Source organism: Cibotium barometz, chromosome 28 (assembly GCF_041138505.1).
Source record: "Cibotium barometz isolate CiBa-2024 chromosome 28, ASM4113850v1, whole genome shotgun sequence".
In the NCBI taxonomy this organism is placed as follows: Eukaryota; Viridiplantae; Streptophyta; class Polypodiopsida; order Cyatheales; family Cibotiaceae; genus Cibotium; species Cibotium barometz.
The window spans coordinates 53,554,629-53,626,717 of NC_141073.1; the positions used below are offsets into that span (position 1 = coordinate 53,554,629).

Consider the following 72,089-nt stretch of genomic DNA (forward strand, 5'->3'; position numbering starts at 1 on the left):
ACACATACAAAAACATATATCCAAAAGTGGATCTCCGAGTGTCCCAACAACTCGCATAGTAAGCATTTGTGTATCCCACAAAGGATACAAAAACATATATCCAAAAGTGGATCTCCGAGTGTCCCAACAACTCGCATAGTAAGCATTTGTGTATCCCACAAAGGATGCATGGCTATTTCCAAAGTGTAACACCTGCTAGCCGTACCCTTGAGGTACTTAAGGATATGCGTCACGGCTTCCCAATGTTTCTTGCCAAGGTTTTTTTGTATCGGCTCATCACTGCCACTGCAAATGCAATGTCTAGTCTTGTAGCTACTATACCGTACATGAGATTACCCACAGTTAAAGAATATGGCACCTTAGCCATTTGTGCTTTCTCAACATCCAATTTGGGAGAATGATCTTTGCTAAGTTTTAGATATGCTTACATTGGGGTACTCAATGTCTTGCCCTCCTGCATACTAGAACGCTGCAAGAAATTTTTTTGGCAAAGAGATCCTTTCATTAGTTATTAGAAGAGTATTTGCCCATAGGGCTACAAAGCTCTCCTCTCTGGAGGAGTCTCAAAAGACTAGGTGCAAGAAAGGGAGACTCTCCCTTGTTGAGTGGATACACAGTCACGAGTGCAGGCCAGTCACGAGTGCAGGCTCAATTAGCTAATAGGTGGAGGGAAAAGCCACACAAGTGGCCTATAGTGCCAGTGAGGAATGCCCGCCTAAAGAGTGTAGCAAGGGCCACGACTCTAGGTGGAGTGAAAGGCCTGCCAACATAAATTGCTCAATCTGAGGAGCCCTGGATAAGGTCAAACTCAGATCATCTGTTGCCAAACAGCGCGAATCTTCTCTTCTCACAGCTCTACACGGCCCTCAAACACTCAGAAGCATCTTGCTCTCCAAATAAAACAAATGTTGAGGCTACCCAGTAGCTCCCATCTCAGCTCTCTCCCTTGTGCCCAAGGCTTTGTAGTGAAGGTCAGTGAGGGAAAGAAGCGAGGCTGTCCCCCCACAAAGTGAATAGCCTGGCCCATGGGCTTCTGCTCATGACCCATCACTAGGCCAAACGAGGTGGACCAAGCTGCTTCTTCCCAAGTATAGATCCCCTCCAGTAAGAGAGGAGTCAAAACTTGTAAGATATGCAGCAATATTTGCTGTGCCTATGGCTTTGCATTCCCTTTGCCACACGCCTTGTGAATTGCAAAGATTCCCTTTGCCGCATGCCAACCCCGCGCGCACACACACACACACACTCTCTCTCTCTCTCTCTCTCTCTCGTCAAGAACAATGGCGATGGGGAGGTTTGTCTAAATGCAAGAAACGATTGCTCCATCATGCTTTGGAAATGTTGCCCTAGGAGGGTGGGAGGGCAAGAGGATGGATTGGACAGAGGAAAGAGGGACTATTCACGACGATAAGGCCGAGCATGGGGAAGGACACTTCATTATAAAATGCGTTAGCATCTTTTTAGAAAAGGCCTAACTCCTCATCATGGTGAATAGTACCCTCTCCTCATCGAAGTATATATATATTTATATATATAATATTTATACATATATATACATATATATATATATATATGTGTGTGTGTGTGCGCGCACGTGTATTTCTCGCTCAATTTTCCTTGGCCACTTGACTCTCTCTATGTTCACTGCGTAGCTCTCTTGACCTCTAGACACTCTATTCCTGTGGACTCAAAACAAACTATAACTCTCAGTTTCTTAGCAGATTACCGACGAACAATTCAACACTGCAAATCTTAACAGAATCTTAGCTATTTGAGTACTCAAAACTACTCCAAATAAGGTAAGAATTGAACCACAAGGTCCCCTAAGTGTGAACATCAAGCTGATATGGTCGAATTCTCCTAATCAAGAAGTGTGGTACAAATGCGCATGTGTTAAATTATACTTTTTTGCACTTTTGACCTTACCCCTAGCTTCCCCTCACTTAGTAGGTTTCCAAAATGGTATCCCTTTCTAGATTTAAGTTAGTTTTATCCACTTTATAGCCAGTTTTCTATTCAGATTAGATCACACCTTTTCTTAGATCTAGGCTCAATTTGAAGTCAATTTTAACATGGGATTGTGTTTTGGTGATGTAGTAACCTTAGGGCACAAGCCTATGAAATCAGATTTTGCAAATCACAACTTTTGACACATACTAGTATGTGTCACCAGCTCAATTTAGCTAATTTTTAACTTCTTTTTTCACAAGTTAGAAATGGTCTATGATTACATATCACTCCTAAAGCCTATGTACAAGCTTTGAAAGTAAAATTCAAATGTTTAGCTATCAACAAATTGTTTCTAGCTAAAATTCACCAAAAAGAAGTGATTAGAAAGATTAAAAGTGATTCAAATGAGGTGAGAATTCAACCATGAACTATCCAAGAGATGTATGAGGGTTGGGTATGGTCAGATCCTCCAAATCACACTAGTTGACACAAACGTGTATGTGTCAACCTGGGCCTTTTCAACAACTGGACACTATTCCCTTATTCCCCACACTCTCTAGCAGCTATATCTCAACTCCCAATTCAAATTTAATTACTTTCTCACTCAATTCTCACTTGTTTCCTTTTCTAGGCGTCTTTAGCGATTTTAGCACTCGAGTGATGAATCCTTGTACTGAAGTGATCTTCTTTTGGTATAATGAGCCTTGACATGCAAGTAACCTATTCCAACTGTTGAAACCCAATTTGGTTGTGTTTTCTTCAAGTTATGCCCTGTTTTGTGTTTTGGTCAAAATTATAGTCATGATTGTCAAATGCAAAGATTTGTTACACTTTCAACCTTGAATTTCTACTCAATCCTACTCCTATATCCTAACCTAAGAACTTGAAATGAATCTACACTACTAAATGTACAAGGAAACCAAAAATCAACTCAACTGAACGATTTTTAGATTCCGAATTGACTATGAAGACTTATGCTCAATTCCTGAAGCGACTTATCTTTACAATCCACTCACTCCTCAACTCACTAACACCCAACGACTCTTACCAAGTCTACAACCTTGAAATCCTACAATCCCAAGGTTTGCTAGTTGATGAAGGATAAAGTGATCACTCTTCTACCAAGAATTGAAAAGCTTGGTGCTTTGTAAACTTTCAATATTCCCCAACAACGGCGCCAAAATATTTTGGGACTCTGTCACCACTCGCCAAGGCAACAGTGTCATTTAAGTACAGTGGCCTTCAAGGCTTCACATATACGAATGTTAATACCAAGAGGGACTAAGCTTACGACAGTCGAAGGCCACGCTAGTTTATCAAACTAGGTGAGTCTCCACACATGCATTGAATGAGAGAATACAAAGACAATCAACACACTAAATAATGGTCTACTACTTCTGATGTGGTCACGAAGAAACTTTGGCATACCAACCCATGATAGAAAATGGTTTGCCTAAACTATTACAAGCCACTAATGTCACCAAATCCCATGCATGCAAAGAAAATCAAGGCGTAAAGAGCTAAAACTCAGATCTGCTAAGGTTTAGAGCTCAAACCATGACACACTCGCATTCACAAGTGCCCAAGGACATAAGAAAGCTACGCTTAAAACCTTAAGTCATTCTAACAACTTTTAGGCACCCCATTTTTGACACAATCGCTTATCACACATTTTTATCTCACCAAAATGACGTTTTGCTATATGCCCTCATTCCCCATGCTCTATGGAATATATCCCTAATGGTATGGATGGAAATAGAGTTTCCCACACTTAGTAATGACCAAGAATAATTCGCACGCACACGCATCCGTTACGGCATACACCACAACTCAAATAAAGCATGACACAATTCAAAATATAGTAAACAACATGTACAACAAGTGTATATAAGATCTTTGTAAAATACTCACTCAATCATGCGTAGGACGCACACAAAGATTGCAATACTTTTTGAAACAAGCTCCTTCACTTCTTATATTAAAAAAAGTTCCCCAAAAAAGTACATGTGTTGGCTTTTATAGCCCAATACAAAGTGATAAAAAATGATATTGAGATCTCACTAAAGACTTTTCTAGCTCTACTAAATACAAATTGGAAGCTTAATTAGCCCCAATATACTCTGAGAATTACAAAAATTTATGTATCTAATGAGAGCCCGTCATTTCTATCACTAAACAATATAACAATACGGAAAAAAAATTTTGCATTAAAAATCAAATACCAAAAAATCAAAGATTGAAGATAAATAAAAAATAAAAACACAATTTTTAAGTTGTTAAAAAGAAAAAAAATCACAAATTGTCTTTTTCTAATTCATTTATAATATAAATATATCACAATCTCATAATGGCTACATAAAAAAGGATGTAAATGAAAAAGATCTGAATGTGCATTTTATTTTTAACAAATTACCTTAGTCACATGGCATGCTCAACGTACATACAAGGAGGCTTGATTGTCTTATAAAGAGGATTTGGGTGTACATCCAAATCTTATGATGATACCTCAGCACTAAGGATATGCCAATTATCATTACAATAGAACTCATGCGAGACCACTACAGTGGACAAAATTGTAGATAGAATTCAATTGCTTCATTCATACCCAAAACGTTGATAACTAGTTTTGATTTAAGAAGATTTGGATCCACGTCTCAATCCTTGCAAAAAGGACTTGATCGAAAAAATTCAAATCTTTATCGTGGATAAGTACATGAAAAAGAATTAAAACATAATTTTAGAACAAACACCTTGGACGCATCTCAATATTCACCTCATTAAATCAAATTATATGCAATCTAAATCACTAATGCATTCACACCATTCTCGCTGACGCTTAAACAATAACATAAATATTGTAGAATATATGGGTGCCCTGATGTAATTTTTAAAAAATGTATAAAAAAAGATATTGAAATCTCATTTAACCAAAGATTTATTTGAAAGATATAATTGTTTCAAAATAACAAAAAGCACCCATATTGTTGACAATATTACTAGAAAAAATTCGATACACTGCAGTATTGATAATATCCCATAATTATTAAATTTAAAATATATACAAATTAAAAACTATAATCTCTAAATCTTCAACAATAAAAAAACAACGTAGTTTGTACATCATATTGACTTTGGTTTAGTTTACTCTAAAAAAATAACAATGATGAAAAGATTTATAATGAGCTTAAATTGTGACAATATTGTAATGATTAAAATCATAATAATTATCTTCATAATAAATTTTGTTAGTGTATCAAGAAAAGTAAAAATTGGGATTTTTTCATTTTATCTAATATTGACTTAAAAGAGAGAAATTAATAACAAAACAAAATAAATTAGGCAGAACATTAGCACTTAACCTTCTCATATAGGGCTATTTTGGGAGCTGGCACTTGCTATAAACCTTACGTAGAAAGTGGAGATTCGCAAACAGCATAAACCCCTTCAGGTGGATTGACATCCCATTATTACATGGTGCAGATGGAGTGCCATAACTAGAGGCAAAGAAGTATTTTTGTAAAACAAAGAAGGCAAGTGCACAGTGAAAGCACAGCATAATTAGCTTCAAAGAACGATTGGAGGGTTGTTTGCCAGCTTTGCAAAGAGCACCTGCTCCTAATCAATCAAGCTCTTTTCTTTGGCCTTATGCTTGAATGAAAAAATTGATACAACAAGCCCCATAATAAGATGCATTTTCCTAGGGTTGTATAGATACAAAGAGTTCAATGGTTTTTTCAAAAAAATGTTCTTCATAGCTTCAATGGCCTTACATCTAGTTCATTTAACACACTTGGAATGTCAGGGGTCGGCTCTTTCCTGTATATTTCCGCCACATCAGGATTGCAGCAACATTAAATGCCAACCTCAAATAGTGCATTCGGCAAGGTTTGAACTCCCACCCTTGAATACAGAGACCACCACTTTGACCCTATGAGTTGACACTCTCCAAAGTAACTTCAAACAAAACATACTCTGGTTTTAATCAATGGTGATTCAAAAGAGATAATTAATTGAAATTCAAAAGAAATGCGCATAGACTCTTAACTCATGCACAAGAAGTTTTGGATTTGCAGATTATGACAACATCATGAGCTTCTGCAGGTGAGGTTCTGTACACCTAGCTGGGTGCGGTGCGGGGCAGAAGGCTGCTGGTCCTAGGGTCGGCAGCCTGCTGCCCACCACGCACCTGTGCGCAGCCCCACATGGAGAAACTCATGATGTTGAACAATGTAGGGAATCAGAGGGGAAAGGGACCTTCCTCCCACAAGGGAAAAGGAAAATGCACAAAACTTCTTCTGATGAGGGTGCTTCACCAATCCTCTGAGAGAAAACTTTAGAGAAAGTGATGCTCAAAGCTTACCTTAGAGTTGTCCTAAACACTCGACAAAGTGTTGTAAGTTGATGACAGAGGACCCATCTGTGTGTGAAGCAGACTTGATGGCTGTAGCCCTCCACTTTTTGGCATTCGCCCGTAACGCTTTACCAGCGTTGCCTTGAATGAGTTCAACTACCTTTTTCTGTATCTCCATTCTGTGGACAAAACCTGTAGATTCCTCTGCTCTCTCTAGGCTGAGGCCCACATGCCACTTATCCACAATACACCTGCAATTCAAGCCCTGGTCAGAAAAGCAAGGCCAGCCTAGAAGAGGCACACCTGCAGTGACACCTTCTAAAGTAGAGTTCCAGCCGCAGTGAGTCAAAAACCCCCCCACTGCTTTGTGCTGCAGAACCCTTAACTGCGGTGCCCATGGGATTACACAACCCCGCTCGGATGTCCTCTCTAAGAAGCCCTCTGGCAGCTGCTCCTCTTTTGCCCTCTTCAGGCCCCACCTTACAACCCATAGAAACGCCAGCTTGCTTGCCTCTAAACCCATTGCAATCTCCTCTATCTGCTCTGCACTCATTATTGCTAGGCTCCCAAAAGATACATAGATCACAGAGTCTGCCTCCTGCTTGTCCAACCACTTCAAAGGGCAGCATGTCCTGCCATGCTCCTTGTCTGCTATCCACTCCACCCCATCCTCGCATGCCCCCTCAGCATTGAAAAACGAATACGGCAGGAGCGGCCCAACAGTCAAGACTGGATGTCCTTCCCCTTCCAAGAATGCCATTGTCTCTGGCTCTAGCTCTTCAAATGTATTCATAAGAATGCCATCCGCCTTTGCTATAGTCTTCAAAGGGCTTGTTAACAGGTTGAACATGAAATTCTCTGGCTCAAGAGAACAAAGTAGCGCACTCATTTCCCCATACTTGAAGTGCGGAATACCAGGAGCGAGCAGGTCACAAGCAACCGCATCTGAAGGCAGGGCATCTGCATGGGCATATCAATTAACCATAATAACTCTTTTTGGTCAAGGACAAGCTTTCTGCACACATTTAACTCCCAAAGCTGGGAATCACAACCGCTTCAAGGACTTCAAAGGGACCTTTTAGCTAGTTGATTATCATTTATGGCTAGATAGACAAATTGAGAAATTCAAAGGGCTTTCTGCCCTTGACAGGCGATTACTTTGTACATGCAGCCTTTGTCTCACTGAGCCTCTACATGAATATGTTAGGTTGTTGAAATTTGAATATGATTTGAATGATACAAGCTACCAAAAATCGTTCAAAACTAACGCATCTGTATTCGAGGCCATCGTTCCAAGGTATGGCATCTGAGATTTTCGTTCAGAAATATACCTTTTGGTGGCCTCTTGCCCTTGGCTAGAAGGAGCAAAGAAGCATAGGTTGCAGCAGATTGCGTCCAGAAAGAGACAAAGGGGAGACAAAGCCTCTTGGCAGCGTCTTGGACATGGCTGATGAAAGTGTTGCAGACAATGCAGGTAACAGGGGGGTCTTGCAAAACGAGCCTCTGCATTAAAACCTCGAAGGCAGGGCCATAGCAAGCATCCATAGCAGCAGCCACTTCATGCCTATCCGTGGTGCGGCCATGGTCGGTGGGCAAGCCATCAGGTATGTAGAGGAAGCTTATATTGGGAGTGGACGGCTTGGAAAGCTGATCTGCATATTCAGCTTTCATGGTGGAGCTAGCTGGAGACGACGTTAGGACTGGAAGTTTCATATGGGTTTCACTGTACTCAGAATTGACAAAGGTTACCTTCACCCCCATGGCAGCCAGCTTGAGAGAGGCTTGAAGCATGGGGTTGATGTGCCCTGTCGCAGGCGCGGCTAGCATTACCACATGCACTTGCTTCCCCTCTCCTCCCATTTTGCTTCGAGTGTTAAACTATCACTTTGGTTATTAATTATATATATATATATATGTGTGTGTGTGTGTAGCTCACGATGTTTCCTAAAAAGCCCCGGATTGATCAATGTGGTATGTTAGAAGGTTTTCCCACGGACGGGGACCCCTATACTCTTCAAAGTCCTCTCTTTCTCTTGGGCAGACGGGGACATGTACCTCAAGCACATAGAGAAAAATCTCAAGATAGCTAGCATGGAGCCTGTGTGTATGCAATAAATTAGGTTGCACTCTAGCAGGGTCAAGAAAAGTTCTTGGCGGGCCTGTGGGATTCCTTAAAGCAATGTAGTTTGATAGCCATGCTGGTGAAGCTTAGTTGATGCAAAAGGTGAGGCCACCCCTTTTGGCTTTTTGGTTGGAGGAGGGGGAGAGAGAGAGAGAGAGAGAGAGAGAGAGAGATGGAATACTTTGTTTTTGAAACGTTTTTACTAATTACTATGCTCAAATAAATCTTTTAGAGCTATTAGGAAGCGTGCATAGTTGAACCAATTTGTGTGTGTGGCACAATAACGATTGCAAACACACTGTTAATATTAACTAGCCATTAGATTGCAAACATTAATAAAAGAGAAACTATGCAACAACAATGAGGGCTAGAATTTCTTCATCGGCTAGTCCCCCCCCCCCCCCCCCCCCCGGAAAGGAAAACTTGTATTCTTGTAGCTTCTCAACGGAAGTGCTAATACATAACCATTGTTGTGAGAACTGAGGCCTTTAGTGGGCTATGGAGGCTAATGAACTCCACAATCCACTACTTGTTGGCTTGATTTCTCTTCAAGATTGTAACGTTTTCCTATTCCCAAGCACTCAATAGTTCCATGGAAATAAGAGCAACTACAGGGAAAAGGAATAGAGCCGTTTTGCAAGATAGCATAGCGCTAGTACATAGATACATGAAGATTAGCATAGTTTAGGCTAGTTGCCCATAAGAAATGAGAGTAGTTATGGCAATTCCAAGCCCCTAAGCATGAGAGAATGACCTATCACCTTGTGGGGATTGAAGAGAGCTTTTATTTGAGCCCCTAAGCACCCTCTACAAGCTCCCCACGTGAGAGATATGGCAAATATGGGCTCTAGCTTGTGCAAAAGGCAAACCACTGCCTAATTTTAGCCAGAAAGGAGAGGATGAGGGCCAAAAGCACTCCCCTGAGGCGCATCACAAAAGGAGGCTTGGGGGACAAGTTTCCCCCCTTTCCCCACCCTTTGGCCCTTATTTGGTCCCCCTTGGCCAAACCCCTTGTTCCCACCATCCGGGTCATGTTTTCACCATTTCGGGAGCATTTTTTATCCTTTTTGACATCTGAAAAATCCCGTGAAGTCCTGATCAAATTTCCTATGCACCTTTGAAGCTTCCTTCATCCCTTTGGCACTTCTAATTGCTTAGATGAATCTTTCTGCATAGTCTTTGCTTGATTTTCTCTCACTAGAATGGCCAATTCTAGAGAGAGAAAATGCTTTTCAAACCTTAGAGTTCATAAAAATCCAATTTTGATTGCTAAAAATTAAATTTTTATGACATTACCCCGCCCTTAAACCATAGTCGTCCTCGACTATGCATCTATTAAGGGAAAGGACAACCACATTTTCACTCCGGATCCACATTTGAGTGAAGTTACTTTCCTTGACTAGCTGGCAAGGCTAGAAGGTGTTTAGGTGACGGAATCAACGCTAAACTTAACCCTTATGTTCTTTACGTGCACGATTTAAACATTTAATGCATTCATTTTTGGAAAACCAAAGAAAAGAAAAGAAAACCTTAATGCATTAATACAGGAAACTTTACATTGATGTAACATGAGCTCAATTATCTAGACCCTGCAAAAACTTGTACTCTTGCAATAAAGCAAGAGAACCACTTAATTGTGGTTCCTGCATCCACCTAGCATCTTCATAAGGATAATTCTTAACCTTAACTAAATACTTACGCAGTACCTTACCATTCCGTAGAACCTTATCCTCATGCCTTAGGATTGCCTCTGGCTGTAGGATCTCCTCTTGTTCATCGAATGCAGGAGGATCCTCTTGAACAGGCTCCGTAGGAGGTAGGAGGCACACCCTTAAACGGTTTAAGTAAGCTGACATGAAAAGCATTATGGATATGCCAATGCGTTGGCAACTTTAACCGCGATAAGCGGTTTCATTGATTCTCTCAAGAATCGGAAATGGTCCATAATACCTCTTAGCAAGTTTAGCATAAAACTTTTGGTTGGTGACCCGTAGGAACACCCTGCCAATCCTTGCCAGTCCTATGCCTTAACCGTGCCTTAGAGAACTTTAGGAGAACCCATTCGTCTTCCTTAAACTCCATAGGCCTTCGATGCTTGTCGGCAGCACGTTTTTGCTTTTGTTGAGATGCAAGGATAGCTTCTCGAATCTTTTGAAAAGCTTCTTTTATATCCTTAACATATTCGTTAGCAGCAAAAATGTTGCCTTTCATCCGTAAGATAGGGGGAACCTTAGGACGTCCCTCAACTATCTCAAATGGAGTCTTTCCAGTAGAAGTATGCACCGTGTTATTGTATGCATATTCTCTACTAATGGAAGATGCTTCTCCCATTGACCACGTTGATCTACCTCTCCCACATAATTCTTGAGGAGATCAAGTATAGTCAAATTTGCAATTTCACTTTGGCCATCCGTCTGAGGGTGATAGGCCGAAGAGAAATTGAGCTTTGTTCCTAAATTCTCAAATAGTCCTTTCCAGAAGAGACTTGTCATCCTTGGATCTCTATCTGACACTATTGAGCTTGGCATCCCATGATACTTAAAAATCTGAGATACAAACAAATTAGCCATGTGATGCGATTTAATAGTCTTTTTAACAGGTATGAAATGTGCCTGTTTACTAAATCGATCAACTATGGTCCATATACCCGTATTCCCATGTATGGATCTTGGTAATCCAAAGATGAAGTCCATGGAAATACTCTCCCAAGGAGCTTCTGGAATAGGTAATGGTTGAAGTAAGCCTGGCGCTTTACCTCTGTCAAACTTTACCTTTTGACACGTGAAACACTCTTCTACAAAGCGTTGCACATCTTGCTTCACATTAGGAAAATTCTGGACTCAAAAGAGGGCTGTTTCAACAATAATATAATAATAGACACATAGATTGAGTGACATGTAATCTACGAACGAGATTCACCGGTGGTGGGACCTCTGTACAAACCCACCCAAAACGTGGAGAAACTCTTATCTTCATGAAATATTAAAAAAAACCATCACCTTGTCTTAAAATATTTAAAACCGTTTTTTTGTCAGAAACTAACACAATAAAAGAATGTTTTCCACATTCCTGTGTTAGACGTGGAGCACTAAAAAATTCTTTCCACCACCCCTAGAACTAATGAAGCTTGAATGCTTGGAATAGATAGATACACATTCTCCCGGTTATTCCCTCAACTTGGTTCCACTTTTGAATCTGGAAACATCTTTGGCGCCCAAAAAGAACACACCGTCCCTCATTTCATCCTCCCTCCTTGATCCACAAAAGCGGTTAGCCCAGTCATCCACTTTCTGCTACTTCTTCTTTCTCATACGTCTGTTATTCTATCATGGCACCCGAAAGTGGACTGAAACGAGCAAGGAGCAGTATCTCATCTGTTGTGTTGTATAACATAAAAGACGAGAACGAAGAATGGATTCCCCAAGTATACAGGAAGTACTCTTGGGTCACTATGCAGCCAGGAAAACAAGGCCACTACCGAGTGAAGGGAAAGGCATCTGAAGACTTGGCCAAACATTGGAAAGGAAGGATCCTTGACTTTAAGATGGCACCAGGAGGGAAAACTGTCAAAGAAGTGTTGATCCAGCATGTATTCATGCAAAAAGAGATCAACGTGGGACCATTGGAAGGACTTCCAAGACACAGACCACATTGTAAGTGCTTGTGTTTTGTATTTCAACGTAGCAAATAAGGTGATTGATATACATTTTTCTGCCTTACACAGATTTGTACCCATCCAACCTTCAGGAGTGGGAGCCTGCACAATGCTTGACGGGGTTCTTGAATGTCGTACATGGTGAGGTGGGGGAACTTCAATATGAAGGTCGTGCACCAAGTGATCTCGCAAGAAGTAGAACATATTTCTATGACTCATTTTATACCTTGCCCACTCAATCGAGTCGACATGGAAAGTTGGAACGTATTCCGTTGCCCGCACTTGATAGTCCGGAGTGGCCATTGCTTGACACAGAAGTGATAGAGTCATACAGGACCAAAATGTTTAATGATATTAAATGTGCTATGAAGCCTAGCATTGGTGCAAGAAATGTGCACTTAAGTTTGTTTGTTCCAATTGCATGCTTTGTTCATTTATTTTCTGATTGTAAACAATTGAGAAAAACTAGAACAACTTTTGTTTGCAAAGATGTAGATGAAGTCTGGCTTGATCATTTGTTTGACAAAGGTTGGAGAGTGAAATCATCAAAGGGAGATGATTTGATCGAATGTCGATTGAACACCTCCGACATTGCATTTCGGTGAGTGTTAAAACATTAAAATGTATTTTTGTGAAACAGTTACAACGCTTATTTGATTATACTCGGAAAATTATCCTAATGATATTTTGGAATCAGATACTATATTGCCAGGCAACATCTGTGCATGTCATTTACTTATAGAAGGTGGCGATGGATCAACAACAACTGGGAAAGCATGGACCAAGATACAAGAGATGGCAGCCACTCTTGCTTGATAGATATAGTTATGATTCGACAGGGTCACCCATCTTTGACATTGGAAGTGGAAGAGAATTGGACTCTCGAATATGTTAGGAAGGAATTAGAAGTAGCTATTCAGAATCCTCCAGATCAATTTTGCTTCAAGCTCGATGGTCGGAAGCTAAGTAAAAGAAGAGAGCATCAGATCATTTGTAAAGATGTTGCAGCCCCACATGAATTGGAGGCACTAGAAGATATATGATGTGACCATGTATACGGTGACAATGTATTTTCCATATGCAATAAACTTATCTATTCAGAACATTGCTTTTGTAATGCTTTATTGTTTAAAACAATGTAATGAAGGCAAGAATTCCCCAATTGAATTTTTATGTACACAAAAAAAGGCTTAAAGTAAGAAAGCAAGCAGTGAAGGAACACAGTAGCAAATTTGATCCTCTGATTTTCAAATGATAAGTGTATTTACATTTGATGTTCTCCCTCCAATACATGTATAGCTGCATATTTACGAACGTACATTTGTTGGAAGAAGGAAAAAACTATTTATGGCTGGAACCCATAGGTATCGGCTTCAGGATGGAGCCAGGGCTCTTCTCCCAAGTATGGAGCCCATATAAGAGGGTCAGGGGGGCCTATCCCCCCTCGTGGATTGGGCGGGATGAAGTCCACTGGCCCGTCTGGAGGCATAACTTCAGCGACCTCGATCAATTTCGCAATCGTTTCCTCCCTAAACGTTTGGACGTCTAGGTCCACGTAGCGAGACATTGATGGAAACTGCCATCACAATTCATCAAGACATAAATAAGATCAACATGACAATATATAAGAAGATAAACAGGCGCACAAATGCGTATGGGAGCTGAAAATGCTTACATCCTCTGAAGGGAGCTGGAAAATGCTTCGTAGCAGCAACATTGCATTAAGTGCAACCCTCCACCCACAGCTGTAGCCATCTTCTTGTTTGGGGACACTAACCCTACGGATGGTCGATCGATCCAGGGTGTCGATGTCCATGCTGAGGCTCTCGTAAGCTGCCATTAGTTTCCTGACTCCACTGTAAACAGAGACCAATCATTATCCTGATCAATCCGGACTTCTAACTCAAACAATAATATGTATCTTAATGATTTTTACTTACAGCAAAACATTTCCATGGGCACCAGATGTCGAATTTGCAAGGTAAATGACATTTTCTTGCACGTCGACTAGTAGAAGACTCCAATGGGAACTGCACAATAGAATTCTATTAGTTTCAATCCAAAGGAAGCACTATATAACTCGTGTACGGTGATTCCTATAAACATCATGAGAGAGAGAGAGAGAGAGAGAGAGAGAGAGAGAGAGAGAGAGAGAGAGAGACAAACTCACTTTTCATGATATGCCAAAAAAAATACTCGGGCATCGTCCAGCTGGACCTCCCGAAACCAGTTCAGCACATCGAGGTACGGAACTGACTCTTCTACCAACAGTGTTGAGACCAGTGAATCAATCTGGAACACTCGTTGCTGTACATCCTCGGGCAATAGCGAAATAACAAAACTTCACAAGGAAACATATCAAGAGTGAGGCATCAACTTTAAGAGCCAAGAATGAAAAATTGTGGGAGGACAGAGAAAAGAGTATACCTTAAAACACATCTGAGCACTTTGTCGTTGACTTCAGTTTTGGGATCAAACAAAATGTTGATTTCTTCAGCATGAATCGGGAAATAACATCTATGCCCTCTAATATTAAAGGGTACATAGAACTCCGGCAACAAAAATTGCAGCGCCTCCCGATTCATGGCGTGGAGTGCTCGAACATTTTCCCTTTTTGTTTGCAATGCAAGCATTGCAGCTTGATGCTCCCTTTGAGCGCTTGTCATTAAATTTGCCCGAGTCTGATGCTCATGATCTGGACCTCCCTCGGTCACCTCTTCAATTCTCACTTTTTGTACAGGCCGGACATCCAAAATTTGTAACATTCGTTCATCAGTAAACGTAACTGGTCTAAGTGACTTATCGTATCTGAAACGAAGGGCTATTAGGCTGAAAAAATCCTTGTCCATTACTGTCACCCTGTGTGCGTGGGCAGCAAGAACGTAACTATCCAAAAAAAATTCGATCATCCAATCTTCTGTGGCCTCTTGCAAGCAAAACAAGGCCGATGCCTTCCACCTAAACAAAATTCCATTCTGCTCACAAATTCTCCTGGCAAGCCTCTGGAAAGGCAATCTGGGAATAGCAGCTGTCGGGTGCTTCATAAACTTTTTGATTTCTCGCAGGGCTGCCGAATGCTCTGCGAAACGCCTGAGTCTAGGCTGCGTTTTGGACAATCGGGAAGGACTGCTTGATTTTCTTGATCTTGAGGCTTTCAGAACGCCCATCTTCTTCCCAGTAGATGAGGGAGCTGCATTATCAACGGGTCTAGCTGTATGCCTTACACGAGCCATCTGAAAACGCAAGAAAAAGCAGAAAACTTTGCTATTCAGTAGTACACGATTAACAATTCACCATAAAGCGAGAGAGGGGGGCCAAGAAAGCAATATGCACTTCCTCGCGTTATGGTGAATCCATTCACCATAACGCGAGTCTAAGGGCCAGTCAAAGCAAAACAATCCTCCTCGCGTTATAGTGAATCGATTTTCGCGAATCTCTTACGTTTGCCTTCTCCCTTGGTGATTCGATCCACCATAAGACATGGAGCTTATTGAGATTCTAATGGCCCGTCGTGTGCTTTAAGGTGAATCGAGTCACCACGGCAGAAGGCAAACAGTCGAAGAATAAATAATGGCACAGGGCAAACAGTCGAAGAAAAAACAAAACAAACAAGCAATATACAAGAAACTTACAAAACAATCAAGTATTATACAAAAACTTACATTTCTTGCTTGTGAATGGATGGAGACTGTCGTGCAGGTGTTGGAAAGTCGGTTCAGTACTGTGGCGGTAGTCGGAAGTCAGCTGGAGGCAAGCAGGAGGACGGACAAGGCAAAATCGATAAGAGGACGAAAAGGTGGCGTGATTAACGGCTTTGATTAGTCTTTAGAGCGAACACACGTGCTGGCGGGCTGCCAGGGCGACTAGGCGGCGCTAACGTGTCGTATAGCATTAAAAAGGGCTTTGATTAAACTTTATACCTTGTACACGTGCTAGGTACACGGCGGGATGCCACGTGGCATTCATGGAATGGCGGGTGAAAACGCGGCGCTGACGTGTCGCGTAGCATTAAAAGCGGATTTTGTAGGATACTCATCTCATTTATTGCCTCTTTTGCTAGGTACACGGCGGGATGCCACGTGGCAGTCATGGAATGGCGGGTGAAAACGCGGCGCTGACGTGTTGCGTAGCATTAAAGACGGATTTTCTAGGATACTCATCTCATTTATTGCCTCTCATTTATCCCACCAACGGCCTTTATCTCCATCAACGACTGACTATCTCCTACAACCCTCCTTCATCAATCATCCTCCTGTATCCAACGTCAAAGACAAACCTCCAACCTCCTTCATCTCCATCTCCTGCGACGATTGTATACAATTCCTTTTCCTGGTATTTTTATCTCCTTTGTGCTTTTTTCTTCTTTTGTTTTTCGTTGTTTTGGTTTCAGTCGTGGAGAACTTCTTGCTTTGTCTTTTCATCGCGTTAAGGTGAATTGAAAACCTATGACTCCTCGCGTTATGGTGAATTGACTGCGAAGTAGAGTATTTTAATTCGTTCGACACCTCCTCTCTCAGTATGGGTACTGGAGAACTATCTTTATTTTTAATTCAACATAACGTTAGAGGCGTTGCCAAAGGATGATAAAGTCATCATATTGCGGTGAATTAATTCACCACAAAGCGAGCGAAGGTCCCATAGGAAGCACAATACTCCTCCTCGCATTATGATGAATCGATTCACCATAACGCGAGAAGAGGTCCTTGACTTAGCTGCAATTTTATTTGCGTTAGGGAAAATAGATTCACTACAACGCGAGGAGGAATACCTGAATTCCTCTGGCATCTCCTCTCGCGTTATGTTGAATCCATTTACATTTTCTTCTTTTGTTATTTCGTTGTTTTGGTTTCAGTCGAGGAGAACTACTTGCTTTGTCTTTTCATCGCGTTAAGGTGAATTGAAAACATATGACTCCTCGCGTTATGGTGAATTGACTGCGAAGAAGAGTATTTTAATTCGTTTGACACCTCCTCTCTCAGTATGGGTACTGGAGAACTATCTTTATTTTTAATTCACCATAACGTTAGAGGCGTTGCCAAAGGATGATAAAGTCGTCATATTGCGGTGAATCAATTCACCACAACGCGAGCGAAGGTCCCATAGGAAGCACAATACTCCTCCTCGCATTATGGTGAATCGATTCACCATAATGAGAGAAGAGGTCCTTGACTTAGCTGTAATTTTATTTGCGTTAGGGAAAATAGATTCACTACAATGCGAGGAGGAATACCTGCATTCCTCTGGCATCTCCTCTCGCGTTATGTTGAATCCATTTACACCACAGAGATTTGTTGTTTAAGATCGACTGTCTCTTGATTCATTGCCTGCACTAATATTTTCCATGTCTTTTCTACAGACTTGAATTCAGCCATGTCGCAAGTTCAAGTCGAATTTGATGTGGACGAAGAGATCAAAGAAACTCCTGCAACTCTATTATATGACTTCCTGTACAAATGTCGACATCATGATTTGCACCCTGCAATTTCGTTGATGTTCAATAGCGATTTTTCTCTGGAGGAAACATTGTCTAGCCATCATGGATACTTCGAAGAGGCAAAGCAAGAGTTTGACGAGCTCACAAATGAAGAACCAATGATGATTGATGGGAAAAGTCACATTCATTTTAATCTCAAGGTTTCGTCGGATAAGAAGCAGAGGTTAAACAGGGATTGGCACAAGGTGCCATGTGACAAGAAGAGAGCCTTGCTTTGCCCTTTTCACAAAAGAAAGTGCCGCCTGATGGAATACTCCTACGCCTTCTTATGCTTCTTGCACATGAACGTGCAATTAACAGATGAAGAAGGTACAGAGCCGCTTGCAAAAATTGAAAGTGAAGACACGATTTCTCGTCAGGCAAGTCCCACCGCTGAGGATGCTGCTGAAGAGGAGGACACTCCTCATGTCATTGAGGAGTTCAATGTTGAAGAAGAGAGGAAGCTTAGTTCGGTGGTTGATATTGAGGCAGTTAGAGAACAAAACAGTGATGTAGGTCAGCTTGTGATTGAATCAGATGACTCCTCCCCCATTCCAACGCCATTACTCCCCTCCTACCAAGTAGGAGACTCAGAGTATATATTGCTGACAGACATACAACGTGTATTTAACTTAAGGGAAGATCAGTGCATAGCTTTCATAGCCCAGAATCTGGAGGTCGATGACAATTTTGTAGATGATGATGGGATAGACAAGTACCTGCTACTGGATAGCCATGTAAAAGACACTGAGTTCCTTTCTGCTGCAGCAACACTAAATATGATCTATGCTGATGCCCTTAGATATGAAGGAAAAGATGCCACAGAGGAAGAGCTACAAGAAGCAAGGGACAGATTGAATATCACCAACATGGGAGGGTGTAGGGATGTGCCAAACAAGTCAGCGGAAAATGTTCCTAGTTCGAGCACTAATTTATGGCAAGACGCCTTGCTTGAAGCAGATGAGAACCAAGAGGTTAGTTTTATTTTGTTCTGGATTTGGCTTTATCAACTTTGTCCTGAAATGTTTGGTGATGTTGTTTCTGGCTAATGCTCCTTTATTTTTTCAGCTGGAAATATATGAAGACACATTCCTCAAACGTGCTTCAGGCAAGCGTATGGCGGGATTGGGCCACGATTCGACACTAGGAACATATATACACCGCCTAACATTCCCTCAAATTGTGATATTCCACGCTAGCTACTCGAAGGACAACGCCAGTTTTCCTCTGATGGCGATAAAGACTTTATCCAGGTATTTAGGTGGCTACCACGTAAGGCTGAATGCAAACAAGGCAATACTTCTGGAGCGGCAAGCAGCTGTTCGAATTTTTGGAGAGGGACCTGGAGTATATTCGTTAAGATGTAAATATTATTTAACATATGCTGCTTACGGGTTGGCATGTGGAATCACAGATCCCAATCTGTTGAGTGATTGCGGGAAGAAGCATCTTCTTAGAACAGCAAGACCAATGGTCCCTCTTGTGCCATTAATAGAGGATGAAGAAGATGATGCAGAAACGTCAACAAAAAAGGCTCGGCTGGGGGAAGTCTCTGTTCAAGATTAACAAATTTAGATTGTTCCAGTTTCTCAGAAGTTTCGTCATATTTCTCAATACTCTTCTTGTTTACCATTGCAAACTATGAAATGTATATATATTGGAAACATTTATATGGGACATAGATGAAAGCTCTTGTTCTTTTAAAATCTTTCTCAGTTACATCATTGTTTTACAATATATATTTCAATGATCAATTTTCTTCCACACTCTGCCCTGTCTTTGTCGTTGTCTTAGCCATTCAGCATGATTCTGCTTTCCCTGTGAGGAGACATATATTGAACGTCTCCGTTCAGCCTGAACCTTTCTTATTGCACATGACACAGCTGATTCAGCATGTTTGATCTTCACACGAGCCCTCACTTGAATCCGCCTATACCACCACTGACATAGTTGCTTCATGGGATTACTTTTCTTTATTCCTCCTCCATGTTGAGTGGCCCTTTGATAGGCACAACGTGCTTGCCAATGAGATCTTTCCATGCCTTGGGTAGACCAAATCCCAAGGCTTCCAAACTCTTCCGCAAAGAAGGTTCCATGTGCATGCAAAATGTGCTACAAATGCTCAACAACAACAAGACATTTAGTATCGTACAATATTTTTTGAACAACAAAAAATACTCAAAGCTGTAGGTTTTCAAGTAATAACCATGTATTGTGTCAAGTTTGTCGCACCCCATGCCTTTTCATAGCTAGTGTAGAACTCTGTCACAACTGCCTCAAATTTCTCAACATCCCCATCTTCAAACCTTGCTTTTTGCAACAAAGGTGCTAGGCGATCAAGCGCCAACCACGCTTTGGCCTTTGCCACCCTTGCTTGTCCTGAAGAGCCTCGGTCAGGTACAGCTGCATGAAGCTTCCTCCACACCTCAAAATCTGTACCCAGATGACCTCTCTGGGTATGATTAGATAAGAACTTTCTGGCTTTTGCACCTCCAAAACATGGTTTGCTAGGAACATTCCCGGTCTTCCCTGATCTTCTCAAGTCCTTCTCAATCTTCACTTGACCACAATGTAAACCTGCATCTGAAAGCACTTGCTCTATTTTTTTAATAGTTCTTTCACTCTCTACTGCTGGTTTCATATTCCATGAAAATTCGATGTACATGTAGACTAGTTTCTCAATTATTCTAACCAGCGCATGCAAAACACAAATATGAACTCTGATCAAAGGGATAGGAAGAATTGGATCCCAAGTAGGATCCACTCCTGGAGCATCACGATTTGGGGGTTCACGCCTATTACTGATTGCATTTGGGCATTTCCATTCTCTCTCTTTTCCTCCTTTGGAGACACCTCGTTCGGTCATACAATACAGGCAAGGATACTTGGCCATTGCTCCTTGGGAAATACCAAACATGCATTTCAAGGTTTTAAGATCTGCAGCCAGGTGCCATTCAACCTCATATTCACCATATCCTTCTACATAAAGCTTTTCGCCATTCGACTGCTGCTGGATAGTGGAAGGAAGCTCAGTCTGGTTGAAGTACCACTTCAGAATTTCATGGGTCTCTGTTGGAACCTGTTAACAACAACTATTAGATTGTCTACAACATCATAACAAGAGGATAGCAACATAATATTCTTTATTTAAAAATGGAAAGCACGTCACCTCAAATGCAGCCAGCCACCAAATCTCATTTTCGGATTGTACACTAAAGTGCTTCTCATCAGCATTACTGATACTTGCATCCAAAGCTCTATTCATTAAAGTAATGCTAACCCTTTCCAGCTTCTGTCCTTTGATCACCTCACTCTCATCAAGTTTCAAAACAAATTTTAGCCTTCCATTGCACTCATGTACACTGATGTCATAAAATTTCACCATAGCCATTTGTAATTTACGAACATCCATGATGAAATTGTTGAACTCTGTAAGCTCTATAATTTTCTGTTCCCCGCTCTTTTTAGTCACTGTCAATGTGCTAGACACGTGACAAGGCTCTCCAACAAGTTCGACCATTCCCAAGTTGAGAATATTTCGAGCTTTGTTTACGTGAAATGGTTTTGGAATGGGAATTACTGTCTTTTTTCCAAGCTTGCAATTGAAACCCTCTTTTACTTTATTAAACAACATCCTGTAAGACTTTGTGCTTATACCAGCCATGTCACATATACCTTGTGCATCTGCAGGCGTGAATGCTTCACTCACCTCTTGCAAGGATTGCTTTGCTATGTCTGATCGAAGTCTTGCAAACTTAGGATGCTGTATTGCTGACTCCATGATGTCTCTTGTCAGAACTTTGCCAAATATATCAGAACCTTGCTCTTTTGGACCCACAACATCTGTTACCATCCTGAAGCAACAACGATAGCTATTTCAGTCCACCATTCATCTAACTATACCACCCCCACACCCAATCCCCCATCTCCAAGAAAGGAACTAAAGATGAAAATGAAAGTGAGTGCTCAAAGAAATTTAAGCTCAAAGAAATTATAGATCCCAATACCTGCAAGCTTTTACACGACGCTTCCATTGGCCACCTCCAACATTGAGTTCTTCCAATGGTTTGATCTTTCTCTTGCGTAATCGAGCACCTAATGGCGTGTCTTTCAAATATTGCAATTTTCTGTTGAACTTTTCAAGTTGTTTTCGAAGGTGTGCATTCTCACTCTCCAATGTGAAATTGTTGATTTCTCGAACTGCCAAAATTTCATTCTTCTCCTTTATAGTGTCCTGCATCTTACAAATAGTCTGCTGCAAATGATCAAACTCTTTTTGTAACCCAGCACAAACTTTTGCCTTGTCCTCGTTTGAAGCTTGCAAAGCTGTTGTGATCGATGCCAAGTAAAAATTCGCACCTTCAAGCATTTTTATCCTGGCATCTCTATCACTCAAATGTCTTTCAAAGATACTTTGACATTGGCCAAACAGTCTTTTGCAATACCCAAGCAATCCATTTTCACCCTCACACACAAACTTGAAGAAACTTGTCAACCCAAAGAATGATGGAGATTGAGAGGAGGTTGGATCTGGTGGGTAAATACTACCATCCAACCAAAGGTCCATGTTTTTCTTTCCTTCATTTCGAAGCTCAGTAATGCGGGCTTCGCATGCTGGCCTAGACCAATTTCTCTTACAGCAGGGAGCATAATCGGGTTCTACTTGGAAGTGGATGTCCACCTTTTTCCTCTTTTGCTGCACAGGTTCCATTGCATTGTTCTGTGCTTTAACAACACCAAAAAGCATAATGAACTCACACTTTAACCAAAAAAAACCTTAGATATTACACTTATCTCCCGTGAAGAAGATTGCTTCATTAAAACCAAAAGACAACATCACTAAATAATACCTCCTTGTCCATCAAACAAACTTGTTGGTATCCTGGATGAACCCAAATGTACAGAGTACTTGTAAGCACAACCCTCACTTGAAAAAGGTAAGAAATGGGATTGTTATTCATGCACAAGCAGGTATGGCGCATGAAGAACAAACACTTTTCCATCCTTTTTCAAAACTTGCCGCCTTGAGAAGAAGAGAAAATCAAAAACCTCCCGCTCAAAAAAACTCGGATTTGGAGTGGTAGTGGTTGTGCAATCGGGAAGACAATGAGGGAGACAATGCAAGATGACGGGTTGCAGGGACTAAGTTCGGTTAGCAGAGTTGGCTTCGTTACATTCAAAAGTGTAATGAAGAAAGAGAGTGGTGTCTTTTTTCAATAAAATAAGGCACCATAGTGGGAATAAAAAACTATACTCAAGATGCATTGTTTTGAATTAAAAAACACCCTACATGTCAGTTAATGGAATAAAGAACTCAAAAACGACGCACGTGCCCTCCAATATTATATGTGGATTTATTGGCTTGCTTTGTCCACATCACCATCCCAAGGGATCTCTTACAAGGCCCCTTTTTGAGTCCAAATTTTCCCTAATGTAGATGGCCAATAGAAGTAAGTCTCTGTGGCCTGTGTCGTCGTTTGAATCCCTCTATGCCCCACATATGGTGGTGCATGCGATTCATACATAACCTCACAAAGGTCTTTTGTTATGCATAGTCGTTGGCCATACATAAGGAATCCTTCCTTTAGTGCAAAAGGTTCATGAGCTTTACCCTCTTGAAGCGCCTTTACTATGGATGCATAGTCTTCATCTTGTGCATACTTTTCAATCATGCTTGTAAGATCATGATTGTATGCTATGGAGACTGCATTCACCATAGGTCGTCTCGTGAAAGAGCGTCAGCTTAAGCTTCCCTGGAACATGTGCAATATGGAAATGAAATTGGGAAAGAAAATTTGCCCATCTAATTTGCTTATCCGAAAGCTTAGTTTGAGTCATAAAGTAACGAATACTTTGATGATCCGTTCGGATAATAAATGGCGTTCCCAATAGATAATGCTTCCATGAATCTAACGCATGTATAACTGCAAGGAGTTCTTTTTCGTAGATTCCTAAGGTTTGCTCTTGGGGTTGCAAACGACGGCTTTCATAGGCTATAGGTCGGCCTTCTTGAGAAAGGACTCCCCCTAGACTATCACTGCATGCGTCACAGTGAACCTCAAACGTCTTAGCCAAATCAGGGAGCGTTAGCAAAGGTTGAGACATTAGCCGCTTAAGTGTTATAAACGCATTATGCTCCTTTAAGGTCCATTGGAACTTAACCTTTTTCTTAGTTAAGTCATGTAATGGTCTAGTGATTATAGAAAATTTCTCAATAAATCTTCTATAATATGAGCACATGCCAATGAAACTCCTTAACTCATAAAGACTCTTTGGTTGTGGCCATTCCTCTATTACCTTAAGCTTTTCAGGATCCATACGGATTCCTTCCTTAGAGATAATATGGCCTAGGTAACGAATTTCTTGCAAGAAAAATTCGCTCTTCTTAGCATTAATGTAGAGCTTATGAGCACGTAGTTCTTCAAATACTACCTTTAAATGCTCCTTATGCTCTTTTAGTGTCTTTGAGTATACAATTATATCATCAAAGAAAACCTATTAAAGGTTGCTGGAGCATTAGTAAGGCCAAAAGGCATTACAAGATATTCATACAAACCATGCCGTTTTATGAATATCTTCAGTTACAATCCTTATTTGATGGTACCCACTCTTAAGGTCTATCCTACTAAAATAGGAAGAACCTTGCAACTTATCGAATATGTCTTCGATACGTGGAACCGAAAAACGATTCTTAATTGTACTCTTATTTAGCACACGATAGTCCACACACATACGGTATGAACCATCTTTCTTTTGCACTAAAAGTACGGGTGAATAGAAGGGTGATGAGCTTGGACGTACTAGTCCCTTTTCTAATAGCTCATTCACTTGAGACATAATCTCCTCTTGTTGTGCGTAAGACACACGATAAGAAGGGCTATTGGGGGGTGCACTACCTGGTCTCGTCCTCATTACGTACGGGTGGTAATTCGGAAGGAAGTGAATCTGAAAAGCAATCTTCATATTGCTTAAGATAACACCTTAGTTCCTCTTCTGAATTACCCTTAGCCTTTGTAGAATTTCCCTTATCATCCTTACTAGAGTTATTATTATCATTTAGTATAGACTTTGGGACATTAGACTCTTGTACAAAAGTCATATACGTAAAAAGAGGTGCTTTCATTAACTTTTGAGCGGAATCGCTCGATACAAGAGGTATGGTGCTACCCTTAGCTTCAGTTTTAATTTGAATCTCTCTATCTCTAGATGATAAGGTAATAACTCTAGCAGGAAATTCTAGCTTAGCATAAACACTATGGAACCATGGGGCTCCCAAAATAACATCCTCATGTGTAAGAGGTGAAATGAAGAATTCTACTTAGTCCGTGTAGCCTTGCAGGTGGAGTCTGAGCTTGCCAATCTCAACGGGGTGACTGGCACTTCTTGCCCCTTGAAGGCTCCAAAGGCTTCAAGCGCTGGACCCAATTCTTCCGTAGTGATGCCCAACCTTTGAGCCAACTCAATTGAAATAAAATTATGGGTAGACCCAGGATCAAAAAGAATGAAAGCATTTTGATCTCGCGAACTTTCCCCCTTGCATAGCACAATTGAGATGCTTTGGGATCATCTATCTCATGAGAATTAATCATTGAAGCTTGTGGAGCTTCCTTTTTGTTGTTACCTTTTGTAGGGCATGCACGATAAGTGTGACCTTGCTCCCCACAACGAAAGCATCGATTTTCTTTACGATACTTGTCAAGCTCTTCGGGTGTAAGCTTATTGGAACCTTTGTATTGACCTTTCTCCTTCTTCTTGGCTTCATTAGACTTTTTGCCACGTCAGGAGGTCGATCAATTTGCTTCTCATTCTTCTCGCTCTTCTCAATGTGCTTTGCAACACCTTTGTTGGAAGAGTTGAAGATCTTTGCGGCTAGCATAGCATGATGTATAATCGCCGAGAAGGACTTTGGTTTTTGTGCATTGATATAGGCTCGCATATCCTCAGGAAGCCCAGCATAGCATAGCATGATGTATAATCGCCGAGAAGGACTTTGGTTTTTGTGCATTGATATAGGCTCGCATATCCTCAGGAAGCCCAGCACAAAATTGTTGCTTTTGAGGTTGGAAGCCGATGTCTTCAAAGACGGTAGCTTTGAGATGTAAGTCCCAAAACTTGTCGATGTACTTTTGCATCGGTTCATTCTTATCATATTGCAAAGCTCCCCTTGCCGTAAGAACTTTATCCTTTGCATGGTCCGTAAGAAATTGCTTCATCATGGCGACTCTACATAATTTCCATGTCTTGGGAGCCTTACCACGAGTCCTTAAGCTTGTTGAATTTTCGATCCGACACCTACGTCATCTGGAGTCAATTTATATAAGATTAATAGCCATATATTGCATCATTTAGTTTTAACCATAGTTTAAAGTATAAAATATATAGTTTTATTTAGATGTAAAGTAATTAATTTTACTTTAGACTTTAGTTTTACTGAAACAAAGGACCCAAATAAGCCACCCCAATCAAAAAACCTTAAAAATCTATTAATTAAACCAAACAAACAAAAAAACTTTAAGTTCAATGGTGGAAGAAAAAAAATAAACATGGAAAAGGAGGAAAAGGGAGGGGCGGGGGGGGAGGGGTTGAGATGTCAAGCTCACCACTCATGATAAGCCTACATTTATGCCATCGACGTATGATGCAAGCTTGACAGCTGGACTACATCAACGGGTCTACCTACCGAGAGTGATGGCAATCTAGCCAACTAACTCACTTAGCAATTTCATACATGACCATATACATAACGCTTATCAATCAGGGTTTAGTGCTTTACGTATGAGTTGTAGACTTTAATTATTGAGTTGGCAGAGAAGAAGCAGAAGCAAGTTTCAACCTCTCATCTTGTGTGCATCTTCTTTGGGGTTTTGTGTATGTGTTCTTGTAAGATCTCTAGCTCTCCCCTTCCCCCTTTATTTTCATAGTATGAGAGCTTGGTACAAGCTAAGAGGCAAGGCATAGGAGTCTATAGACAAGAAGATAGAAGCGCTTGGAAGAAGCTTCATTCTGGACTACACTCAACGACATCGGATTGAGGTGCTGTCTTTGCAAGCTAGAGTGTGGCAAGAAAATATGCCCTTTGGGTTAAAATTTTGTGGTTGGGTTTCAACTTTGGACTTTTTGGGCCCCATTTTTGAGTTAACATGTAATTTTCGACATGGTTGCTAGGTTTCAATTTTCTACAGGTTTCCATTTTGATTGTGTAGACACTGTGGTTGCTCCACATTAAGGCTACAAGGGTTATTGCATGTATGTACTCACACTTTAGACCTTGATTATACCATTTTGATGTAAATGTATTGATTATACCATTTTGATGTAAATGTATTGATTTTGTAGAGTTACAACAGATTGTGCAACAGATTGTGCTGCTATAAAAAATTATTGGTGTGTAGATTTTTCGAAGTTTGCAGAGATGGCTAGTGATGGAATCAACCATATTGTGTAGGATAAAATGGATAAGAAAAACTTTCATGCTTGGAAGTTCCATATGACTAATTTCCCAATGGGAAAAGTGGGATTAAATAGATGGTGAGAATGAATAACCTGCAAGGGTACCGGAATGGAATCCAACTCTTGAACAGGTGAAGGCTTTCAAAGATTGGAATCAAGGATCAAGGAAAGTCATGTATTGTCTTTTTGTTAGTATATAAGACACCATGATTGGGCATATAAAGGATGTAGCATCACCCAAGGAAGTTTGGGATGAGATAATGAAGATTTATGAGACAGATACAAAAGCTAAAAAGCTACAATTGAAGAGTGAGTTAAACACAATTGGAGAAGAAAAACATGTCTGTCAATGATAAGATCAAAGGCATGTCTGCACACCAGATGTTCCTTGCCTTTCTTAGCAAACCCTTCCGGCTGCTACATATAGATCTCCTCATCGAGATCACCATGTAAGAAAGCTATCTTTACATCCATTTGAACTAGCTCTAGGTTCTTTGTAGCAACCAATCCAAGCAACACCCGTAGCATAGTCATCTTGACCACCGATGAGAATATTTCTTTGAAATCTATGCCATATTCTTGCTTGAATCCTTTAGCTACCAACCAAGCCTTGTACATTCCAACATTGCATGCAAACTTTTGTTTGTAAACTCATTTACAAGGCAATGCTTTCTTACCTTTTGGCAATGGAACCAGATCCTAAGTACCATTCTTTTGAATGCTAAAAAGCTCATTTTTCATCGCAAGTTCCCATTTGGCATGGTCCTCAGCTAGCATAGCCTCTTTGTAACAAGATGGCTCACCACTATTTGTAACAAGATAAAATCTAGGCCAGGGATCAACCGCTCTAGTGGATGCAAGATTCTTTGTGATCTCCGCGGCTGACTAGTGGTGCTAGCCTCATCATGCACTCGCTCAATAGAAGCATTATCAACTTGCTGAACAACTGGCTCTTGAGTTGACTGCATAGGAGCTGATACATCGTAGAACATTAGGAAATATATGCACCTTGCATGGGCCTTGTAAGGATTCCTAATTTTTAGGTGTTAAGGCTAAAAATGTGTATGCTTAAGGAGACAAGTGCAATGAATATGCCTATTTTCATAGGCTTTTTTTAGCCTTTCTCTAGAGTCAAGTGTAGGTACCCCTACATTCTCTCTCTACCTAATAACTACCCTTGTCCACCTCACAGCCTAATAACTACCCTCTGCACTTTCCACATCATCAATTTTGTGGGTCAATGAGGGCTAAAAAATGACTTTTTTTTCACTCATTTGAACTATGTTTCACTCAAAAACTTGCCCCCAACTCATGCATATATCAAAAATTTAAAATTTTTAGTCATTTTTTCCCAAAATCTAAATAAACATATAATTTCTTATCTTTATTCATTTCTCCCCCCTTCTAATCTTCTCCCAATCCTCCCCCAATCTTCTATTATCTCTCCTTTTAGTCCAAGCTCTCCCCTCTAATCTCTCCCTTAAGCATAATGTATCATTTATTCACTCCCCCCTAATCTCACCCAAGCTCTCCCCTTGAATATCTCCATAAGCATAATGTATCATTTATTCATTCCCCCCTAATCTCACCCAAGCTCTCCCCCTGAATATCTCCGTAAGCATAATGTATCCTTTATTCATTCCCCCCTAATCTCACCCAAGCTCTCCCCTTGAAAATCTCCGTAAGCATAATGTATCCTTTATTCACTCCCCTCTAATCTCTCTTTCCAGCCCAAGCTCTCCCTCCTAATATCTCCCTAACTCTGTATCCATTTCTTCTAATGGAGCTCAATGACATTACCAACATACCCATTGCATTGCGGTCACCTCGTACAACGAGTGTTCATGTTTGTTTGCCAAAAGAATTTGCATCAAGCAAACGAAATGTTCAAGATGAAGAATCAAAAAGTGGACGTCGTGCTACAAGTCATACTAATGTGGACTTGTGGACCCCGTTGTACAATACCCTCCAACGTTCCATAACCTTTCAACATTTCTTCAGTATGTTGGTAGAGGAGAGCAAGGTCTCCTAGGTTATTGCAAAAGGTTGTCAATGAGTGAAACTAACATGTTGCAATGCTTAATGTATCAATACCAAACTCTATACTCTAGCCATCATCACCTTCAACAAAGGATCTTGGAGTCAAAGAAAGAAGAAGAAGTCCTCAAGAATGCTATTAAGGAGAATAAGGAAAAGGTATGTAAGCTTGAGAACACCATTGCGCTACTAAAGGAGACACCGCTAGGTGTAAGGGAGCGTAAACGAACCTTTTCTTCTATAGAGACCCTTGCTCTCAAAGGAGGTGCTCGTAAGAGGAGAGTGATGGCAACTAGGTAATCATATTTTTTAATTTTAATTTAATGTACATGCATTATATTAGTTGCCATCAATTTTTACAATGTGATTTTGCATCTTAGGAACTTCATCCAAGAGGCATGTGGTAGCCAAAGCCGGGATGGTCATGACAATTTATTGGCAAGCTTCCTCTTTAAAGAGGACATCATTTCCCTTCTTTGTGCCCCTAGAGCAAAGCACATTAGTGATGTTGTCACCAAGAAGGTAATGCGTAAGTTTTCAAATATTGTGACGCACACAAACGTCCAAAATGCATGTGACGATGTGGGCATCAATACCAAGGGATCAATGTAATTCATCAGCTACTCAAGGATGCTTTGATAAAGAAGGGAATCTCTGAGAATTTGTTTCCCATACCATGCATGGTTAAGCTTGCAAAGAACGTTAGTAATGAAGATGTGTTTTCTAAGCTAGGCGAGTACATGCATGTTGAGGCCACCATGCACATTTCAACCAGCTTGTGGTTTTGGGTAGATGGTTTTCACCAAGTTTGATTTTTTTGCGAGCTTTATTTGGCTAGATTTTTGGAGATAAGATAGTTTGTTGACGAAGAAGCCTCCACAACGTCGGAAGGGTTCGAAGACCTCTTTTCAAGCAAATATCATAGAAGACAAGGGGTTTCCACACACAAAGGTATTGTTTTTGATCTCAAGAAGCTACAAAGAGCTATGGTTATTTTCTATAGTTTACTGGGCTGTCTGCAGGTTTGTATAAAATTCTTTATACTCAAGTTAAGTATCATATTTTAGGAGTAGTGTTACAAAGCTTCTCTTTTGTTTTCTTGATAGTTCTTGGGTCAAAAATTATATTTGTGTTGAAGCTGGATGAGTGTCGGGTCAAAAATTATATTTGTGTTGAAGCTGGATGAGTGTCAGATCATAAAATTTCGAAGAATTGAGCGGATGAGTTTAACACTCATGAATGAAGCTGTAGTTTGTGCAGAGTGAACATCTATAGGAGTTCAAATAATCTTTCCATCCTTTAGTGTGCAGTTAGAAAAGGATATTTGGTGGCTTGGTGCATTTGAAATGCCCAAGGACAACCATGAGGTACTTGCATGGATGTTGGCAAGGATTCCTTGGATAATTTGTGGGGGAACAGCTAGAGATTGAAGGTATTGGGAGATTTGATGTGGACTGGCATTTGGGTGGCAATTTGAAGACCATCAAGTGCTTGCTTGGATGCAAGCAAGGTGCCAATTCTTTGTATCCTTTTCCATTTTGCACTCGGGGTTATAAGAAACAAAATCGGAGTAGGCCAAAAGGGAATGTAAGTAAGAAGGGACAACCACAAGGTGCAGCGGAGGAGATGAAGGTTGAAGAGAAGGTGCTGGTGAGTTTATGCAAAGGGAATGGGAAACCTCTATCTTACGATGCCCTATGCTTGATGAGCCAAATAAGGCATCCAAAGACAAAGATTGGAATCCTATAATTCACTTTCCTCTCACTAATGTTCATTTTTGCACTTTGCATGCGTTCATGCACATTTTTGATTGGCTTTTAAAGCTACATATTGACTATGCATTCACTATGAAACCTGCTAAAAGGTCCAAAGAAGCCTTAAAAAAAGTAGAGGATCTTCTCAATTCAATAGGTTGTCATGGAGGTAACGTCTCCATCGTAACCCAAAAGAATGGTGGTGACTCCCATGAGATTGCTCAAAAGGTGTCCATGAGTGGTGCAAAAGCAAGACATTTTCTACAAAAACCACCATCAAAGTATAGAAAACCTTATGTGGAACCAACAATTGTGGGACAGGAGCGGTGGGAGCTGTGGAAAGAGTTGTGCAAGTGTACAACGGACAATGATCCAAATCCAAAAACTGTTAACCAATGCAAGCAAGTATGGGCTTGCTTTGACAAGATGGTAAAGTTGATGATGTTAACAAGTACTATGGAAGAGCAACGACATTTTTTTCAAAATCAGCTCACACAACCGTTATAAAAAATGCTCGGGGGGTGAAACTAATATAACACATTACATGGTAATTTGTTAAATACAAATGCTCTGCTCTTTACTAGATAATTGTTAATATTACGTAGTTAAATTTTATGAATGCAGCATATTTTGTTTGCACATGGAGCTTATTTCATGGACAAGTATGGATCTTTTGAAATTTGGAGCACACAAGGCATGGAAAAGTCACATTACCGTGCCAGAGGGGTGTTTTTAAAAAATACTCGTCATGGAGGAGGCATAGTGCATTCGAATTATTTTATGAATGCAGCATATTTTGTTTGCACATGGAGCTTATTTCATGGACAAGTATGGATCTTTTGAAATTTGGAGCACACAAGGCATGGAAAAGTCACATTACCGTGCCAGAGGGGTGTTTTTAAAAAATACTCGTCATGGAGGAGGCATAGTGCATTCGAATTATTTGGAAGAAATGTTCAATTGGTTTTTTAGAAACACCTTTGGTCGAAAGCTTTGGATTGAGCGTGCACAAGCTACCTCGTTGGCAAGGGCTGCTCAAAGAAGAGCGTGTAGAACCAATGCGGATCAGCGAGGGGACGAATCTATCATGCCTCGTGCATCACACAATCATGTTGCTAGTGAGAATGTGGGCTAACATTTTATCATAATTGTAGCAAAATTTGTAGTTACTTCGAATATTGTTATTGTAGTTTGTGCTCCAATTTTGCCTTTTGAATTTATAGTTGTTTCAAATTTGATTGTTATATTTATCGTGTTACCGTAGTTTGTGGTCCCAATTTTTTTAACCGTGTGAATCAATTTTAATTAGGGCACCCGACTTGTTTTGGGTGCCCACCCCTTTTATAAAAAGCACTATAAATATGAAAGAGACCTTATTTGCTTAGCTCATTGTGCACTCGATCAAACTCACCCACCCATGACGCGCACCAAGCAAATAGCTTGCATGCATCCGGCCGCCCCCAAACCAAAATACCCTCCAAGGAACTCAGCGAAGACCTAGTTGGGGTCACAGCCAACGCAAGCGTTCGAGCTGACCATACCGCCAAACCACTGCATCAACCCACCCCCATTCTAAGCCCTCGAGGCGGCAAAAGAAGCAAGCCAACCGCAGACTTTCAAAGGGCAAAACTGATGAAAGCGATTCTAGGGAGAGCAACCTTGATGCGACTAGGTCAGATGTAAATGCACCCTGGGAAGGCGAAGACATCCCCACAAACTATCGCACGCCCCATGTGGGAAAGACCTTGCCTTTGCCAAATCAGCCCAAGCCAACCAACAAACGAAAGAAAGGAAACCTGCACAGGAGACCTGTGAGACCTCGCCCCGACAATGCCCAACTGCCTCGGCGACCAAGGAAGCAGCGCCGTTATTGCAGAGTCTTTGCAGAGATCAAGCACTACCAAAGGAGTGTCAAGCTACTGATTTGCAGGGCACCCTTCACTCGTACATGCAAAGATATTCTTCACAGCTACAAGACAGATGCAAGAATGGAAGCTGTTGCCTTGGAGGCGATTCAGGAGGCAGCAGAGGCGTATCTTGTAACCCTTTTTGAAGATACTAACCTATGTGCGGTGCATGCAAAGAGGGTGACAATCATGCAGAAGGATATGCAACTAGTCCGTTGCCTCTAGGGTTAACGGGACTAGACCAACTGACAATTTGTAAATACCCACCTCCTTTAATGTAACTGGTGATTTGTGCCTCTATATTTAATTGGATTTTATTTTGTATCCAATTGTATATTTAATTGAAGTTTTTTTTATATGCCAAACTCCAATTGTGTGGATTACTTGTATGAAAGGCCATGTCTTTGGCATAGCATCAGATGACATGATTTCATTTGTCTTGCTATAGTTCTAATAGATGCTACCACGTCCGCGTGATATTCTTACATTGTATTTTAACATGCTTCCCATCGTTTAATTTGTTCCATACTTGGCAAGCATGATTAAAAGAAATGTGCCAGCACCAACCCACCTGTGGTACTAGCTTCAAGCATCTCTTGCACATTATTATGTTGAGAGGCCATGAACAAAATGTACAAGCTCTTGGCAAGCAAAATTTGCTACATAGGACCACAAGGATCCATTTAATAAGCTTTTGACAATTTAATAAGCTTTAAACAAACTCATTATGCATTGTTTGTTACTTGCAGGCCTCCCTGAGGCACCCTGAAGGCTTAGAAGGCAATTTAATGGCCTGCCACAAGGGCACGTAAAAGGGTCCTACAAGTCACTTGCAGGGCTTTTTTGCACACCCTTGTGGAAGGCCATTGTAGGGCTTCTTGGATACATTTGAGTATATTTAAGTTAATTTATGAGTGATATGTAACCTTTTTAGTGTATATGGACCATACAAGATATGTCCATTTATAATTAAAAGCCACCCATATATGCTCCTGAGTGCATAAGAGGCACTCTAAAGGCCTGCCACAAGGGCGCACAAAAATGGCCTACAAGTGATTTGTATAGGTATTTTGCGCACCCTTCTGGCAGGCCCTTCGGGTGCCTTAGAAGCACTCTGGAGCAAATAGGGTGTGCTTACGGAGCAATTTCACATCTATTCAAAAGAATAGGACCACAAAAAACTTGTCAAAGAAAAGAATTTGACCACCCCTTAAAGATTTAAATAATTTTTTCTGAGACAAAGAAAAGATTACCAAATTTAAATTATACCAAATGTCTTAATTATCTTGCAAAAAATATACAAGGATAGGATTTTTACAGGGAAACCAACCTACTTATCGGCTTGGACAAGTTTCTTCACCATTAGTTTTTTCCTTTTCTTTGCATCGGGTACCTCACCTAGCAGAAGGCTCTGGGTGATTTCAGCTGGGTCTGTGTTCCCTAAGGCTTGGTTGATACCTATATGGGCCAGGACCTCACCACGAAAGCCACTGCTAAAAGTGGCTATAGCAAGGGTCTTTTTTACAAGGATTATTACATTGGTGGTTTGGGAGATGGTAGAGAGGCACAGAATTTTACTTAGGGCCTTCAATGCAAACACATTGAAGTGGCCGTAGGGGAAGTAGTCCTTGTGGACAATGACTACCGCACCCGCTGGAAGCTTGCCGAGATAATGGGCAAATGCTGCGTGCAGACCAAAAGCCTACCTTATGCCACCTGTCCGTGTGGCCCACGTGTCCAACATCCTCTTGCCTCTGATCTTCAAGGTCTTGATCTTCAGTAAAGTACGTATAAGTTTATGGATGACCGCCTCTCATCGACAACTTTGGAGGCATCACCTGCATCTGTTGCGGGCTCAGATAGTGGAGTCCGTTGAGCTACCAAGAGTGCTTGCATTTCTTGGTAAGCCTCCTCTACGACATCCTTCTGCTCTGTGATCGCAAATTCTTCGTTGACAAGGTTGACAGTTTCCATCACACTGTCTCCAAGGGATACAAGCATGTCATCAAGATGAGTTGATTTAGTATCAAAGGGGAATTTGCCTTTGATACAAATCATACTCAAGCATTCATCCATTCGCAGGTGGCCTTCCTTCTCCAAGTCATGGAGGAAGACATACTTCTCATCACCATCCACAATTATGCTGGATAGCCTGCTCACCTCAACCTCTGGTATTGCTTCATCTAGCGCTGGAGACTCTGGTGCAGCAGAGTGCCTTCACGCTCTTCACTTTCATCAAGAACCCCTTAGGGTAATCTTTGGGCAATTTTGCTTGCTTGAAAAGTGGATCCAAGGGATGTGCAATCGACTCCTTGGGGTCTTTGATCAAACCGCTCACCTGCATGTGTGGGAGAACCAACTCCTCCTGCCCAGATTCTTCACTAACAAAGAAAATGAAGGTGGCAAGCTGGGAAAGGTAGGTTGTTCCCAGCTTACATTTCTTCACCATACGCCAAGCAGCATGTCCATCACCAATTGTGATGAATTGTCCAGCACCCTCTGCAATCTGCTCATACCGAGAAAGCCGCTGTGAGAACGGTCGATTGTTTTTGTGTATGTAGCGCAGAAGGTCACATGGCACCCGTGTACCCGCATGTGAGAGCAGTGATATGGCATATTTGAGCACATATGTCTCCATGTAGTCAATGATCTCCTTGAAGCTATCATTGTTGAGAGTGAGAGTGGTGAGCAAGTCAGGAGAGGGTGTGTAGAAGTCATAGAGCGCCTCGCGATTGGGGTACTCAGTGCCCTTCAAGAACTCTAGAAAGACAAAGCGAGGGTCTGTAGTGGTAGCAGTGTGTGAAGCGGATGCGCTAGCATGGGGATCCATAGGTAGTGCGAAGATTTCCTATAGCTTGGAGAAGCGCTCTATGTTTTCTTAGAAATAAAAAGGGTCTACTTATATTTATAGAGGGTCTCTCCCCCCCCCCCCCCCCCCCCCCCCCCACAAATTCTTTTGGTAAACCTCCAAATTTGGCGAAGTCAACCATAACAAAATTGTAGGCGTATAGAATTAAAACTCGATCCATGACAAGATGTGTTGCACATCATAAATATTTCGTTTAATACCAAAAAAATAAACATCAATTGTAGGTGTACAGAATGAAAATTTGATCCATGACAAGATGTGTTGCACACCATAAAAAGAAACACATATGGGATACATCAAGTGATATTAATCCAAGTTACAAAAAAGACTTTTTTTTTTTGCTAGCTCGAGCTCCTCTCTGCACCCCAAGACTCTTGCACCTTCATTGCGGTCTCCATTCTTTTCCCAATTTGTATCCAAATAAGCTTCATATTAAACCTCTATAAAACTCCAGTAATTAAAACAAAATTTAAAACTTCTAGTTACGATACCACCTTGTGTTTATTCAGCCAAAATGTGAGCTTGTGTACATCTTCGATGCCCATGATTATGAAATACTCGTGAAGGTTAGCTAAGGTCCAATGCTTGCTAACCTGTACAGTCTCAAAAACATCATTAGGCATCTTGATGACTATATTGAAGGCCTCTATGACACTGTCCGATATTTGTAGGGGCACCCACTTGCCTCTCTTGTACATCCAACGGTCATAGAAGAAGCGCATGTACAATGTAGCACGAGATTTTTGGTATCGTATGCTGATACCAGAATTTCCTACATTCCATCGAAACCTATCCCCATCATGCACACCGTCTACAAAACCCCAACAAAGTATCCAAATCTTCAAATCTTACATCTTTGCACACAAACATTGTGGGTGTTTGTTTGATTGGCAAGGAACAAAACAAGTGCACAAAAACATGAATAGGGCAGTACCAACTAAGACCAACCGACCTAGAAGCCTTTCCAAACTTCAAAGAAGATTGGATATTTGAAACCATATTTTGCTTGAAGGAAATCATTGACCAAACATCCGGGAGCACTGGCCATTCAAAACTATGAAGAGAAGGTGTTTCAACAACTTCAATCTTCCCATATTCTTCAATAGTCTTGGGGATTATATAAGAATGTGCATAGAAAAAAATTCTACTCTACAAAAGCTTTGAGTGAGACAGTTGAAAAAAGAAATATGCTCCAATATCAGCATGGAGTGCACAAAATGTGCCCAATAGGCTTGCCAGGGGTTGCTCTTTGATTAGATTGGATGGAAAAATATCCTCCAGTACTCAACCTCTTTCACTGGTTGCTTAGGCATCTTAGTCTCATTAAAGACCACATCATTGCTACAGAGAATGGATTGTATCTCTGGATCCCACAAACGATAGCCAATTTGACCATCCAATCCATAGCCATTAAAAATGCATTTATGAGACTTCGATTGTAGCTTAGCATGAAGCTCTTTAGGCACATGGACATATGCCTCATAACCAAATGTTCTGAGTCTGTCATATGACATAACTCCTCAAGAACCTTAAACTGCATTGAAGCATGTGGAGAATGATTAATGAGATAGACGGCAGTATAGAGCACTTTGGCCCAAAACCCTTGTGTCAAGTGTGCTTGTGAAAGCATTGACATGATTCTCTCTTGAATCGTTCTGTTCATGCTCTCGGCAACACCATTTTGGGCTGGGGTATATAGAGCAATAAATTCATGCTTGATCCCCTTTGAAGCACAAAAGTCAGCAAACTCCTCGCCAGCATTGTTTTAACATAAAGCCTTTAACTTCTTGCCAGATTGAGTTTCAACCATGGACACGAATTCCTTGAAACAAAAAAATGTCTCATCTTAACATTACGAGGAGCACCTGCTTGCTTCCCATATTGATAGTGTTCACAGAAAGAAAAATAAAAAAAAAGACAAAAAAGGCTAGTAGCCCAAACAAGAAAGCATTTCCATTCCTTTCTTGGACATATGTAGCTGGCTATGCCACAATGCAATGCTTGGCAGCTTGGTTACAACCAAAAAACCTATTTTTAGAGGATTTAAACAATGGATAGAGGGAGCCCAATTTAGATCCATTGGCAATGACCATATTGCCCTTCACTATGCGCCAAGACTACTGAGAGAATATGACTTTATATCCCAAGTCATCCAATCTGCCAACATAAACAAGGTTGTGAGTCAGGTATGGCATGTGACGTACATTCTCAATGACAAAGCGAATGCCATTAGAGAGAACCATTGCAATGTCACCAATGCCAACTATGTCACAAACATAACTGTCACCAAGTATGACGGAGCGAACTGACTCTTCATACCAAATAAACCACTCACGGTGTGGTGTAACATGAAGAGAAGCACCCGAATCAAGTATCCAGGTGTGTGACAACTCACCACCACTAACAAGCACTTTTGCAGATGATGAACTCTCCAAGCATAGAGTATCCTGCGCATCACAGAATGTCTCTGCAAACTCTGTAAGGACATTGATGTTTTGGGCATCTTGAGCTTCAGTAACCACATTGATCTCCTCAATTTTGACTGAGCTCTTAGGCTTCACCTCTTTAGCATCATCCTTATCTGATTTGCCTTTGCCTTTTTCACACTTCCATGCATAACAGTCCTTTTTCAAGTGACCATACTTGTCACAGAAATGGCATTAAATCTCCTTTTGGCCATAAGATTTAGAACGGCCATGACTTGCATTATCTTTTTTCCATTTTTGTTAGTCTCACGCTGCTTAGAGCGACCTCTATGTTGTTTGCCTTCTCTCTGCATGTAGTGAGCTTTGCCATGATGCGAGCTCCCCATAGCTTTGCGACGTGCTTCCTCTGATAGTAATGCACTGAAAACATCATTGTACGCAAGCGTCCCATTAGGTGCAGAGTTACTTATGGCTATGCAGAATGTCTCCCATGATGATGGCAACGAACAAAGCAAATGAATCGCTTTCATCTTATCATCAATATTCATTTGCTGTGCCCTTATCTGTGCAAACAACAAATCGAACTCATTGAGATGATTGACAACACTAGCAGACTCTTTTATCCTTAGATTGTAGAGCTGACATATTAAGAACACTTTATCTGCTGGCAGTGTTCTTCTCATAAGTATTGCACAACTTTTGCCATGTAGCATAAGCAGTAGACTCCTCAATGATTGTAAAGTAAACCAATTTAGCAAGATGTAAGCGTATAGTAGACCGTGCCAATGCATCAAGTCTAGTCCACTGAGCCTCTGTCATACCCAAATCCTCTTGGCACTTTGCTATTAGAATAGGGTCTAGCTGATTTTTCTGCACTAGAACATCCTTTATTTGCTCTTTCCACAAGGCAAAGTTTGACCCATCAAACTTTTCTATGTCACAACAATGCAATCACGCTGGAGTGGAACAGAACTCCACCAAAAAGCAATCCAAGAGTATGTAGAATACCTGTGCTCAAAGTAGACAATAGCAAGGTGAATGTGGTCACACCAAACAAAGGCTCAACTCGCCGTATGAGGAGCAATATGTAAAGACAACACTCTATGCATACATGTTTTATGTCGGAGAACCACGTGCAACCTGTAAATGTATCCCTATAAACCTGTACCTGCTATGTTGTAGACAACAACATCACTCACATAAAGCATGCAAAACCCACAATGTCATACATGGAGAAATTACTCACAACACATGCATGTATCTCTGTGTAATAACACCTATATGCATGCCCATAAACAACAAAAGAAACTTGGTCTTCCAAACATTGCATAAAGTGCCTACATTGAACATGCGCTCAAGGCGTTTGCACACTACACACAGACTGCATGCATGCAAGACATGGATGATGTGGATGATTTAGCACAAGGACAAATACACCGTGTGTATCTTTGCATGCTCATTTATAGTTTATTTTCTTTGAAAGCTTTTGAAGTTTTGCCTTTGCAACCTCCTGTGAGAAAAGAAACGAACTATTTATTTATCGATCACTTAATTTCTATTCTACAGTGGGTCTTTATGGCTCTTCCTAGAGACAAATACTTATCTTAATGGCTCTTCCTATATACACAGACTTATCTTAATGGCTTGGGTGACTGTTGATGCCTGACCAAAGAGAAAGAGATAGAATAATTTTTATTATTTTTTTGAAGAATTTTGCATGGTGTTTGTTTTTATTTTTTTGGCTTTTGGGATGATCTCATTTAGAGCATCAATTTTTTGACCCTAAGAAACCCAAAACCAACTTATAACTTTTCAAAAAGAACTGGTTTTTTAGGGAACCCTCTATATGAAGCGGGTTCCCATGCCACTCCCTACATTTTTTTCTCTCTCAAAAACATATCCTATGCACACAAACATATCCTATGCACACAAACTCTCTCTCTCTCTCTCTCTCTCTCTCTCTCTCTCTCTCTCTCCCTTGTAGCGCGAGGAGAGACAACCTCGGCTTACACTTGCATAGCATGCCCCGAGAATGGAGAAGGACAATTTTTGTTTATACTGATAGCAAATGCATTGTTGCACAAAGTTACTCAGGCTAATTTGGATTTCCTTCACCATTTGCCTCAAACTATCAACACTACATCCCCCCCCCCAGAATGGTTTTCCTTTCTTTCTAAAGCCCATGATGTGGAAAATTATGGGGTAGCAGGATGGGCAACTGACTACAAAGCAAGACAAAGAGAGAGAGAGAGAGAGAGAGAGAGAGAGAGAGAACCCTCTTTTAACCCCCCTAACCCCTCTCCTACTAACCAATCACAAAGTTTTGCCTTTTTCTCTACCTTCCCACTTTTTCAAGCCAACCAAACCTATTAAAACTAATATAATGATTTTTAGGTATTCAAAAACAAATCTTAGTCTTAAAAACTACATACTATTAAGACTGGCTATAGAATAAAAATAAATAAATAAATAATAATTAATTAATTAGGTAACAAAGGGGAGGGGTATGTTTGGAAGAAAAGAAGGGGGGGAAAGGGGGCTTTGGCCAATAGGAGAGAAGGGGGGGTTGTCTCTCTCTCTCTCTCTCTCTCTCTCTCTCTCTCTCTCTCTTTGTCGCCATTGCACGACAGCAAGAGGAGGAAGGGAAGGGAGGGGTAAAAGTGGTGAGGCAGCATAAGAAGACCTGTGAAGTAGAGAGCAAGCATGTGAGAGGAGTAGAGCATGAGAGCGTAGACACAGAGTTAGGAAAGGGAGAGCCATGCCCTCTTTCTCTATTGTATGCACTAATGAATGTATATACATCAATGGCTCACTAAGTATTATCTATACACTTAGTGTAAGTCAGTGAGTCAGTGATGGGCATGGGCACCTCGCCACATTGCTAGCAACCCAACATTCTCCCACTTGATGGTCAATGTGGGAGGCCAACATACTATACATAGTATACAAAACAGTGAAAAAGAGTATACAAAACATTCTCCCACTTGATGGTCAATATGGGAGTCCAACATACTATACATAGTATAGTGAAAAAGAGTAGCATCTTCACGTAATGCCCATCAGCTCTACTATCGAGAATGCTGAAATTAATTGCTCGAGAGGCTCTTAGTGAGTGCGTCTGCTGTGTTCTCACTAGTATGTATCTTCACCAAGTCAAGTGGCTTCTCTGCTAGGCATTCCCATACAAAATGATGTTGGATCTCCCACTAGACGCATAAGCCATATAGCTTCCTTGCAAGCCTCACTAGCCGCATGTATTCTGCCTCTGTAGTGAAGACCGACGTACAATCTTGAAGAACTAATCTCCAAGAAATGTCAAAACCAGCAAACTTGCATATTCATCCAATTGTTGATCTACAGTTATCCATACAGCCGGCATTGTCACTATCAACATATCCCTCAATGGATAACTCTCCACGGCCATAGCATAATTGCCAATCCGCTATGCCACTCAAGTACCTGAGGCTTGATTTAACAACATCCCAATGCTTCTTTCTAGGATTGGACATATAACGGCTAACTACTCCCACTACATAAGCAACATCCGGTCTCGTAGTAGCCACCATGGCATACATGAGACTGCTACAAGCTGAAGCATATGGAATCTTATCCATCACAGCTTTTTCCTCATCCAATTTGGGATAGTCATCCTTGCTAAGATTTAAGTATGCAGGCAATGGAGTACTCAGTGACTTCCCGTTTTGCATATTAAAATGCTTAAGCATCTTATATACATACTCTTTTTGAGATAGGTATAACAAACCATTTTGTTGGTCTCTAGTAATGCGCATACCAAGCATATGATTGGCATCACCCAAATCCATGTCAAACTGACTAAATTGCTCAAGCTTGATGTCAACAATGTCCTTTTTTGAATGACTAGCAATCAGCATGTCATCCACATAAAGAATAAGCATAACAAGCTGTCCATCCCATGGTCTCTTCACATAGAAACATGGATGCTCAGTACTGTGTTTAAAGACTTGGGACTGCATGAATATATCAAACTTTTGATACCATTGTCTGGGTTCCTATTTAAGACCATAAAGACTCTTCTTTATTCTACATACAAGATGTTCCTTACCTTTCTTAGTAAACCCTTTATAGATCTCCTCATCAAGATCTCCATGCGCGAGAAAGCTATCTTTACATCCATTTGAACTAGCTCTAGGTTCTCTATAACAACCAATCCAAGCAACACCCATAATGTAGTCATCTTGACCACCGATGAGAAGATTTCCTTGAAATCTATACCATACTCTTGCTTGAATCCCTTAGCTACCAACCGAGCCTTGTACATTCCAACATTGGATGCAAACTTCCATTTGTAAACCCATTTACAAGGCAATGCTTTCTTGTCTTTTGGCAATGGAACTAGATCCCAAGTACTATTCTTTTCAATGCTAGAAAGCTTGCTTTTTGTCGCTCGCAAGTTTCCATTTGGCATGGTCCTCAGCTAGCATAGCCTCTTTGTAACAAGATGGCTCACCACTGTCTGTCAGCAAGACAAAATCCATGCCAGGAATAAACTACTTTGGTAGATGCAAGATTCACTATGATCTCCACAGCTGACCACTGGTGCTAGCCTTATCATGCACTTCAATAGGAGCATCATCAACTTGCAAAACAACTAGCTCATAGGAGGTGATACATAAGAGAATGTGGGGCAAGATTACTGACGTTCAGCTGCTTGGCCGTGGCTTCTACCAGGTCGAATTTGAGTCTCAGGAGGCCGTTGCACGAGTTATATAGATGTCCCCTTTGGCATTGCGGTCCTCTAAGGCTCACTTTTGACAGTGGTTTCTTTGATCCCACCGCACAGTCCTCGTCATCCTTCATCCCGCATGTCTGCCAGGGCTTCGACGCGAGTACTTACACCTGCTGCCACAGATTGGACAGGCCCTTGGGACATATATTGAGTCACCCCGCAGGACAGCCTCTATGGTTGCCAAGGCAGCTGGTCTTCCTTCTGTGCGTGTACTTGTTTCGGACCCGGCTAATTTGCCGAAGGAGATCCAGCTCCCTACCTTGACAAGTGGTTGGTTGGTCCAGAGGGTGGAGTTCTCTGGCCTTCCGAACCAGTGCTTCATTTGTCGTTGTCGTCAGGTGGGCCACCTTGCACGGGCTTGCCCTTGCCGTACTCAGCGGCAAGCTCAGCGACGAGCTCACCAGACACCCAGCCAAGACAGAGGGACACCACCGGAGGTTCCAGCTTCACAGTCCTCTTCGGGGGGCACGGACACTACGACCACTAACACCCTTCCTAGACTAGTTGGCAAGACTAGTAGCTGTTTAGGAGACGACAATCATCGCTAAACGTTCTTTCTAAGGATCTTTTATTATATCCTTAAACATTTCTAACTTACTAAGGATCATTCAATCTTACCGTTATATGTAAGAAGATCCCTAGTCATGGCGTTAGAATCCTTACAAAGGATCTTATAGACTTATCCTAAAGAATAAGTATATCCTTTGTGCATAAAGATCTTTTAGTCTTACCTCAATGTAAGAGAATCCTTATTCTATTCTTTATTAAGGATTCTCTTACCTCAATGTAAGAGAATCCTTATTCTATTCTTTATTAAGGATCTCATAGTCTTGCCCTTCGACAAGAGAATCCTTAAAGCTTACGAATACCTTCTTCATTTGCCATTAGAAATTTTTTTCTTTTAGTTAAAGTATCTGCTTTTATGGCATAAGGATCTTTTAGACTTTCTTGTAAAAAACAAGCTAATCCTTATTCTTGCATTATTTTATCTTAAAACAAATAAAGTTGTATTTTTGTAAAACATATGCACACAACTTACCATGACACACTACCTTAGTTGACCAACTTGAGCCTTACATGAAAGGTATTGATCAAAGAGTAAAAATTTCAAAGGCTCTTAGTTCCATCAAAGGAAAAACCTTGAAAGATATCAAGCAGCTTTATATGCCTTTGCGCCTCATGGTAGGTACTCTTATTTTGAGAACTAACTCAAAGTACCACTGTGGCATACTATCATGTTACTTTTTCTAGCAACCATTGGTAGTTCTTGTCCATAGCATGCATAATATGAACCTTTTAGAACTAACAAAATCCATGTGGCTTAGTTTTAAATAACCTCTTTGAGCCTTAGAAACCAAACATAGATTTATATCCTTGATTTCAAGTAGTCTAGGTTCCATACATTGAAGCCAAGACACCCTTTTTAACTTGACATAATAAGGATTTTTACATGAGACACTAGTCATCCTTTTGCCAAAATATCATTGAGGAACCGTATTAGATGCCTTCACTGTTTCCACGACGCCTCGCATTTGAGCAGCCGTATTAGATGCCTTCACTGTTTCCGTGTCAGCTCACATATGAGAAATTGTATCATCAGAAAGCAAACCCTTCATGGTTTCTAAGTCGGCTTGCATGTCCTTAACTACTTGAGTGAGTGTGAGACACCTCAAAGTGAGGACTTCAATAAGAGACTTCACTCTTTGGATGTCACTTGCTTCACTTGCTGTGACCTTTTTGAAGACTTAACTCTTTGGATGTCACATACATGTCTAATATGCGATGTATAACTAGGGACAAATTGATCTTTGGATGCTTCAGGAGCATCACTTCTCTAAGAGCCGGATTTGGCAATGTGGCCATTTCTTGCAAAGAAATGGTGAGACTTTTGGTTAGAAACATTTGGACCCTCCGGTGTACACAGAGAGGTATGTATGACTATTGCAGACACTTGGCGCTCAGCCATTATAGTGAGTACTGTTGCAGTGGGGAGAGATTTGTTGTGGCTTTTTGAATCTCTGTGCCTCCAATCATGAGAGTGCATGTTAGCAGTACAGTTGAAATTCACACGGTTCTTTGTTATCCATGGATGTGCGATCATACATGTGTGTATTATCCGGACTCCATGATACATGTGGCATGTAAAATTGCTTGTATTATCACATTTTCATTAATGGTCTCTACCAAGGTGAGCAACTGGCTGCAGGATCCTGTAACATGAAATGAGAGGCAAGGTCAAGGCTCATGGTTGCTTCCTATCCTAGCATGAATTGAGGCCAAGCCCCTCATTACGGGGGTAATTAAGTGGTCCATATTTCTGCGATGACACTCACTGATGAACTCGAAACGTAGATCACGACTCGTCACTATTTTAGAATGCGACTCCTTTACAGCTTGTAGGGTGGTCTTGTGCTATTATTAACATAATGGACTTCAAAATTGAAGGGCATATAATTGATACTTCAAAATTTGAGCTCTCTTCTTCTTGTGACCTTGTTTGCTTGCCCAATTCCAATACAAATAAAGCATCAAAACAATTTGAGTTCATGTAACAATTGTCATCCTTAAGCATAGGTACATACTCAGGTAGCAACTCTAGTAAAGTCCCTTCCGGCGTTCTAAGGTCTTTTTTTTTCGCAAAAAAGCATACATTGCATCTTTCCAAGGAGGTCTCGTACTTCTTCCTTGGTTACTTGCTGAAGGATGAAAAAACCTTCTTTTACACTAGCATCAACGACAACATTCTGAACACTAGTTAGATCGACAATATGAGCACCATCAGGAGTTATATGAGTAGCAGCACCATCAAAAGTTGTACGAGTAGCAAGAGCAACATCAATCCTAAGAGGACAGCAGCAGCATGGGCATTCCTAGTCCCATCATCGGCAGCAGCAGCGGCATGGGCATCCTAGTCCCATCATGGACATTGTAAACATCCTGTTTGCTGCTCTGTCCCAACCATGAAGGCTTATCCATGTCCTTGTTGCTCTATCCCAACCATGAAGCAATATGCAAGAATATCATAGTCACAGTCCATAATCCCATCAGAAGGCTTAACCCCATCAGAAGCCTTAATTGCAGTACAAAACATGGCCTTCATAGTGTTTATATCAACTAATATGTTCTTAGCTGCTTGAAAAATTGTATGGCGTCTCGATTCAAGGGTTTCCAAACGATCAGCAAAGCTTTGGCATCCACACTTTGATGTACATCATCACCCACACTTTGATGTACATCCTTTTTTGTTCTTTTGGCATCCACACTCTCATGTACATCCTTTTTTGTTCTTTTGGCATCCACACTTTGATGTACATCACCCACACTTTCAGGTGCATCATCATCCACATAGAGTGAAATTCCCCCCACTTCCTAACCGAGGGGGACAACTTAGCTTTCAGCTTGGGGTACAGATCCTTCCAACCATGAACTTTCGCCATGTACAAATTTAGCTTTGTCACTTCATTGAATCTGGCAATGCTGCCCAAAGAGCATGCCTTTCTCTGGTCTCCAAACAGTCACAACAATTTGGGTCTCCAAACAGTCACAATTGTTTGGGTTTGGTTCTCTCGAGAGAAACGACAATGAACATTGTTCACTTTTTATGTGCACTTGTCTACGACTAGTGTCACACTAGGGCGGTGTGGCCGGCCACGTGCTATGGTTGGCCTAGTGCTTGGTGACTGCAGCTTTACAAGAGGATGGTGGGTCACGTGTCGGGGTTTGGCCTAATGATTGGTGACTCTAGCTTTACAGGACACCGGGGGTCAACTCAATCTCTCGCAGCTCCTGCTGAGCCTATGCCAGCTGTGTCCCAACCCAGTCACTGTCGGGGCTGCTCTCAAGCAGTCTCTGCAACGAGGCTACACTCCTATGCAAACGGCGCTCAACCTCTCTAGCCTGCGCAAGTCTCGAAACTGCCTCCTCGCAAAACAAGGTGCTAATCTGTCCCAGGCCCACCACTAAAGCCTCAGCCTACTACTCAGAGCCCAGCTGTGCCTATCTTCAATGCTACTCAACCCTCTCAGACAAACTCTCGTCCAATTGGACACCCTCAGGAATGCGCAGAGACTGAGAGGCTCTCGTGGTGCCCTCAGCAAGGACCAGCATAACCGGCGAATGGTCAGACATACAAGTACCACCAAGAATACCAACGGAACCGCCTCGGTCTAGCAGTAGGTCACTAACATACATCCTATCAATCCGAGACAAGTTCTTGCTGCCAATACGTCTGTCTGATCGAGAGAAAAGAAGACTATCTCTTTCCCGAGCAAAACCCTCAAGAGTGCCATACATCAGCAATCCTCAAAGACATACAAAGTCTCTCCCATGTAGCAAGCTCTGACCCATGCACAGTGACCTGACTGCCCCCGCATCTGTCCTCAGGTGCTTCAACCATGTTGAAGTCACCCCCAATACACCACTCATCCGCTCTAAGCAAGGCGTCAACAATCTGAGTCCAAAACTTTGCTCGAGCACTCTCATGATTCGGGGCATAGATGTTCAGGAGACCCAGCCTGACCTCCCCCCACTGAAATAGCATCCACTGGGCTCTACCAGGAACCACAATACCTCTGTCAATAATGGCAGCACGCCATGTATCCACAATAGACATACATACCCCCCCTGAATGCCAGAGGGTCCAAAAGAGCCTGACCAAAAAACCTCAGAGTGTCTATGCAAAAGCTGTCCACAAGGCCGAGTACGGCTCTCAGTCAAGTGATGCTCCCGTAGCATGAGAATATCAACCGGGCCACCAATCAAGCAACACATCATCTCCTGGCGAAATCGCCCACGATATCTCACAAAATTAGGGCCTCCAAGCCCCTGTACATTCCATGAGATAATCCTCATGGAGACTATGAAAACCAAGAGGCGGCCACAGCCGCTAAACGAGCAATCTTGGAGACCGGTTTGGACAGGGAATAATCCAAGTCCAAACGTCCCCTAAATCCTGCCAACCGCGCTCTCAAAGCATGGCTCAAACAACTCCAAGTCTCAGCAGCATACTCCCTGGCCAAACTCTGTGGTACCTCATCCTCATATACATATACATAACAAGGGGGGTAGGTCACCCTGGAATCCACAATCAGATGCATAACAATATGGCGCTCTGTGGCTTCAGGTGTACCTGGTATAACCGTGAATTTGGCCAAGTCCCAAAAGTGTGTAAGCAAATCCGTGCACTCCAACTCTCCAATATGGTGTGAAAACTCAATGATCTATGCACGTAAGAAACGCATAGCCGCTGCAAGGGTGCAGTCTGCTCTTTGTGGCTGTGAGCAGCCACAAAGAGGAAAAGAAAAGGCCACTGGAGTCAATAGCCACTGCTCCTCGAGAAGCCAGAAGAGCTACATGAATCCGAAGACGTGTAGCTGGTCTGCTGTCGTCAAGCTCACCAAAGTGCCTCGTATCCAAAGCACTCTCCCCGCTGGTAGTAGTCAAAAGAAACCAATCCCGGAGGAATGGCTGCCATGGGGGCAGTACTAACCACAACGGGGGGTCGAGGAGAGGCGCTGCCCGCCTGTGCAGCTCTGCTCGCTAAGAAGGCACTCTGAAGTGAACGGCGGGCACTGCCAGGAGGGGTAGGGGTCTGGGCAATAGGGGTAGAGGGTGAGGCAGTAGGTGGAGCAGCTGAGGGTGAGGGGGGTGGGGTGGCAGCAGAGGTGGGAGGAGGCGAGGGGTGGGAATCAAGAAGAGGGGAAGGTGAAGGTGGCTGAGGAGGGCTGGGCGAAACGGTGGTGGCGGTGGAAGAACCAGGGAGGTGACTGCACTGTCCAGCAAGCTCCTCCTGGGGCGCTCCCTGAGCTCGTCTGGTCAAAGTGTCCTCCGAGGAGTCCCCTGTCGGCTCCTCCTGCAGAACACTGAACCGGTTCCCTATAGGAACCCACTGCTGCTGCGGGGCCTGTCGTCCTCGAGCAGCGGACTCTCCCCCTTTGGGGGGGTAGCGGCTGCTGCTACCAATCAGGATGAGACTGGGCTGTCTCCGGGTCTCCTGACTGGGCGGCGGGCTCCTACTCAAATGTAGGCCTAGAGCATGATGGGCTAATGTATTAAGGATAAGATAAATGATTCTTAAGAAGAATGTTTAGCGATGACTAATGTCTCCTAAACACCCACTAGTCTTGCCAACTAGTGTAGGAAAGGTTCTTTGCTCGAATGTGGATCCCGAGCACAATGGGCTAATCCTTAAAGAGAATGTTTAGCGATGATTATCGTCACCTAAACACATACTAGTCTTTCCAACTAGTCTAGGAAAGATTCTTTGCTCAAATGTGGTACCTGAGTATAAAGGGCTATTCCTTCATTGTATACACGCATAGTCGAGGACGACTATGATTTGAAGGGTAGGATAATGTCATCAAAATTTTATTTTGATAAGTTTTTTATGCCATGAGTACTTTCTCTTACTAGAATGGTAAATTTAAAGAGAGAAAGTTAAAGAAAGCACATGTTAAAAAGTTGCAAGATAAGTGCATTTAGGTAATGTAAAGTGCTAAGAGGTAAGTGCAAATTGCAATAGTGATAGTTTCTTTCATAAACATATTCAATCAAGAAGATTCTATCAACAAAAAGATAAAAGATCTAAGGACTTATCATAAGATAAGTATGCCATAGTCGAGGACGACTGAGATTTTAAGGGAGAGGTAATGTCATGAATTACATTTTTATTGCTTTTTGTGAGATTCATGACTAGCGGATGCTAGAAAAGATGTTTGCATCACAAAATGCAAAAGTGCTTTTCAAAAAGCATATGTGCTTTCCAAAAAGCAAATGTGCTTTTCAAAAAGCGAGTGTGCTTTTTGATACCCTCTTGAAGAGGACAATGTCCGGATCACAGATATGTCCTCAGAAATGAAATCTGTGAAGGTTTAAGGTTTGCTTTTAATGGTCAAAGGTTTGAGAGACTTTTAACCTAAACATAACAAAAAGTAAAAGGTGATTTAATAATAGAGTTTACTTTTCTCAAAAGGGGAGAAGTCGCTCACCTTGGACACCCCTTCACGAAAACGGCCATAACTTGAGCTCCGGGTGTCAGAATCGCGCAACCCAGGACTCGTTGTTGCGAAGCTAACCAGACGAGCTCTACGCTTCTAAGACCTCAGGTTAAGGGTATTTTGATGTTTGTATGACTGTCAAACAGCCTCTTTATAGTGCAAAAATTTCTTTCTTTTTATGAAGATGCTCTACAAGAAGATGCTCTACAAGAAAGTGGGTATAACTCTCGGTTGGGTTGTCACGATTATGCAACTCTAGGCTTGTTTAGATGCTCTTTTATTATGTCTAAGCATTTTTGTGGTTGCATACATGATTTCATAATGGCTTTGTCTTGTAGGAAGTCTCTTCATGCGAGAAGTACGAAGACATATATGCGAGGAAGTGATCCAAGGACTCAAGACAAGCAAGCAAGCTTATTGTTCCTTGCACGAATCTTGTGGTCTATGTAGATCACAAAGGATGAAGTCTTGCATTAATGAAGATGCATAAAAGACTACATGATGTGACTTACTCTCAAAGCTTGTGGTGATAACGACACCTTAACGAAGGTGACATCACAAGAGGAGTAAGCAATAGTCAAGCATGCATCTATGATGCCAAAGTGCTTGATGTAGTTGTTGATGTTGTATTATGCTTTGTAATATGCAAAATGAATACAAATGCCTTTCAAGGGAGGGCCGACCTCATAAATGCGGCCCTCATCACTGTGTTTTGAGTATGGTAAATTCTTTTGTTGGCAATGTGTGTATGTGTGTGTATGTGTAAATTGCATCAATGGGCAAGTGGGTTTCCACTGTTAGCTCCTGCGTCGTGCAAGATTAAAGCTATGTTATAATGATTGTCTTGCAAACGTTTCAAGTATGTTGTATGCTTGATCTACTAGGAATTGCTATAGATTAGCCATGTGCATACACACGTGTGTATGTGCGTGTCAAAGTGCTAATAGCAATTCTAAAGGAGTCAAGGTGCAAGATGCTTCATAACTAAATCGTAACATGTGCTAAGGTTATGTGTAAGGCAACTTAGTGCATTGCCATAAAGAAAAAGCTTATTAGTGTTTATGCAATTGTTGCTCTCAATAATATGAAATTGCAATAAGAAATACTAATATTATAGAAAAACGTTTCATTGGTATCAGAGCTGAAGGTGTTTTCCTTCTTTTTTAAGAGAGAAACGATCTAAGGAAGGCTCAATAATTGTAATTTCTTTGAGCATGTAGGTAAGCCCACGTAGAATAAGATTCCAAAGTGGCACTGTTAACCCTACCTATTTAACATAATTTAAGGAAAGAGTGTTGCTACATGTGTGAAGAATCCCTTGGATTAGCTAAGTTGAAAAAGGAACCATGATCATGTCTAGCCGTATAGAACAAGACTTAGATTTGCATGATTATATTTTGCATAAGGCAAAGTCAAGAATAAAAAGATTGTTGGTTTAAAAGTTTTCCTTTTTGTAGGACATGCGAAGCATTCAAAGACAATTTTTAGAGAATTGCCATAAAGAAAAAGCTTATTAGTGTTTATGCAATTGTTGCTCTCAACAATATGAAATTACAATAAGAAATACTAATATTATAGAAAAACATTTCATTGGTATCAGAGCTGAAGGTGTTTTCTTTCTTTCTTAAGAGAGAAACGATCTAAGGAAGGCTCACTAATTGCAATTTCTTTTGTTAAATTGTGTTAAGGTAGGCTAGTAGTTATTAACCGCAAGTAGAAGCCATTATTTTTGCGAGGGAGCTACTGTTTGGCTCAAAAACCTTGAACAAATAGCCTTAGTTGACTAGTTTGACTAGTTTTTAGTCCTAGGTATAAAAGTGAATGGTGTAAATTTTTAGGTCAATCTTTATGATGCTCAACTAGTGGAGTGCTCTCCTTCTCTACCTCCTACTTCAAGCTTTCATGGGTGAGCTTCATGCTCCTTCATTGTAAGTGTTTGAACTATCAATGAAAAGGGTTTTCCTTCTCTTTCGATACTCTTGAATGAGTGTATGTATTACTATTTTTTCTTATTTCATCGTCGCGAGGCGTGCTTGAATGCTTGCATCTACGCTTGTGTGGGCTCAAATCAAATGGCATTTGGGTGTTAGGGGGCTTGAAAGGATTGGTTTGAGCTAGTGGGTTTGGTGAGAAATGACAAAGAAGGTTTGGGAAATTGGGGAAAGCTAAATCTGCAACAAACAAGCATGACACTACAAATGGTTGATGGATACAAGAAGATGCCTTTTGGAGTTTTAGAAGGGGTCACAATAACCTCATGTGGAGTGCAATATAAGCATACATTTGCTGTGGTAGATTTTGGAACAGGCCCCCAAGTTATGACATCATCCTTGGACGACCATTTTTGCGGTAGTCAGAGTGATTCAAGATTGGGGTTCTAACCATATCTACCTACGTCAACAAGAGGCTACTACACTCATCGACTTGGGACATAACTCCTATCAAAAGGTGGTTCAAACACCCATTGACTTGGCATCAACCTCAAGTAGAGAAGAATCTCTTGTCCCATCATGGGTTAACTAAAAAGCAGGCATATCAAGGAGTAGAGCAACAGATGAAGAGAGCACAGGCGAGAATCACCGAGCACAGGCGAGAATCACCATGAAGATACAACCAACCATCAAGCTAAAGATTATGGATTAGTACCCATTCGTACTATCCAAATGATCTCTGAGTCCAAAACATCAGATTCTTCAAGTGAATCAAGCCATGAACCTAGGACGCCAACAATCTTGACATCATCACCACAATGGGGTATTATTGTGGTGGGGATTGCAAATAAAGATATAGGGAAGATGGAGGACCAAGAAGCTAACAACCAAAATCACTTCCCCTTGATTCCTAGATTTGTCATGCACAATGGACAGGACCAATGGGAAAAGTCTCCATGGGAAGTCTTGCCAGGTAAAACAACTCTTGCTCAGAGACGTAAGGGCATTCAAACATCATTTTCAGCAGCAAGCCATCAAGAAGGTCAACCAAATATAGAGGAGATAGCTTACAATGTGCCATTGACATTTCTTTGAGAAGAAGAAGGTGATCTTTTCATTTATGGGGTGACCCCTTTGGGCAAGAAGTAGTCAAAATGAGCAATAACGCTTCAAAGCTTGATACATTATGGGGTTCCTATCAAGATTACCAATACGTTGGTGAAGATGGAGTCATTTACAAAGCACAACAAGGCTCCAAGTCAACAATTTTTGGCACCCATTACAAGAAGATCAGGATTCTCATGGACACCAAACGAATCAAAGACACCTGGCAAAAATACTGGCAACCAAAATGTGCTATGAATGATCAAAAGGAGGATGGATCAAGATCCAACACCATTTCTCCTCAAGGCCTCAGGCTGGTGGTAAAAGAGCATTAATGCTAGTAAGCTCCTTTGATACCCCTCATAGTTTGCTCAATACTCATCACGCACATGATTTTCCCACAACCACCCTTTCACCACATAAAGGAACATTCACGAATGCATGTCACACACCAGTCCCCATAAGCACAACTCCAAAAACCATGCAATTGTCACGCTTTGCACCTCACTCTTTAACTCTGGCATAGCAAGCCATCCTTAATGCTCATCGCCACATTCTACAAAGCCATATGCCGTTATTGTTTCCTACATTGGAAAACACACTATCATATCAACCACTAGGGCATAATGAGCCATCAATAAAGGCACAACGCAAGCAAAATTCAGCACAAGCACCACTTTTAAAGTTCTTATATCCACTAAAGTTTCCACCACCTTCCATTCATCAAAGCTTTTCAAATGCGCACAAGCCATCAAAATCATTATCTTCAATAGATACGTCTCGTCAACTGCATGGCACAAACATGAACTTAAAAGGGAACCAAAATATGGCCAAAAACATGACCCCAGATGCACTAAAATCTCATGTCATACCTCGAAGCACTAGTGCATCTCCCACTGCACACCATATTCAAGAAAGTTAGCACATCATGCCCACATCATTTGCATCATTCCCCATGCAAAACCATTTGCCTCAAAATATGCATATGCCAAACGCATTAGAAATCAATAATACATCAACATTTGGCATAGTTACTGCATCTCCATCGCCTAAGGAATAGCTTAGGAAGGGGGAGCCACAAACTCAAAACCTCCTAACATGGGGTCTTAAAAGGAAGCTACCACCATCAGGCAGTATAGCCAAACATCAAGGCCACATGATAGCCATCCAGCTGGAAGAGGTGGGCCTCAACAAATGAAGAAGAAGGCAAAATCACCATCACAGGGTCCCCACTGTGAAGAATGTGCAATCACCCATCTCTTCACAAATTGCCCAAAGCAAAGGCATAACATGAAGACTTCAGATGAATAGATTGCGGAGGTCCTTGCAACTTTGCCTATTTCAAGACCTACATCCTTGAAGTCACCCACACAATCTTCTCCTGGAGCAGCCGAGAAGAGCCCACTGAAGTCATCTCAACAAGTTTTTCCCCAGAGTACAATAGCTCTTGTAAAGTCTCAAATTTTGGATCTGCAATTGGATGACCCTCAACTTGAGGAGACTAAAGGTCCATTAAAGCAGTCAACAATAGCTGCTCTGCTACAAGGAGTCCTCAAAGAAATGCCAAAAGAGAAGGTCATCGCTATGGAGGAAGCCAACGATAACATACAAAGCAAAGAGGACCCAACAAACCAAAGCATGGAAATTGCTTCAAATGATGCAACATCAAAGGAGCTACAACAAAAAGATGATAGATACCTAGCTTCAAGTAAGTCGACATCCTCCACTTGGATCAAATTTGATATTCTCAGTAGAAGTGGTATCAAATTGTCAAGCTTAGCCCTAGTTGACATGGAATCAAACAAAAACTTCCCTTAGTAACTACAATTGTAATGCACCAAGGCTATTCCCTAAAAAAACAGCAATTTACTTAATATATAAAGCATTTTATTAAGAATCTATGGTGTCCAAGCTTTCCAAGCATTTTAAAATATTAAAAATGAGTTAATAATGTGTAATAGGCTAAAGTTCACATAAAATTTATTGTTTTTAACATTTAAATTATTGAAATTAAGGGAATAAGATTGAAATTAGGTCCAAGATGAGGGGATAAGGTTCAAATAGCCTATTTCTACCAAAAAAGTGAAAGGCGTGCTATTTGTTTTAGCAAATACAAAATAAACTTAACTCTCAAGCCATAAAAACCACTCTTATCAAAGTGTGGCAAAATCCCGCCACCACTTGCACACACTTTCTACAACTTGCAACTACTTTCACACTAACTTTCCTACAATTTCTAGTCCAATCAATCCAAAGTATCACACCTTTTTATCATTTCTGATTAGATAAAAATTGCTATGCATAAAAATTTAAAGGAAAGAACAATACAAGACTAGATTTATGTAAGTTGTGGTTCAATATTAAATTGATTAGAGGGGTGAATAATTTGATTCAAATCAAATAACTCTTCTTGAAAATTGTATTAAATTTTTAATTAATTAATATGATGAGACCTTTGCTCCCACTTGTCGGATGACTACTATTCGCAGCGTTGGCAGTACATTTTGATTGGAATGTACATCAGTTAGACATTAAAACTGCCTTTTTAAATGGGGATTTGCATGAAGAGGTCTATGTATCTCAACCTCATGGTTTTATTCAGAGAGGGCAAGAAGATAAAGTGTGCACATTGAAGAAAGCATTGTATGGTTTGAAACAGGCTCCTCAAACATGGTGCAAAGCTGCAGCCTTCACAGCTACAATGGAGTGTGTTTGGCTCAGACGCCTCATGGTTGATTTGGGTATTGGATAGTCCTCATCGACTACCATCTTCACTAACAGTCAGAGTGCATTGGTAGTTGTGAGGAACCCAATTTTTCATGCTCGCACAAAGGGCATTGAGGTGCATTATCACTATCTCTCAGGGGGGAGAGACTCTTAGCAGGAGAGATCAGCTTAACTTATGCGCCAACACACAAGAATGTGGAAGATCTTTTCACAAAGGCTCTATCTCATGAGAAGTTTGAAGCTTTTCACAAAGCTTTAGGCTTACTCCCCTTTGTGGATTGAGGCTCCACCTAGAGCTGGCACTTACCCTACACTTTGGTGTCAGCTCCCCTTCTTCACATCATCACTTCCAGAGGGGATTTGTTGCCATATACTTATGGTAGTGAGATGTGAACACACTTAAGATTGCCGAGGCACTTTTTCCTTCATTAGAAGGTTTTTTCCCACGAGCATGTACATATACCTAGTGTGTACTATTCTAGGGTTTACTACACTTGGCACACTTATCATAATATACTCTCAACTTGTTGCGTGCTCTCAAGCTTCTTCTTCTTTGTGTGTAAGGTGTTCATTGTTGCTGAAACCCTAACCCTAAATCCAACATGGATGTCTAGTGTAGAAAGGGCCACTCTTTTTGAACAAAAAAGCCAAAATAGAGAAGATAATGGTTCCATTTGCCACTTACTCTAGTTGAGATCAAGAGCTTGAGAGCATCCTCTCTCTCTCTCTTTGCTTCTCCATCATCATGTCTATCCATTGTATGAGCTAAGCTCCTTATTTTATGCATCAATGATGAGCTTCCTTCTTCCTTTTCTCTTCTCTATTCTATGCTATGTACTCGTGTGTAGCTTGTGAGTGTGGTGGGCTCTTGAATAGTGTGTGAAGAAACAAGTGGGCTCATTTCTAAGCTCCTTCATAGCTTGGGCAATGCTCTCTTTACTTAGAATGTATGGTTCAATGAATGCTTGTTGAATAATAACAAGCTTTCCATTAAAGCTTCAAGTGCATGTAAGTGGATTGTGGATAAGGGAATGAGAGAGGTGATACTTGAAGAGTGCTAGTGGTCTTGCATTGGCACTGTTCTCTTGGTTTGATGAATGAGTGAGGTGCATGTGCGTATTGAGAAGCTAGGTCTCGCCTAGTGAGAGTGGTGAGTAGACAAGTGTGTGTGTGCTCATTGCTTATCTCCCTTTGGGATGAACTTCCAATGTTCACTGGTTGGTTGCTCCTTAGTTTTGAAATAGGGAAACCTCATTGGTGAAGCTAGATAGAGTGTGCTTTGCATTGGTACAAGTGTAAAGAGCCGTTGAGCCTCTCCATTGGCGCCGTTGCTGCCGCTGAGCTTACCAAGCCAGTTGAAAAGCTTTGAGTACTACCGCTTTCAAAAGCTTGTTGGTTGTAAAACCATGCTTGAATAGGGGCTCAAGACAAGTGTGAGATCTTAGGGTTGGGAAGTAGGGATAAGCATTAGATTAGGAAAACTCTTTGGCGGTTGAGTATCTCCCGCATATATTGCTTTTTTATGTTATTTCCATTTCATGTTGTTCTTGATGTTTTTGCTTTCAAAAATGTTACATAGGCATGGTTTTATTCACATTGCATGATGGATTGCACTGAGCATTTAGGTTAAGCTTACCATATTTGCATTCATAAGTGGCAAGCTTCTTGCATTCCATTTTGATATAGTTGCATGACATAGTGTCATAAGTAGTTGATGCATAACATTGCATTGCATAGTAGGGAGTATCTTGCTTGTGTCGTCTTAGAGTAATAAGGAGTGCTTTGGGTGAAAAGTTCTAACCATTGGATACATAGCTTGCAAAGGACAACAAAGTCATCCACCCAAATTAAGGTAAGGAAGGTAAGTTTTGTCAATATTGCTGTTTTGGCAATGCAGAGGCCTTGAAAGGCTATTTGATGAGTTATATTGGGTAGGATCATTAGATATAGGGCTCCTTAGTGTTGCCCTTGCTTTGGGAGCTTATCCATCAAGTTGTGGGTGAGAGTGGGTCACATGGTAGTGCCAATAAGGCCAAAATCAGACTCTACACTCCAATGTGCCAAGATTGATATTTTGATCAAGTTAAGCATGATACTAGCGATCCGAGTGCACAAAGAGACTTGCAGGAGTTTTGGGAACACTTGGCTAGAACAGGTCTGAAAAATACCTTCATATAAGATTATACCAGTGTGGACTCAACTGGAACTTGAGTTGGGTCAACAATTTCTGCATCAAACTTTTTTTATTTTTGCATGTATGGCATCTACAGACATTATATAACCCATTCTTGACCTCTATTTGCTGGAAACTGTCAGTCACGTCGATGACTCTCAGTCAGGTCCATGATTGCAGGCAGCTTAGGGGTCCCCTAGGCATATTTTTAGTTTTGGTCATGTTTTACATGTTATAAGGACTTAGCATATCAAGTTTGGTGTGATTTGGACGTGCAATGTGAGTGCAGTGGTAGTTTCTGACCTGCAAACAGAAACTTGCAACAAGTAGTCTTTCGAGACAAGCTAGGATATTGCTACTTGACTTCATAGGTTGCAGGTATACAATTTCTAGTAAGCCATAGCCTGATCTTAGAACAATTAGATAGATGACCATGTAGTTTGATTGAGAGATTCATAGTCTAATGAATGTAGGACACTTCTATGGAGTGAGGTCAATGCGCTCACATGGAAAGGACGTCCGATAGTGTTTTATCCACTTGCAAAGGCTACGCTTATGGCTAAGCCACAAGAGAGAGTGTATATAAGAGAGATATGGCCGCTTATGAGCTGCTAAGAAGAATCAAGAACCCCCAATCTCAGAACGGACCACAGGAAGAGGACCACAACTGAGGAGTAGCAACCCTCCTCCCATTCCCAGAGCTACAACGCAATCAAAACCAATAGATCCTGGGATGAGAGTGAGACCACCTTTGCCTCCCAAATGAGCACCATTCACACAATCCATCATTCCACCACATGAACCAATAGCAACGTTGGAGCCAAGGGCTAAGAAGACCCTCTAGAAGGCATGAAGCTGATTATAGGAAGGTGAGACCTTCAGCCCTTCAAAAATTGGTTAAGAAGTATGACGGGATCGAAGACCCCTTTGATCATGTAGCTACATTCAAGCAAGTTGTCCATGTTGAACAAGTGTGACTCGCCCCAAAGCAAGGTCGCAAAACTGCCTAATACTCCCTAAGTCCTATGCATCTGGTCCCTAATTAACTCAATTTGTGTCTTAACCTAAGCCTTTGTGTCCAACGTATACAATTTCACCCCGAAAATAACCTCGAGGAATCCTATTCTTGTGCCTACATCTCGAAATGTGCATATGTAATTTTGCCCTAGTTTGATGTGCAGCATGTTCAGGTATTGTAAATATGTAGCATGTTCACATATTGTAAATATGTTTCATCACTTCAAATTAAACTAAATCACAACACACACACACACATTCACCTTGCTCAAGACAGTGAGACTTAGATTGCAAAAGAAAATTGATTTCAATTGATTCAAATAATTCAAAATTCAACAACATTGCTTACAAATGCTTTCTGCTATGCTTTAATTTGCACTTATGCTATGCATGCACACATACAAACATTAACACGCGTATGCATCCACACACAACCGTGCACTTACTCGACACACACTCTCTTTTGTGTTTTCAATGTTTTAAATTTTTTATATATATTTTTAATGCTTCTTTTACACTCACACAGACACACACACATTTATTCACAAACAAACAAACACACACTTAATCGAACACAAACAAGCACATGCACATACATACTAGTTTTCTATAATATATATATATCTATACTTTAACTCACACACATGTTCATATACACACACATGCATACACAAATCACACAATCATGCATACACACTTACATACATGCTTATGTAATTGTAAACACACACACAAACCCCCCCAAATATATAAAAATTTTATATATTTTTTGTTTTTTTAAAAGTTTTTTTAATATTAATTTTTTTCTTTGATTTTTTTTATAACTCTCCCCCTTTCATTCTATCTCTTTCTCCTTCTTTCTCTTTCTCTCTCTCTTTCTTTTTTTTCTTTCTCTTTCTTTATTTCTTTCTCTCTTCCTTTCCGTCATGGTCTAGCAATGGAGGAGAAACAATCCCAGCCGTACATTGGACACTCATTATTTCACGCAATGAACAGCTGCAATCGTTAGATTTTTGACAACTCAGCAGCTGTTAGAATGTGGAATGAATTAGTTGTTGACAACTCAGTAGCTCCCAGAATGAGGAATGAATTTACACCACACAAGTAGGCAACTGTCCACTGCCTATAGACTGTAGGTGGCTGCTGCACTGTGGACTGTACACTGTAGGCAGCTTCCCTCAGGACTATTTGACACCCCTTTTTCAAAGGGGATCAATGGCGGACATTGTCGCTCAAAAATCGAGGATCAGGGTGGGCCGTCAAATTTTTGTGATCCATGTGTAATCCCTGTGAAATCCAAGTGTGAACCCTGTGTGATCCCATCTTGGCCATGTGTAATACCTGTGAAATCCAAGTGTGAACCCTGTGTGATCCCATCTTGGCCATTTGGCTCCCTTTACACAGGGATCACAAGATGGGATCACACAGGGTTCACACTTGGATTTCACAGGTATTACACATGGATCACAAAAAAATCCGACGGCCCACCCGATCCTCGATTTTTGAGCGACAATGTCCACCATTGATCCCCTTTGAAAAAAGGGGTGTCAAAATAGTCCCGAGAGACGGCTTCTGCACTGTGGACTGTGCACTGTAGGTTGCTGCTACACTACACCATGACGACCGGGAATGGCCATCAGCACAGGCCATTCCCCTCGAAAATGGACTCGTGGCCTCCACCGCTTGCCCTTTTCCTTCTGGGAATGGCCAACTGATGGCCATTCCTACACCTTCTTTTCCTCCTTTCTTTTCCTTCTCTACTTTCCCTTTCCCTCTTTTCCCTTTCTATTTTTTTTAATTGCGGGCTTCGCTATTTTCTTCCCCCTCTTTCTTTTCCTCTTCCCCCTCTTTCTTTTCCTCTCCCCCTTCTTTTCTTTTCCTTTTCTTCTTTCTTTTCCTCCTCTCACGCCTTCCCTTTCTTTTTCTTTCTTTTTTTTTCTTCCTTCTTCTCACCTTTTTTTTCCCCCTTACCCCTCTTTTTTCTTTCTTTTCTTTCTTTCTCTTTCCTTTTCTTTCTCTTCTTCCCCCTAACCTTTCCCTTTTCTTCCCTTTTGACTTTTTCTTTCTTGTTTTCTATTTTTTTCTTTTCTTCTCACCTTAATTTTTCAGGGCTTTTTTTTAATTACTATACCCAATACACACTTTTTGTTTTCTATTTTCTCTCTCTTTTTAATTGATTATGTTCTTCAAACTCTTTTTTCTATTTTTGTTTGCTTTCTTAACACACACTCTCTCTTTCTCTCTCTCTCTCTCTCTCTCAGCTGGGTGGGAGCACCTCCCAAAAATTAAACAACTAAAATTTATGTTTTCTTTTTAAACAAAAATGAACTTATTGTTTTGAATTTTTCATTTTCTCCTTCTGTTGGATAGTGTAGGAGTGTGTGTCTCTCTCTCTCTTTCTACTGCCGCCAACATCAAGCTCCTCTTCCTTGTCTTTCTTTTACTACAGCACCTGTCTAGAGAGCCCCTACTCACACTCTTTCTCCATCTAACAGAGCAGCTGGCAACCACCACCACACTCACGCACACTTTCTTCTCTCTTGCTTTCACTCACACACAGATACACACTCTTCTTTCTCTCACTCTCTCTCTGATTATAGTAGGTCTTTTTGGCTCTCTCTTAAAATATACACATACACACACACACATTTCCTACACACTACATACACACACATATACACTCTTCTTTCGCTGTCTCTCTCTATTACTACCCACACACACAAATGACAAATTCCCTCTCTCTTTCTCACTGGTTCTTCCCCACACACCCACTCCCAAACTCTCTCTCTCTCTCTCTCTCCTTGCTCTTACTTACACACACACACATACACACTCACGCACACACACATACTCTCTCTCTCACTCTACCACCTCTAATCAACTCACTTTTCATCTCTCTTTCTATTGTCTACACACACACACACACACACACACACACACAATCAAATACACACACACACATACACTCTTCTATCACTTCCTCTCTTCCTTACTCCAACACCTGCGCGGGTGCTCTCTCTCTCTTTGTCTCTTACTCCACACACACTTCTCTCTCTCTCTCTCGATTTTTTGCAGTCGCCAAAAACTCTCTCTCTCCTTTTCTTTTTATCACACACACTCACTCTCTCTGTCTCTTACTCACTCTCTCTCTCTCTTCCTTGCTGGAGGGTACTCTCTCTCTATCTCTCCTTGTGCCTAGCCGCCGCCAACATCCCACCTTTCCTTTTTGGCTACAACACACATGCACACACACACTCTCTCTTACTCTCTTTTTCTCCCTTGCTGGCTTGCGTTGTTGGCAGATAAAAAGTGAGGAAGGTATGCATACACACACACACACACACTTATATACTCAATAGAGTATAGAAGTAGTTTTTTTATAAAATAGTTTTAATTAATTAATTTTTTTAATTTTAAAAGTTAAGAACCCTCCTTCCTAAGGTCTTCTAGACCTTGTTCCCACATGCTTCCTCACTATCTATCCTCCTTTTTCATGGCACTTCACCAAGAGCACCACATTTGGCATGCATGCCCACTAGAGCAACCGCCTAGCACAATATTGTTTAGCAACCCTTGCCTTGCAATTTTGCCATGGATTTGTTTCCCCTTGTCAATAGGTCCGATAACATCGTAAACTTTTGAGATGTAGGCGTAACTCACTACATTTAGGAGGAAGTACTTACACTCCATCTCTTCAAAGCAATTCAGTTTTTACTCCGCTTGGCCTTGTTAGGCATGTCCGATAAATAGTGCACTCCAAGAGATGACCTGTAAAAATATTTGCCTTCAAGCATGCTTGGTGTCATAGGAAGAGTACCACACTTAGCATACATATCACACAAAGCAATGCCTTGTCTAACAATCTCAACATGGATTTGTTCTCCCATATCAATGGCTCTTATGTTGCTGCATACTTTTAAGATACATATGAAGGTCACTTCATCCTGCTTAATCCTTTCGATGACTAGATAAGCATGAACATTTACATCAACACCACAAAAATTGCTATCTTGTACTAAGGCATCAAGGTATGTATTACACAATAGGACATTAAAGTTGGGAATTTCGTCAAAGATAGCATGGTTATTTACTATTAAAGCACAATTTCCATGCAATTGGGCCAAAGTTTTAGCTAAAGGAAATATGCATTATGCCCCTTCATAACCAAGAGAAATGACATTTCTCCTTATTTTTGCTCAACCAATGATGCTTGATACTCACTACACACTAATTAAAGTGCTAATATCTAGTGCTATTCCCTTACATCTTCCAAAATAGATTTAAAACTTCAACATGACACTGCATTACACTGTGGCAATCCATAAAGATAATCTTTGCTTCAAAGTTTATGCCACCTTTGCTAAACATATGTATAAGAGTATTTGCAACCACTACATCTATAGCAAAACCCTCTCTTAGCACATCTATAGCAAAACCCTCTCTTAGCACATCACCATATAGTGCTTGGCCTATTTCTAAACATGTTAGATGGGTAGGTTCTTCTCCCATAGTTTCCTATTTAGCAATGATATCGCAAGCTTGGATAGCAACCACAAACATTAGATTGTTTGAACTCTAGTTTTCTTTACGCATTACACTCTACAATTCTAAAGTCTTTTCCCGTCCCCTGGTGATACTGCCTTATTATATTTTTGTTGGAAAATCTCTTCTGCTTTTACAATATTCTCGCACTTACCATATAGTCTAGTTAATGTGTCAGGAATGCATTGAAAGTGCAACCATGTTTCCAAAACTCACCGGGTTCTAGAGTCAAGAACTTGATAGAGCCTGTTTCCTCAAGGCCTCTTCAATCTTGTCCAACACTCAACAGACTTATTACAAAAATGTGTCAACTGACACCTTCCTTAGGTAGCTATTCAGACAACTTAGCTTGTTAATGTTCGTGAGTACGCAAATGTGATGATGGTCCTATATAGGATATTCTTACTCTTGTACAAGGGCCATGTAGACACGCAAAGAATGTGTTTGTGTGGGTATGGTGAGGAAGGAAAAAATTGCGTCATTGTTTCTCTCATGCACACGTATACTCTATCTCCCCTTCTCTTTCCTATAAGAACTCTATCTCTTATCTCCCCTTCACTTACAACCGCAACCAACATTAACACAAGAATAGACTCCCTCTCTCTTTGAATCTATAGCTCAACATATATGTACATATATGTCCCTTCCTCTCTCTCACTTTGATATGTACCCAACCTATAGTGTCTCTCTCTCTTTCTCTCTTGATTTTTGTGCCTGCAGGAAAGAATGGAAAGAAGACCCACCTAGCTAGTGACAACTAGGGCTATATATTCATTTAGATGCATATATACTCCATGGTGCTAACAACTCTATGAACCAAGTACTCTCACTAGTTCCACACTTGCCACACGCATTAACAAGCATGATACTATTGTAAACATTAGTTTCTCTTGTCCTTACCGCATGTTGCAGGTGTAAATAATAATGTCCTAACCCTATAGAATGCTGCCATAAACTTTTATGTCATAAATTTGAAATGATTTGGTCTTACTTCATTCTCTCCTCACACACTCATAAAGTTAGTTTGTTTTATTTAATAATTTCTTATGTTTTTGTGAATAGCTCTCACATATAGCTATTCCTCTCACTGTCTCTCCATACCCAACACATGCAAACACCATATACGGCACCACATATTTATCAAATACCATACACAATACCATGTAGCCATGCATGTGCTATGCAATGAATGTAGCTAAAATGCATGCAATCTATACAAATTATAGTAATTTTTAAATAAAATATGTCCTAAATATGGGGTCATCATTCTCCCCACACTAAATTATAAAGTCATCCTTGACAAGCACCTAAACTGCTACACAACAATTTTGCACTTCAATATCATTAGCTTGAAAATGAAAACTTACCCTCCCTTCCTTTATTGCGAGCATGCAAACAAACATACATACATACTCATTTCAGGGATTAATATGTTTATAGAGTTGAAAGACTACATATTGAAAATCACACATACATACAGTTGTTTTCAATTAAATCTCATTTATGGTGGTATTCCTTAGTATGATTGCTTAACTAGTAGACCATTAGAATTACTTGGTTTCTCCATATTAACACGGTCAGTTCGTAGATAATACATTAATATTGTTCTTTTCTTGGTGTAGCCGACCAATTATATAGGCTAAAAATGGAAGAAAAGAATTTATCCACTTAACAAATAACTAAGTGACCTTTCAGATATATATATATATATACATATACGTATATATATATATACATACATATACATATACATATATATATACACATACATACATACATACATACATACATACATACATATATATATATATATATATATATATATATATATATATATAGAGAGAGAGAGAGAGAGAGAGAGAGAGATAATTCTTTTTTTTAAATATTTATCCCAAGTAGATTTAAGCATCGATTTAGGGTCATGTGCAAACTCCCTTCACCAAATCGAATCTAACAAGGTGACGTCCTTTCTTTACTTATTTGCTAGTATTTATAAGGACAACATACACCTCAAATCAGTATAGGTATCGACCTTGGTTCCTCCAAGGAGGCCCTCTCCAAGAATTTGCCTAAGCAAACATGGCGATGTCTAACCCATAAAATGCTAGGCATCGGAATAGGGTCTAGATAACACTACTTAGAAGACTCCCTATTCCTACATAACCTTTTATTGTGATAGGTTATGGGCCAGTATAGTTTTTTTTTTCAATTTTGTCTTATTTATGTACACACACACACATATATATATATATATTCTAATAGTCGATTTGGCTAAATGTAAATAAATAATTTTTTTTCTCCATTTAGTATATAAGTACCCTTTATATATGGTCCATTTACCTAGTTAGAATTCAGTCTCATTTGCTAGTATACAGTCAACTAAGGATATTTTAACTATCAGTTAGCTTAAGCTATACACCAAATAAATTACACCATAAATTAAGTTCCTCATTTGCTAGTATAAAGTCAACTAAGGATATTCTAACTATCAGTTAGCTTAAGCTATACACCAAATAAATTACACCATAAATTAAGATTTAATTTTTTTAAATAAAAACAAGCAATACATATATACAATATATAAATTAAAATACATTGAACATGTAAGATAATAGAATGACATCACCTGGTTTATGCTTGTGTCATGATCCATCAGTTGATCAATAGATCTTCTATACAGTCCACCTCTACCTGTACACAAAAATGAAAACCACAACCATACCCATTTGGGATACATGTGCTTTTTACAATTTTTACTTGTTATTTGATTTTTTTAAATTACATTTTTTTGTTGTTTTATATTTGTTTTGGTTTTTTTTTAATTTTTTAATTTTGTTTGCTTTTATTTTTGTTATTTTTTGTTTATTTATTTTTTTTATATTTATGTTTTTGTTTTTGTGTGTTTTTTTTAAATTTAACCATTTACAAGAACTCATGCTATCTATACATCTCTTTCATCCAAATCCTGTATGTTTTGTTGAAAAACAACTGGGGCATTGACTATCCCAAATGGTAGCCGACATGGTATAGCATATAGCTAGGGTGCAGGCGATGCTACCATCTGGTTGTTGACTCATAAACAAGGGTTGAACCTTGGACAAAGGGATGAGCCTTGGGCGCTCTAGATGAGGTAATAGAGTTTGAAAAGGCCACGAGGAAGTCCTATTGCCGTTCCTTCATCCTCTTCATCATCGAAGTATTCTACTTCCAGTTTTCACTAATATTTAAAGCATCTCGGCCAGTTAGCTCTAAGGAGAACAAAATGTCTATAGTCATTCTCCTCTAGTGGAAGTGCTCCATTGACTGTTAGCCAGCAGAGGGGCCTAATCCTAGTAAAAATGGATAGAAAAAGTGAAATAAACTAATCAAAGAAAGCACCATTTTTAAATATGGTGTCTAACTAATTACAAACAAAGACAAAAAGATAAGAAAGAAAATTTGATAGTAAGGTTTCAAGATATAGCTACCAGCCTCACTCTATGATATTGTCTTTAGTTCTGTAACACATTTTAACTTGTCAAAAATCTATGTAATTAAAAGAAAAGGCAGCAAAAATATTTATAAACTTTTTATAAAAAAACTAGTTATTTTGAATAATCATTCTTAGGAAAGATAATGTTTCGCTCGTAGTCCATTTATACGCAATAGTTCTAAGGTTTTGTCTAAGTCTTGTATTATCAACAAACCATTATCAAACACTTTGATTACTTTAAAGAGCCCTAACCATCGGATTTGTAGTTTCCAAGGAAATTTATAATATCAATTGTCATAGACTAAAAATTTATCTTCTTTTTAGAATTGACTTCAGTCCACTTTATTACGTAATTAGTACACACCAAAATATATCGATTGGATCTATGTCGTGTGGGTGGGTTTATTGGACTTATAAAATCTATTTTCTATTTTTCAAAAGGTTTTAATGCTAATATAGGAGTTAGTGGTGTAGCAAATTGTGATGTCGGTTGCCCAACTCATTGGCATTTATCACCACAACGTTTACAATATGTAAAAGAATCTTTATAAACTGTGAGAACTTAGCCACCAATACCCTACCAACAAGACCTTATGTACCATCAATTCACCTGCAAAATGTCACCCACAAGGTTCATCATGCAAGGCTCGTAGTATAATTGGCACTTCGTCTTCCCTTGCACATCGCCGATAAATTCCCTCTCCTGGTAAGTAACGATATAGATAGCCGCCAAATAAGGTGTAATGATGAGCTTGCAACAATATTTTTTTCTTTTTGTGTCTAGTTATGCTAGATAGATAGGCAGCTGTACTTAAATATCAGCATACCATGGCAATTGAGCATCAATTAAAAATAATGTTGCATCAAGTAACTCACCATTTACTCCTTTTATATCATCCGTTATAACCTAGACAAATGATTGGCTAATACATGGGATTTTCTAGGTTTAATAAATATTTCAAGATCAAATTCTTGAAGTAGTAACATCCAACGAATAAGTCGGCCCACTATTAGATATTTAAGGGCCTGATGATCCACATATATAACAAAAAAGATTCCCAACAAATAATGGAAAAACTTTTCTACCGCAAATACCATTGATAGACATTCTTTTTTAGTAGTTTCATTCAGTATCGCTAAGGTTGCGACTTGCATAATAGATTGGATTATCAATCTTATTTTTGTCTGCTTGACAGAGAATTGTGCCCGCTGCCATATGGGAAGCGTCAACATGAATATAAAATGGTTTAGACTAATTTGATGGTATTAAACACAAGACATTGCTTGATTTTAATAAATGCGTCTTGACATTCTATTGTCCACATATAGGGCACATACTTCTGCAGAAGATTTGTCAAGGGATTTACTACTAGAGCAAAGTTCAAAATGAATCTTTGATAGTAGTTTGCATGTCCCGGAGCTGATGTGAATTTTGAGGGGGTGGTAAATCTTGAATTTTACTTATTTTTACATCATCAATAGTTACGCCCTTATTTGACACTACATGTCCTAGCAATACCCCACGTTCAAGTCCAAAAATACTTTTTTCTAGGTTTGATGGAATTCCCTTCTGTTAGCTCCAGTTTTTACCACTGGAATGAGTCCCCTCTAATCCTGGACTAGTGGTAATGGAGATACACCTGGACTGATATCTCTGGGTTAGCAATTACAGTGGCGCACTTGGTAGCCACACTCACACACACGTGATCCCCTACTTTACTGGATTATTAACCACATGATGGCACATCAACTATCACATCCCTAGAGTCACTCAATCTTGCAGCAACATTCCTTCCCTGTTACTGTTGCTCCTCGTTGCCTTACATATAGCTTGCACCTCTTGGTCTTCTTGCCATCGATCTTGATCTTGGTTTAATGGTTCATTCTTGCTCTTTAGTTGTTATTCTTTGTTTACGTTGACCGGCCTTTTTCACCTTAACATTTCTTCTCCCTTTTGTTGAAGTGAGACATCATTTTTATGTTCAAAAAGAAAGCACTCTGACTGACTAAAGTATAGATGATGGCAATTCCAGACGATCTGGATGACTTTTGCGTCACCTTCCCTAATTTTGAGCCAATCTTGGGTCCCACCTTTTCCTCACGGTTCCTTCACTAAGGCAGTCTTTGTACAAGCAGAATGCTTGCAGTGCCTTAGAGGAGATCAAGCTGAAATTTATTAGTATATCTTCATGGTTGGTTCTAGACTTCCTAGGAGAGGCAAGAGGTTCCTGAAACCAAGGTTCCAGATAAAAATTTAGTCTTCCTCTCATTTACTGCATATCCCTTTGCTCCAGTCAACAAAAGACTCACTATCCTCAAGCTCCTTCCTCAAAACATCAACCATCATTGGGCTCAGACTCTTGTTCAGATTGCTCAGCTGGGCCTGGTACATTCCACTTAACTTTGGAATTCTTCTTTCTCTTTCTTCTGTTAGCCCCTACTTCCTGACGCTCCTGATTTTCCTTATGTTTGGCAATCACCTCCATCAGCTCATATTCATGCTCTGGATGCTACCCAGCTTCTCTTTGTTCATCATAAGGCTCCACCTTTTCTTTTTCTGCTTCTTCCAGTATTTGTATCATTGCCAGTGATGGTGTACTGGCCAGGCAGACCTTTGGAGCTTTCATTTTTTCAGAAAGATGTAATCGTTGTCATACCTGCTTGCCCTTCAAGGTATATCTTATTTCATGTGAGTCTACCCTCATTCTAGCTTTTGCTAACTGGGTACACCAGTAGGTGGTGGCAAGCCAGCTTCCATGTGCTTGGCGATTGGTTTCTATTCTGGCTTTCAAAAGTTGCTCCGCCAACCATTGCACATCCAAATCCATGCTAAGTTTTTCTTGCCTTTCAGGTGGTAACCTCCAGTGCTACTTTCTTTGAGTGTGTCCGAAGCCTTCTGCAAGCTGCCCTTAGAACTGGTTTTTTGCGTTGCAGTTTCAACCCTGGCCTTTTTATTGGTCTCTAAAGCTTGAGATTTTTCATTGGTTTCCTCAGATTTGCTAGGCCTTTTCTGTCTTGCACTCTTGCCCTTAGCCTGATGGTACAATTCTTGCCATATGGGAGCACAAGCATACAATTTTTGGCCCTTCTCTTTAATGGCTTGCATTTGAATTGCCACTGCCTTTTCCAGCATTTTATACCAATCACATTTTCCTCCATCAAAAACTCTTGTTGCATCCATAAATGCCTGTTCAGACAGGTATTTGTCATCTTTCTTTAGGCACACTGCCTCAGCCACAAATTTCATGAGTTTGGCATGCTCTTTTAGTTGCTGAGTTGGAACTCCCTATGCACCCTTTTTCCTCTTGGCAACCTCCTCCTCTGTTTTGCCCGGTATTGAGCCACCAATTTAGGTGTCCAGGGCAACTCCAAGGCTAGGGCATCTTTATTTGCCAGCACTTTGACTCCTTTAATGGTGGTTCTATGCAGGTCCTTATTATAATTTGTTATAGCTTCTTCTGCAATGTCTTTGTCTATGGTTTTACCCATAACCTCATATAGTTTGAAGAGGCCTACGTCTGCAAACTCCTTCTTCTCCACCTCTTCTAACTCTGGTATCTTTATCTTGGTGACTTTGGGAGCTGCAGATGTGGAGGCAGAAGCAGAAGCCATGGGAAACACAGAGGTATGCACGAGAGCAGACACAGGAATGTGAGCAGAATATGTAGACAAGAAAGAGGGAGTAGTGTAATAAGAAGCAAGAGAAGAGTGTATAGAATAAAGCTTATTTTGGTAGGTTGGTCGCATTGGACGCCTATTATTTACTGCTTCTACCCTCAATGCGCGTGCCAAAAATCCTACCCAAATAAAAAAATAAAAAAATTGTTGTGATTTTGCATGATGGTTTTTTTAAGATCACCGCCCGTTGCCTATTCATGATTACTTGGCACTCCCTTTCATCCATACATACCCTAGCCACATCGACACTCTGGCACTGGCCTGACCTCAGCACCTTGCTTGAACTTCCCCTTTCTGTCTCCTTATGCTTCCTCCTGGATAATTCATTCTCTTGGCCCTAGTCTGATCTCAGTATGTTTTCTGAGTGATTCATGAGAAAGCCTTCCTTTGATCTATTTTGGTCTCTTTCTAGCATTTCCTTTTGAAATTTGACCTGATATTTCTTGAGCTTGCCAGCATTCACCCTTTCTGGTAACTCCAAGCCTTGTAAATCCTTGAGTCTGGCTGACCCATTGTCATGAAGCTGTATTAGTTCATATGGTCCTGTCCAGCCAGTTGTAAGTTTTTCTTTTTGGCACTTATCTTACCTGGGTACCAGAACACCAGGTTCCTTTTTTTTAGCTTTTTGTCATGATAGGCTTTCATCCTTCGTTGAGCTACTTCCTGTTCCCATATAGCTCTTTGCTTGTGCTCATCCAATTTCTCCAATTCCAATAACCTGCTTTGTAGACCAGCTTCTGGATCTAATTGGTGCTGGACAGCAGGGTATAATGAATTCAAAAGGCACAACCAAACTTTTATAGGTAGGCAATTTGTTTGGTGGATAATTAAAGTACCATGTTTGCATTGCTCTTCAAAGTCTGTGGAAAGCACTTCCTCCAATTAGTTCTGGGCCAGCCACTCAGAGAAGCCCAATTCGCAAATGCGTGGGTATGAACATGCGGATCATTCCTCGCTTTCCCTTTGAACATTGGTATTTCCAATTTTAATTGGATCCTCGACTGAACTCTATCCTGAGCCTGATTCGAAAGCTCAGCTTCATATTCTGCATCATCTGAAGCGTATGCTTGCTCTGCTACTTGAGCTCCATTTGCTTCCTGAGTATCCTCATCCCTCGCACCACTAGTCCTCTTTTTGGGTCTGCCTGGCCTTCTTTTTTGTATTCCCAGTCAACTGGTGCCCGCCTGGTCTTCTGCATGCTCCTCCATGGGTGGACTCTTTTTCCTGAGAGCTATCCCCAGCAAGATCGCCAAATATTAGCTCCAGTTTTACCAGTAGAATGAGTCCCCTCTAATTTTGGGTAAGCCAACCCTAGTTATAGTGCTCTGATTATACTAGAACCGAGCACACAGTAAACTAGACAGCACCTAAAATACAAGGTATAGAGAGAGATAAAAGAGAACTCATAACAACCTGTTTACATATACTGCCAGAAAAAGTTACAAAAGCAAATGACAATGGCTACCACTACAATGGAGATACAACTAGACTGATATCTCTGGGTTAGCAATTAAAGTGGCGCCACACTCACACACACATGATCCCCTACTATATTGGAACATTAACCACATGATGGCACATCAGCTATCACATCTCTAAAGTCACTCAATCTTGCAACAGCATTCCCCCATTCCTTCCCCGTTACTGTTGCTCCTTGTTGCCTTACATATAGCTTGCACCTCTTGGTC

General features: G+C 40.7%; 2 protein-coding genes across 4 annotated transcripts; both read right to left on the reverse strand.

The window, feature by feature from the left end:
* Window positions 1–5,390: 5,390 nt before the first annotated feature.
* LOC147622945 (UDP-glycosyltransferase 85A7-like) lies at window positions 5,391–8,174 on the reverse strand. 3 transcript variants are annotated; one of them, XM_086822556.1, is made up of 3 exons: window positions 7,633–8,174; window positions 6,311–7,261; window positions 5,391–5,850 (listed from the first exon to the last, which is right to left on the reverse strand). In XM_086822556.1, the coding sequence occupies exons 1-2, from the start codon at window positions 8,159–8,161 to the stop codon at window positions 6,312–6,314; spliced, it is 1,479 nt and encodes a 492-aa protein (XP_086678682.1). In that variant the 5' UTR covers window positions 8,162–8,174; the 3' UTR covers window positions 5,391–5,850; window position 6,311. The 3 variants fall into 3 exon arrangements, with proteins under 3 accessions (XP_086678682.1, XP_086678680.1, XP_086678681.1); XM_086822554.1 differs by having other exon boundaries at window positions 5,394–5,904; XM_086822555.1 differs by lacking the exon at window positions 5,391–5,850 and having other exon boundaries at window positions 5,944–7,261.
* A 27,606-nt stretch (window positions 8,175–35,780) lies between these two features.
* On the reverse strand, window positions 35,781–54,947 carry LOC147622946 (uncharacterized). The gene is made up of 3 exons (XM_086822726.1): window positions 54,491–54,947; window positions 36,063–36,379; window positions 35,781–35,967 (listed from the first exon to the last, which is right to left on the reverse strand). The coding sequence occupies exons 1-3, from the start codon at window positions 54,510–54,512 to the stop codon at window positions 35,875–35,877; spliced, it is 432 nt and encodes a 143-aa protein (XP_086678852.1). The 5' UTR covers window positions 54,513–54,947; the 3' UTR covers window positions 35,781–35,874.
* Window positions 54,948–72,089: the final 17,142 nt, after the last annotated feature.

What these genes read in the sequence shown, in the direction of transcription:
- LOC147622945 (XM_086822556.1), bottom strand. Translation starts at nt 8,161, where the DNA reads ATGGGAGGAGAGGGGAAGCAAGTGCATGTGGTAATGCTAGCCGCGCCT. An exon ending in GGGCAAGAGGCCACCAAAAG is followed by an intron (nt 7,262 to 7,632) that starts GTATATTTCTGA and finishes ATGCCCATGCAG; the next exon opens with ATGCCCTGCCTTCAGATGCG.
- LOC147622946 (XM_086822726.1), bottom strand. Translation starts at nt 54,512, where the DNA reads ATGTCGACTTACTTGAAGCTAG. An exon ending in GTCGACTTACTTGAAGCTAG is followed by an intron (nt 36,380 to 54,490) that starts GTATCTATCATC and finishes GGGGTTTTGTAG; the next exon opens with ACGGTGTGCATGATGGGGAT. An exon ending in TTTGGCTGAATAAACACAAG is followed by an intron (nt 35,968 to 36,062) that starts GTGGTATCGTAA and finishes AATTGGGAAAAG; the next exon opens with AATGGAGACCGCAATGAAGG.